Source organism: Dermacentor andersoni, chromosome 5 (genome assembly GCF_023375885.2).
Source record: "Dermacentor andersoni chromosome 5, qqDerAnde1_hic_scaffold, whole genome shotgun sequence".
Lineage (NCBI taxonomy): Eukaryota > Metazoa > Arthropoda > Arachnida > Ixodida > Ixodidae > Dermacentor > Dermacentor andersoni.
The window spans coordinates 41,433,852-41,505,940 of NC_092818.1; the positions used below are offsets into that span (position 1 = coordinate 41,433,852).

Consider the following 72,089-nt stretch of genomic DNA (forward strand, 5'->3'; position numbering starts at 1 on the left):
AGCTATACGAAGTAAGGATAGTTTTATCGACCGTATAAACTTGTAAACATTCGCTTACTAGCTAAATTGATAAGTCTGGTGTCACGTGCGCACAATCAAACATGAGCACATCTCGCGGGATGACCGCGAAAAGTTACTGCTAAAACGCGTGATTGAGGAAGCGCGGCTGCAACGAGCGAATTGACCTTCATGCTGCACCTCCCATTAAAGCGAACAAAGCGGCGAAAACATAGCGCACACGAAGCTATGACTATTCGATAGCTGCGCTATTTCCTTCCTCATCGCACACCGCTTTCAAGATGGGCCCACGCGGCCGCGCCAAGTGCAGTAGCGACCAAAGTAAACACCCGCTCCCTCTCCCAGTCTCTTGCGCACGAGAGAAGACGGCGCGCTTCGTCGCGGCTTTTCTCCCTTGCGCGTCTGAGATTAAGCGGCGATTGTTCGCTCCCCTTCGCAACCTTTCACTCGCACATATTGCATACGGCGCGCAGCGACGATGCGCGGCGACTGTACGCGGAACAAGACGGCGTCGTTGACTCCGGCGGCAGAAATGAATGCGCCACGACTGTCCATATAATTGTTATCGCAATAATAACATTCTTTCAATAACTCACTTGACAAAGTAATGCACTGGCTGACACAGTATACAAACGAAAGAAGGCACTGATGGTTTCACCACGTGACTACTCCTTTTTCAGGCGCCGATGAGGTGATGATAAGTGATTACAACCCAAGAGAGAAACTGTATAATCCAATCATGCTCGGGGCGTGTCGTTGATACAATTTTACGTTTTTGTACCAGTTGCTCTTTCATATGAAGGCATCGCCATAGCTAGCGGAGATTCAGGAGTTTGTCAAGCTGGGTCCTTCCTGCAGAACACTCTAGGAGCGAAATTCGGCCACTCATGGCTTCTGCCAGTTCATAATGAGAGCGATAGTGCCCAGATAATGTGTGCTGCAGATAAAATAAATAGATGGTCTATTTATCAGGAGCGTAGCTGTAGCTAATTCAAATGTTTTGCAGGAGTAACGCCTATTTCGCAAGGCCTTTCTGTGTTGCACCCATTAAAAGGGTTTTGTAGCTTTATCACTCTTCATTCGGGGGTGGGAGAATGGGTTTTTCTAACCATCCTTTGCATGGTGTGTCGCTAAACACGCCGGAAGGCTCTCACCTCTAGGTCTAATCATTTACAACTTTATGGGTCCTAAATGTTTAAAGTTTACGCTGATGCAGTTTAGAAAGCGAAAGCTGCGGGCGCAGAGTGGGATAGAAAAGAGGCATTCGAGCTGAATACGAATATTGCTTCAGGACAAGATAAACCGAAAAGTACGAAAAATTTTCTTAAATTGCAGTAATGGATCGAATTCACGAGGCAGATCCAGCGGCAAATCGTTTATTTGGTGTACATATATCCCAAGTAGGCTGTGTATATTGTAAGTAATGAATCAGTTGGAAGACCCGCACTCCCCTGAAGGCAAGTGGCAGTCAGATTGTTAGTTATATTGAGTTTTTCGATTTCTAAAACAAGCCTGCAACATTTGAACGTTTCGTTAGTGACTGTCCAGCAAGGTGTCACAAAACAGCTAAATTCCTACTGTCTGCGCCAGGCAAAGAATCTGACCGTAACATCGACATTTCCCTCGAATTTAGGCTCCTCTACAGGATGTTCATAAATGAATTGCCGCTATGTATATGTAAGCCGTAGTTGAATTTCGTTGGTTTCTTTGCAGGTACAGGGTGAATGGTGAAGGAGTGAAGCATTTCTTCATATGCCCCAGAGGCGCTGCTATGCTGCGATCCGCATTTTTCAAGTGAATGTGAGAATAGCGGTCTTGCACTTGTCAACTTTAGGCAGTGTTGATAAAGGCACCTACTCTAACTTCTACTGAATAGGGGAAAAAAGGTACCCGGTTGAATTGTGCACAATAGTGATACGTTATCTCACGAAAAATATAAGTACCTGGAATTTCCATTGGTTTGTTCGGATAACGTGTGAGAAACTTTTCGACCATCACTTATAATTTTTTACCTCATTTTGCATAATGACACTGTATGCACACCTCAACTAATGAGCGGCATTGAATAATACATTGATTTAGACCCCAGAACAGGTGATAAAGACTCCGTTCACGTTGAACAGGAAAGCTTAGCAAATCGGCGTTCATCAGCCTTCCTTTCTTGTGCATGAGCGAAATACTGATGAAAAATAGTGCAACCAACATATGTGATGACATTACCTCACGTAAATTTCATGGCTGGTACGACATAGTTCTTATTTCCTGGCGCAGCTAAAGGTTTTTTAATGCCCAGAGGGTAAAAGTGAAAATTGCTTCCCCGTCTGCGTATGTAATAGGAAGGGAGTAAGCTTGCAAGGTATTTCAAAACAATATTTATAGCGCGCAAATCTAGTCCGATATCATATGTAAGGAAAATCAATTTTTGTAACCACTGTAACACAAACATACAACTTTCTCTTTAAAGTTAGGCACCCCTCTTACATATAGTTTGCTTTAAAAACTTCATTTCTTCTACTTCAATATCTTAATCTCTCCAAAATGGCAATGTATGTTCGCCTGTTCTCTTATTGGCTCCTTAGTATTCTCTGTATTCCTTGCGCACTGATGAATGCAAGTTTTATTGAAAAAAGTGAGCCATTATTTTCCCATTTACAGTCGCACATTTCAAGGCACAATGTACTTGTACTTGCCACGCGGATGGGCTACTGGAATCCAGATAACTGTGTTTTCCTTCGCGACTTCCCTTGGGCCTCAACTTTTGGGACGCTTCCGAGAACAACATTTTATAACTACGTGAAGGCAAATGCGGCCGCTGGTGTCAAGACGAACGTACTTGCGCTAAACCTTGGTCACAAGGCGCTTTCTTATATAAGAGTGTGCCCCACACGTCCAGTTAGTTTTGCATTGGCGGACTGCTTTTTAGTTGAGAATACCACGGCCGGAAGAACAATGTTGAATGATAACATTACGGTGTCGCACACAAGAACATTGTCTTGTGATCGTAATAGCCTTTGTAATGAAAAAGAAAGCACACTGCAATGTTTAAGCCATATCCCATTCCCCGTTGCATCGAAATACACTAGGGAATGCGACTTTTTTCCCGTGAAAAGGTATTCTAGGCTTTTCCCGCAACGCCAGCTCAGAAATAAAGTGATACACGTCGGTTGCGAAATTAAATATAGCAAACAATTCCCTTGCCAGTCAAGGCAGTCGGGGTTTATCCTACATGCACTTCAATTCTACAACGTAACCTTAAACTGGACCTTTAAAAGAGAATTTATAACTCTTGTGCAAGAGCTCGTTTCGGGAGATATTGACATCATAGGAAATGAGGTGATTCTTAACTATCAAGTTTCTAACTACTTTGGCATTGATCAAATTCTTTCTCAGGGAAATGACGTATTCTATGTCCGGAACGCGAACTTCAGGTTGACTTCTTTAGTGCACATTCTCGTTGAGTCCCTACCGGGAATGTGTTTCCTTCTGGTTTCACTTATGTGCACATCACTTGTGTTAACAGCAGCCGACTTCAGAGAAAGAAATGTCTTACAGTTTAGCGCTGTGACCGAATCCTTTCTCTTCCTCCTCGCATCATTTTACGCAACTTCTTCGCCCATTCCCCGAAGACGAAGCTCACTATGGACTCGCACGCTCGTGTACAGCGTCTGGTTTATGGCTATCCTTCCGCTTTCGAACTATTTCCGCAGTGAACTCGTTGCGCGGCTCAGCGTGAGCTCTCAAGAAAATGTTATGGACACGCTCGAGGAACTTAGCGATGCCCTTAACCAAAAAGCTGTCACTCCCTGCATTCGTGCTGGCACTCTAATGCATCACAGCGTTATAGGGAACTTTAGTTACACAGATTTACACGCTAAGCTGAGCTTAGCCTTCTACAGGTCCAAGGAGAAAGCCTCCTTAGAGAGCGCAAGTATTGCAGACTGCCTCTCATGCGCAAAACGCAAAAACCATGTGTGTTTCGTAAAAAGGCAGCCCAAATGTTCCAAAACAATGCATCGTGGAATTGTTCAATCTAAAGATACAGTAAACTCGGTACTGAATTCCATGATTGCACGCAAGAATTTTCCATATAAGATAGCCTTCCGCAATATGGTACGCAGAATCCGTGAAACCGGATTTCTGGAGAGAAACGAATCGTGTGTTTCAGATTCTTCGTATAAGGACCATCCAGCTACCGTAGAGCAGCCACATAAGTTGGCAGAGCTCAGTCGTTTTCTGGTGCTTTTTGTTGCGCATCTAGCCGCCTGCAGCGCAGTCTTTGCGCTTGAGCTAATAATAGGGAAGCCACACTTGCCTCTTCTCGCGGAAAACGTTTGTTTGCCTTGAAAATTTAGCTGAGTCTTCAAGAAAACTGTCACGTATCTTTGATGAACAGAGCACATGCTACACTTTCTAAAGAATGGACAAAGCGACACCTGGCACGTATTGCGCATTTTATTTTATTATTATTGGCTTTCATTACCTGGAAGTGGATGAAATACGAGATGCAATGATCAATATAAACTATACTGGCTTTTGTATGCTGCGCTATATAACAAAACTATACACCACAAAAACAATTTATTCATCGCCATCCACTGTGTGTTTACAATGTTTCTTGCATGTGTGATCGAATATTCATCGCACTCGCGCAGTATGAGAATCGCTACCTTTTGTATGTTTGGGAAAACAAGGAAGCAGGATGTAAAACTGTGCCTGTTGATTTAGCATATCTTGAAGTGCAAGCAACCCGCGCACTTTGAAAATAGCAAAAAAAGAAAAAGATGTGTAATCATAACAGCACGTACAGTCACATTTCATATAAGGAGACCACGCACCTGAAAGAATTAGACAATGGCAATGCGCCAATTCTGTCAACGTGCCATGTCGCCATTTCTCTCCTTTTGTGTCTATTGCGTCGCACGTTTTTCGCGTGTTAAAGCACATATAGCCTACCCTAATCACCTGCATTTTTTCTAATGCGTTATGAAACAAGCAGTCAGAATAAGAAAATTTGGCCCCATCCGTTGTTATCTCTTGCCTATTTTTAAACATCGTTATGTGCCTTTTCGACCTTTTATTTATCAGCTATCTCGCTTAATTTTACGCTATTCTTTTTGTACCCAGATGTGTATTGCAATATTTACATCAGTTAGCTTATTTTACTGTTTTCAAACCATGCGTTGTGTGAATTGTACCTTCTAGGCTGTTAAGTTGAATATTATATAAGTGCTTTCTTGATGTATTTACATTGCAGTGTTTCCGTTTCTTTACTTCTCTTGTCTTACCAGTTTTATATTCTTCCTATATTGTCGATATGTTTTTCTCTCAAGTGATGAAAGTGTCTGTGAGTGACGACAGCAATGAGTAGCTTACAAGCCATTACGTAAAGAGGAAGCTTAGCGGCTCGACTTGTGTTTGGTGCATGAAGATTGTGTTCTCGGTGTCTGGCCCGGTTGCCGCTGCACGTCCCAGGCTCACCTACGCCACGGTTCACCCATCCCCTTCTTCTCGTCTGGCTTCTTGCTATAATAATGCAGCCAAGTGAGGAGCTAACTAACCCTGTGAAACAGTGGCATTTCTTGTACATTAAAAAATGCATTGCTGACCCAAACCAGCGGTTCCTTCTTATTGCACAAACAGGACTGCATGTATCTTATAGTAGAATGCAGTACTTGAGGGCTGTAACGCTGCTACACTGTTTGACTTCTAATGTTGAGTGTGTAGTTTTTACTTAATTTTAAGTGGTTGCACTGTACGGAGATGTGGTTATGTGTCCTTGGTCAGCTGAAATCCTCTACAATGTGTGAACCAGACAGAATTGACGTACGATCCCTTTGTGGATACATGCATAGCGGGAATGTATTGGAAAGGGATATTTGCGCAGTCCACGAGCTTTACTTTATTAGCCAATCATAACCTAAATAATTTCAACTGTGTGTATTATGTACCCCAGTTATCTTAAAAATGCGCTGGAATATGTTACCTGATATTTGCTTTGTGCTTTTTACTTCATTTTTATTGTTCCCTCTCCTTTCTGTAACGCCCCATGGTCCCTGAAGGTATTCAAATAAATAGATGACATTAGGAAAAACACCCATGATTGACCACCGAATTCCGGAGCCTAAGATGTGAGAAAACTGCACCTGTACAATACCCGCCTTTTCAATACCAAAAACGGCTCCTATTCAATAACTGCCCATTGCAAACAGACACTCAGATGCAACGATGTACATTTACTTTACGGCTAACCGCTCATACTTATCCAACACAATCTAGAAACCATTCTGAACTAGCAGCAGTAAGCGAGAGTCACAAATGGCAACAAGCGCAAGAGTAGAGACTTTCACTCATTGCCTCTCTCTTTCACTAACGACCCTGAATCAGCCGCTAAAGCCGAGGCCTGACCCTCAGTCAAATCACGATTCCCCGAAACTGTAGCGCCACTCAGATGTCATTAGCCAACAGTATGAACGAGATCAATGCGAAGATGCACTTGATAAGCGCACAGCTAGAGGAGAACAACCTCACGGGAAAGTGAGATATAATTTCTATGGAATCATGGTCCAGACTATGCAGCAATGCTTGCAACAAATCAATAGCCAACTCTTTGAATGCAAGTTCGGCAAAGAACCAAATGGAACAAAGGCCACATGCTATACTCAGAAGCCCTTAGAAACTGCCATTCCGATGTCTCTTCTCACAATAATGAAGAGACTGTCCTACGAGAGCAACAGAGGTAAAATAGAACAAAGCTTTAGACAATAACACGACCCTCACTAAATTGCAATCCGGCTGCACACGCAAAAAGTAAAATCCTGAACTCTACATTTGCAATCCACAAACACGAACAGCTGCGATTTCTCTGTATTACCTGTATTAGGACGGAGCAATACTCACACTAACGCGCTTTGAGACCTACACGCCAACCTCCAGCATCCGTGTCGTGACAGCCACCCTGAAAGATCTGGCAGAAATAACACCGAAAATAGTGGACATTGCCATTAAACACTGCTTTCTGTCAACGCTGCTGAGCAATAAAGAGGAATAAAGACTGTCTACATACAGCATATACCGTCCACAAACACTCCCGAAACCTTACACAAACTATGGACAAACCCGCCGTGCACCCCCCCACCAATCAAACCTATAGGAGGGCCTCCAGAGCCTTGTCACGAGCTGGAGGCACCAAAAACACAGTGAGCGACTGAAACTTCTTATTGATAGTGTCGCCACAATGGTAGAAAACTATGCCATTCAATTGGTGCGGAATAAGTGGCAACAGCGATGTATGGAACTCCAGGGAACGCTGAGTACACCTGAAGCGTGAACACTGAGACACCTTCTCGAACCCGCACAATATCCTCAGCCGCCAACCACCCAACACATCATCCAGTGATACCTTCCCTATCTCGGCGTCAACATTAAGGGTCACCTAGAAAAAGACATAAATACCCCTAACAACCGTGCTCCCCAGAACACTTTCCAGTGGGAAGAAAAACACCGTCATACACCATTCTTTCGCATTATATGAAATCCCACCCCCAAAAGTTTTCGCAAGAAACAACCCCCGGCAAGGAAAAGATAACCAACAAATTTCTTCTCATCTCCTATTACCTGTCCGAGAAATTAGTTGATGACATTTCAACTCGCACTTTAAGAAGGGTAGAGTATAAAAGCTATTCAAACCCGCGACAAATTTAAATTTTGAAACCTGGCAAGCCCCCAGGCCTGCTTCACCTCAGACCTGAGTCACGCATTCTGCCTCGGACGACCATTGGAATATGTGGTCCTGAACAGACGCCAAGAATACGTGAAATTCAAGCACGTCCTCCGAATCAGAATGTTCGGCTTCCGACGAAATTCTTTTTCTTTTTATTAAAGACGTCCTTGTCGAAACCAAGAAATATATCAGGGACCACGTCACACAGAATGATAGCATAGTGGTCATGGACCTCCACCCAAAAGGCGCCTTCGACAATGTCGCTGATCACACCATTCTCGATGGCCAAAACGTGATCCGCACTTACAATAACATTAAAACCTTTCTTACCAATATCAAAGCCACCATCACAATCGACAATATCTCCACTAGCCTAACCAATGCACACCCCAATGCGTGGTACAATTGGTAACGCTGATACCCTGTAACACTGATAACGCCTATCACTGAAATACCATACCGAGCATCGAGCGTGCTCCTTAAGCTTAAAACATTACCGTGTGAACTACCAGAAACTAGGGGCTAGACAAGAGGATGACCTCTCGCAGGCTACTGACACTGCCTAGCAGTACGTCCAGGCACAGCGTGCTCCAATTCCACCACCCAGTGTTGCGACTGGTCATCCTTGTGCAGAAGAAACTACGCAATGATGCACAGCAACTGATCATCAGCACCCTTTTTAATTACCTCGAGGTCACCAGCTCGACATCCTCGGCCCCGACCTACAGCGCGATGACAGCGGCGCCTGAATGTCACATCTTGTGCATCAGCTGATGCAGCTGATGCACATGATCGGCTTAATCACATCACGTCAGAGAACAACCCGCCGCGGTAATTTAATGGCGGTCGTTTTGCGTGGCTCAGTGCGAAGTCGGGGGTTCGGTCTGGGCGACGGCGGCTGTATCTGCACAAGATCAAAAGGAAATAGATTCGTGCACTCAGATTTAGAGGGATGCTGTATCAAAGGTGTTGAAAATAATTCCGCAGTCCCGCACTACGGTGTGCCACATATTCATGCCGTGATTTTGACACGTAAAAGCCCGAAAGTACTTGTCAAGCGAAGCTTGTAATTGCCTCAGTCCTGTCGATGTTGCCGTTCGATAATGTCAAGCGCGAGAAATAAAAAAAAACAAAAAATTACATGCCCTGCTGCGGATTCGAAGCACCGACGTCTGGGTTACGAGACCACCAGGCTAATTTACTCAACCATTGTGCGTTAATCGCGCGGCTTTCAAAGCGGGGTTTTATATGCACGAAGAAATAGGTGCAGTGCAAGGCGCGAGCAAATCACAGGCCTCCCCTTTCGCCGCAGGAGGGAAAGGAGTGATCGCGTGTTCGCTCGCCTCGCGCCAGGCGTTTACGGGTTGCAGAATCAAGCGCCTTTCCTTTCTTTAGATCGCTGTCGTCACTATCATCCGCCAGTTCAAGCCCGGCAGTCAGATGAGCAGGACGCACGTCGGGAGTTCGACCGAAAAGCTCGCTCCGTTTGACCAATGCCGCCTGGAACTAGGTCGATAACGGGCTCGTCGACGACGCGCCGACCTCGCCGTGAGGGCGTGCGAAGTCGAGGCGTTACGACAACATAGAGCCGCGAATTCTGAGATTCACTTGCACCCCTCTTCATAGTAATCGATGGGCGCTAAATTTTTTTATTTAGTTTTTAACCTCAAGTTTTGAAGAGGATATACTGCGCCTTATCCTAACCCTGGTATTTACGCAGACATACACCTGCAATTTACACCAAAGACAGAGTTACATCCGGATGTCCTCCTTCGCAATGCTCTTAGAGTATCACGAGGAACTCATACTATATGATTGAATGCGATGAGCAAAACGAGATCAAGGTGAAAGCTGGAGCCAACCTTTCGACAAGTGGGCTTGTCTTCTCGCCCTTTCCTCCAATCCCGCAAATTCGGCGCCAAACATAGAAAATACAGATTTCACCTAAAAACTTGCACTAGCTGCATTAAACAGAGGAAAATCCCAAAAGGTCCAAGAATTAAGCTAAGATGTGCCTTGGGCTGCTTACCCTCCAGGTCATTATTGAAGAGGAATGCTGTCCTAGAAAACGCATCGCTCTCATTAACTGATATTCTCGAAGAACACTGCAAAGAGCAACTTGCGATAATTACTAATCAGCTGGACAGCATAAAGTTACCTGAAACGGAAAAAAGAGAAGTTCAACAATTCGTCCAAACTAGGCAGGAAAAATTAGTAGACAAATACCAGCATAAAAGTATTACAGCCGCAGATCCACCCAAGGAAATTAATGTAACCCCTACAGCACATGGCTGCACCAATAGACCTACATGCGAGCATTCAGAGAAATGCAGCAAATTAACAGACACATCCCGGAGTCTACGCCCCGAGGAAGTTGATCTCTCGAAACGTGGGCTAACGTTTACAGAAACCGTCCGGTTTCTGTATATGATATAGTTTTTTTACTACTATAACAAGTGTCACTAGCTGATTCAGAAACGCATGCTTAGGGTTTTGAGTGCGAAATCACTGTGTGAACATGAGTATTTCGTACAGAGGCATTTCAATTGCAAAAAAAAAAAAAACAGAACAGAAGAAAAAGGCTGAATTCGCTTATGTTGTTTCGCACAAGTTAACACATGATCGTCTGTGCATGAATTAGGTAAAAGTCTCCTTTGGCTTGACCTTACTCGTTTCGCATACCAAGAGCAAATATACAGGAATGAGAATCGGATAGCGCTGCATGTGAATTAGTAAATTTGGGGTGATTGTGCGATTAGTGAAGCAGTTTATATTCTATGATATGCGATCTTTCAAAATGTTGCTATTTTAGATGGCCATTTTGTTAATTCTTTTGGTTTATTTTAACAATGACCGGCACTAATCAGTCATCCGTGTTAGCAAAGTGCGAATATCCTAAAGCTGAAACATTGACGCTAGACTGACCAGTCATCTAACATCTTGCGAAGCAGCGATCAGTACACGACGCCGTTCAGGTGCATCAACGGACAAGACAACCGGTGCAATCGCAAACACGTTTTATTTCCAAAAAGCAGCAGGGTTTTTATGTATAGCAAACAGCGCCGCTAATTTACTTTGTAATCATACGGATTCCTAACCAGAACGATCACGGGGATACTTCATATTCCAAAAAATAACGGACACGCGTATGACCCAATCATATGTCATGCTGAACGAGCGTGAATCGTCACTTGTAGAAATCCAGCAAAAAAGTGATACTATGACTTTCAAACAAGAAAGTATTGTTGATTTATATCACGTCATTGTCGCATCGCCGCGCGCAGGGTCAATTAACCGTGCTTTTTTTCAAAATAAATATAGTTGCGTATGTAGCGGTTGTTTCGTTCATCTGCGCTGCTTATTAGTGTGGTGTATTGAGCGCTGCTTCACACTTGGCACATGTCATTAGTGCTTGCTCGAGAAACGGTACTACAAGAAGATGGCACTTTGATTTCAAGAAATGGTTTATTTTCTCTCACCATGGTTAGGAGCAGCTGCCGAGTACAGAAATCGCATATTTATTGTGCGTGATTTTGTCTGCGTTGCGTTAAAAGCATGTTTTACTTAAATCGGAGTTTCTTGAATCCGTCAAGGAATTCTAGTGCTTGTATAGAACAGCTGTGTATAGACGGTGAACAATACTTGACTGTTATAAATACTTTAAAACTGGCCTGCTGATACACGATTGCTCAAAATAAAAGAAAACAGCAGCGTAAGAACAAATACAAGAAAATGGAATGACCAACGACCCAGGCACACGAAGAAAACAGATAGGAGCCGTAAATTTGCCAGGAGATTCAAGAAACAAAAGCAAAAATGAAATAGCCACGTGATGGTTTTCGTGGTAGCTGTCTTTCGATAAGGTGGATGGTTGTGTGGCGACGCAGTGGCAACCAGCAGCCTGTTCCTAAGAAGGACTGACCCGGAAATGCGAGACACGAGCCAAACACTGGCTCGGCGTCCTCTTCCTGCACTTTGACAACACATCGCTGACTACTTATTAAAGTTCTATGACAATTAATACCGGCTTCATATTATGCTACGGGGGCCATGCACTCGTGAGGATCAATCGTATGCAACGGCAGGCAGCTGACCAGCGAAAGTTCACGACAGCAAGTGTTACGGCAGCTGTGCTTCTCTGCCAGCAAGACATCGCCGATGTTTACCAACGCTCAGGACGCGTCTTACGGAGAGGACTACGTGTAGTGCATTGTATGTTGTAGTCAATGAGCGGAAATCGTGTGCAGTGTTTGTTTTCCAATGTTGTAAGTGAAGAATTACTCATTCGTTGTTGAATTAAAAGTGTGTGTATTGTGTGCGTTTGTGTTCTGTGTGTCTCCTGTTGGCTGGATCCGCGATACACGAAATGAGCTACATAGTAGCACGGAACTCCTGAAAAGGTAGATTACTTTTCCTATTTCTTAAATTTTTCTTACTTTTCAGGTTTTCCCATCACACAGGTGAGGGGATTGGAAGCAATCGATAGAAAAAGCAACATCACTAGCAATGGCAGTGAAACAAGATCAACTAGGTGAACAACATAAACATGTGGAGTAATAGAAGATGATTACGATGGTAACATTGCTATTCAAGGTGAAATTTGGCGATTGAGACAGATGCCTAACTTCGAACAAGAGAAATATTAATAAACAGTGCATAACCAACAGACTTCACAATTACCACATCAGTGATACAAAAAGAAACTGCGACAAGAAACAAAAATGTACAACTACAACAACTTACTGGCAGTCAGATACAGACGGACCCGAAAACAAGAAAGGGCGTTCGAATTATAATATGTACAGAAAACTGTTGGTAAGAACAATAATAATCATGTCGCTGAGTAAAAAAAAAGGAGAGTGTACGTTGAAGTTCAATTTTACTGCAAAAGACACCAGCAAACATGCTCAGACAGGCTGAAGACTGAGAATGCGTATGTCTGAAATAATTAAGGCTTAGGAGTAGAGGAATGTAAAGGGCTCTTCATCTATAATAACATACTGTGTAATGTAGGAATGAAATGATCATGCTAGGCTATATTTGTGAGTGAATAGGGGAGGTGGTTCAATTCATTGCTAGTTTGAGCAAGTAACGTTTTGGAACGCGAAAAACTTTCCTTTTAACGATGGTCAACGCGAGGCGCAAGAAAGTCGCAGTTTCTCCCGAGAGGGAGAGCATTGATTGCGATAGCAAATTATTAGGTAGATATACGAAGTAAGGATAGTAGTTTTATCGGCCGTATAAACTTCTGAACATTCGCTTACTAACTAAACTAACAAGCACGGTGTCACCCGCACACAGGTAAACTTGAACACATCTCGCCCGATAACAGCGGAAACTCGCTGTCGGAACGCTGCAGTGTAGAATCGCGGCAGTAGCCGCGAGCGAATGGCCTCCGTGCCTCTCTCGCTGTAACGCGAACACGTTGAAAGCACGGCTCATACGAAGCTGCCGGATCGACACGCACTGTGCAAACATCGCAAATCACTCTGGAGATGAAGCACTCGTAGACGCACACTTAGACAACGTCGCAGATCGCCTTCTATATACGGGGCCCACTCCGTCGCGCCGTAAGCAGCAGCCGCTGAAGAAGAAGAAACCCCTCCCTCGCCTCACCCCCGTGCCTCGCTCGCGATAGAAGAAGGGTAGTTGCGCCTCACCTTCCTCGCTCGCGCGCGTGAGATGCAACCGCGTTCACCGGTTCACCCTCAGACTCTTTCACTCGTACATACAGCAGACCGCAAGCGGCGACTTTATCGTCCTTGGGCTTGATAGGGAACCTCACGGCGACTGGGACGACAGAAAGGCGCCTTGAGTGTGCATATAAAAGTAGCCATAAAAAATGAAGGCGGCAATATCACGCGAGAACAAAGGCTATGGTGGTGGTGGTATAGTTTGTGAAACAAGCTGAGCCGAGAAAACTTTCGGCGAGTTATGAGCAGAGGAATGTTGAGACTTTCATTTGGGTTAAACGGAACTTACGTAGGTAGCTAGGGAAGATGAAGCGTGCGGTGTAGTTTTAGGCTGTTTCTAATATCGTTTATTAATGTGACGCTGCCAGGATACCATATGGACGATGTGTACGCTGAGATGAGGTTTAATAGCGGCTCCTCATGCAAAGACACAGGGACCGGGAACGGCGAGGCAGCCGGAAGCACCATCAAAAAAGACGCCACGAATCAGCAGCGCGAGCCTATAGACGACCCGCGCGTTGGCGATGCGGCTGTACCGAGAGACGCGTGTCCCCCCGACAATATCCCCCCGAACAAAAAGAGCCATCCAGGCGTATCGGGAGGCAGAAGGTGGTGGTAGGGCTTGAGACTCTAGACGCGGATAATGTCACGTCCACGCCTGCGCAAGTCGTCAGGTGGTTACACTGGCTCAATGAGAAAACTCACCGGGGATGTTCGCTCCAAGACTCGGTAAGGACCTTCAAGTTTTGGGACGAGTTTGGAGGAAAGCGCCGGCCTGTGGAAAGGGACAGACAGCCATGCAGGATAGCCTGCATTGTAAATGGTTTTAAGAAGCGAGTCGATGCGATTTTCTTTCTGGCGCGGCTATTGATCTGCCGTAAAGGTGCGCGTGAGCGGGCGGCATTCGTCGGCTTGTCGGGTGAAGTCCGACACAGGTAGACAATCGAAGGCGTGTCGATGGTACGCGTAGGCTCGCGGTCATGCAGGAGAAGGAAAGGTGAAAATCCAGCAGTGGCCTGGATCGCCGTGTTGTGGGTGAATGTGATGAGTAGAAGGATGCGGTCCCAGTTACCATGATCAGATGCCACGTAGATCGACAGCATATCACCAAGAGCACGGTTTCATCACTCTGTGAGCCCGTTATTCTGGGAAGGTATGCCGTGCTTGTCTGATGAATAATGAGGCATTCGGAAAGCCACCTTCGACGACTTCGGAGAGGAAGGTGCGACCTGTATCGCTGAGAAGTTGTCGAGGCATGCCGTGTCGAAGGACGAAGTGATGTAGGACGAAAGAGGCTACAGGTCGCGCTGTAGCACTTGGTAAAGCAGCAGTTTGGGCATAGCGTGTCAAATGGTGAACAGCAACTACGATCCCCCGATTGCCGTCTGATGTCAGAGGAATCGGGCCGTATATGTCGATGCCGATGCGATCGAACTGTTTGGCAGGGCACGGGAGTGGCTGCGAGGCACCAGACTGCCGTAAAGCCGGCGATTTGCAGCGTTGACAGTCAAGGCAGCACCGAACAAGCTCTTGTACAAAGCTGCCCGTGCCGCACCAATTGTAGCGGTGGCGCATTCGTTCGTACGTCTTGGAAACTCCGGCGTGGCCACACTGCGGATCGTTATGGAAAGAGGCACATATTTGTGACCTTAAGCTGCGGCAAGTCACCAGAATCGCCCTACGGCCTTTAGGAGCTCAGTTTCGTCAGTGGAGCAGCTGGACACGAATGGCAAAATGAACTGCTTCCCCTGGGAGGGTTCGGGATACAGGCATGGTCAATGATCCGCAAAGTAGAAAGAGAAGCGATCCACGGGTCACGACGTTGTGCGGTGCAATAGAGTCCATGTCGAGAGATGACACGGATTGTTCCGAAGTTCTTCCGCAGGCCGAGTCTGGAGGTAAAGGTATTTTGAAAAGTGTAACAGTATATATTCCCCTGGCGCTAACGTAATTAACCCGAATATCAATGCGCTCGTAATCAGTACACATGTATGTAAATGTATTCATGCCCAGGGAAGTGGATACATATTGCACGTGTTCAATTAATGGAGCTACTTACGAAAGCTTACTGTTTGTATACGGATATGTGCGATGCTGATGTTGCCTGGTGGTGGCTCCTTGCCCTCGTCCAGCTCTATGTTTATAGCTTTCTTGCCAGAATGGCCTTCAACACGGTACTTTGTGCATGTTATAAATAAACTTGAAGTGACTTGAGTTTACTTGGCACAGGGCGTCTGCGCCTGAGTGTGTGCGCCCACTGCGGTATACAACGCGAATATTGTACTCCTGGATGCGTAGTGCCCAACGGCCTAGGCGGCCCGTGGGATAGGCCAGCCGACAATACGCGTGGTGATCTATGATCGAGTCGAATGGGCGCTTGTAGAGGTATGGTCGAAGCATGCCATGTACCACACTAAAGCCAAACACTCTTTTTTCGGTCACGCTGTAACTGGCCTCAGACTTCATCATTGTGTGAGTCGTGTAGGCGACTACGTATTCGGTGTAGCCGGGCTTTCGTTGGCCGAGGACGGCGCCGACCCCGCTGCGCCTTTATGTACGTGACTTGGAGCTGACAGGTTGAAATGGCGAAGAATAGATAGGGAGTTGAGAAGACGACGCAGCGTAGCAAACGCGGAGTCGCATGGGGGGACCAGGAGCAGAGGACGTAGTCACGTCTTAGAAGCTAAATCAAACGTGCCATGATCGATTTGAAATTCAGAACAAAGCACCCAAAGTATGAGCATAGGCCCACAAAGCTTCGAAGTCCTTTGATGGTCTAAAGCTTCGAAAACTCAACGACTGCTCGAAGTTTTCAAGGATTGGGTAGAACGCCAGGCCTGTACACAATCTGGCTTAAGATTGTGAGCTGTCACGCGTTGAAACGGCACTTTTTCAGTTTGAGTTGGAGGCCACCGTTCGTTAGACAGGTCAAAACATGTCTGACACTTAGCAGGTGAGTCAAAAAATAAGGCGAGGAAACCACGACATCGTCCAGGTAACACAGACACAGAGACCACTTGAGGCCGCGCAGCGTGTTGTCCATGAGTCGTTCAAACGTGGCAGGTGCGTATTCATATAAACGCGTAAATTCGTATAGTGCGTAAATTCATATAAGCCGTCAGGTTGCGGTCTTCTGGCGATCAGCCGCCGCCATCGGGACCTGCCCAGGACCTGCCCAGCACACAAGGCCCGGATGAGAAGAAATCTGCTCCCTGAAGACTGCAAAGGCGTTGTCTATGCGCGGAAAAGGATAGATGTCCTTGCGTGTCACATTATTTATCAGGCGGTAGTCGACGCAAAAACGAATAGACCCGTCCTTCCTGCGAACTAGAATGACAGGAGATGCCCAGGAACTGTACCAAGGTTGAATAACATGACGGCGCAGGATATCTTTGACTTGGCCGGTAATGACACGACGTCCTTCCGCAGAGACGCCGTATGGTCGTTGATGCAATGGCTGATGCGAACCGGTGTCAGTGTAGTGATGCACTTCCGACGTGAGGCCCAGTTGAGGTTGTCAAACCTGCAATGAGCTCCTAAAGTGGCGCCGGAGATCAAGAAGGTCGGCGCGTTCGACAGGTGGGAGGGTATCGGCAATGGCACTCGAGAACATATCCCTGGACGTGTCCTCAAGAGCCGTAATCGCAGGTGAAAAAACTCATCTATTTGTCGCAGTCACGGCGCTCTCGCAGTCGTCCGTCCGTCTGGTCTCGGTCACCACGCGTAATCCGAAGAGAACCAAAACAAGCATCCGCCCCGCACAACTGCCAACAGCCTAACATGCTACCTCTTAGTGGTGCCGCCTACCGCCCCGTTTTAAGAGAGATATTCATAGCATCCATCCATTTAGCCTGCCGCTCTGTTTACAACGACTCAGTCGGGTATGCGAACTGCAACGATGTGCTTGTCTGATCGTGCGTTCTTGCGTTTGCTGTAATGAAATGTGATTTAGTTCGTGTACACATAAGTGCCAGAAAATAGCCTGTGTCTCGCTGCAAACTCGCGTATGTATGGCGCGCCAGCCAAATCATGCCATGGACTGCGTTCTCTTTGTCTCTGTTTGTGGAAAGTTGGGTGGACGTCGCAAAAAAAATAATGCGTAATATTAGCGGGCCACAGCTCGTCCACTACTCACCTACACGTATGCTGGAAGTAACATCGCAGCGCCGGCAACTTGGAGTGAGCTTTTCGACCGCGTTGTACCATTCAAAAGGTGAGTAATAACCGTTCTTGCTAACTACACACGTTTTGTGCATGCTTCTCGTGTGGGTATAGAGTGCCTTACAAACGTAAAAAAGAGAACTCCCACGACGACAGTGAAGCCAATTCCTTGGTTTGCTGGGTGTCAGAATTTAGTCACGCAAATTTATTCCCATAATGCCAAATTGAAAATCTTGATAAACGTTTTCTTCCGATGAGAAAGATTACATTCGGAAATAATCGAGTTCATCATGCGCGCCTGTGTGTGAGCTCCCGCTTTTCTGTTCAAGTTGCACGATAACGATTCATCTGCCTCTTGACCGATTCCCACTGTAATGACGTTTCCTCGCTAATAAATGAATCGACGTTGTAAATAATCTCTGCTTACAAGGTTTTTGGTTTACAAGCAGCATTAGGGAAAAAATGTAAGCAATCAGAGCTTGCTACTGGTACAGGTTTCCTTTTAAGACAAGGGGTCTTGCCATAACTTTGACGTAACTTAGCATTACAGGGAAAGTTGCTTAAAGTCAGGAAGAAACTCTAGAATTCTTATGTAAACAAACATTTCTCGTAATGCACTTCGACTTTCATTGGCTTCGACTTTGTGTTCTGTTGCCACCCTGCACCAGTGCAGGCATTGTTTTCCGTGACTGTTCTTACATACTCCTTCCATGTGTGGACGATGTGACAGTCCTATTGTGCCACGACTATAAGTTAACACAGAGTTCTTTTTATAGTGGTGAAGCCGTGACCCACAACAGTGTCCGAAACAGTGTTCACCAGTGTCCATGGTCATGGCTGCGGAGCCACGGCGTGTAATCTGGATGGACATGTCAGGTATGCATTAATTCTACGGGTTCCAAAAAGTACCATCTCGGTATCATTAGTGGATAAGTTTATCCACATATTACTTAACACAGCTTACATAATAGGCCAACTATTTGTGCAACTTTATCACCACTTGCCTATAGGTGTTTGTAGACATTGCGCCTTCTATATAAAACTAGACCTCACATGTCCTGACGTTTAATATTTTTCTCGCATCAATCGCTTTGCTGCGAGCTAGACTTTATTCGTGCTTATTACAGGGTATATTTCTTTTTTATTTTGGTTTTATTTGTTTGAAATTGTTTCCTATGCTGTAGCCTACATTTCCATAGTTTCCTTTCTGTTTATGCTAAACACGTGTGTACTTTTTGTCCATGTATGAACTCGATATGTAATGTGCCATATATGTCACAGGTCTAAGAAGGCAGTGTGCATACCATTGTTTAACATTTATGTTTACAATTACTTCAGTCTTGTCCTCAGAATACCTTCCAAGAAGCAAACACACATTTGATGAGCTCAAACTCCTTGAAATGAAACAGGAAGGCCAGTATTCATTGTGCTGCAGTTAATTAAGTAGGGATGTGTTTTCTGGTAAGCTTGCTGTATATTCCCTCCTTTTCTTCATACTCCTTGCATGATTCCCTCATTGAAACTGCTAGGCATTGTAGCAGTTGTGAGTATATCTACTGCAGCAATGTCGAAGCTAGTTTGCACACACTGCAGGACGCCAACAGATATCCATCACTGTGTTTCTGCATTTCTGAGAACCAGCCGCCACTCGGGGAAACTTGCAGTGTCTGTTTGAGTTTACCGGTGAGTTCACGTAACTTTTCAGGACAACACTTACGCAGGCAGGGAAGCGAGAAAACACAACGTGACCTCGGCTAACAACTGACTCTTTATACTGCCGGAAGGATTAACCTAAATAGCACTGGATGTGCGCGTGTGTTGTGCACAAGTTGATTTGAGAGGGAAGGCAGATGTTGTAATGCAAAGACATCAAATCACGATAAATGGCATTTGCACAAAAAAGTAATTAAATAGGCACAGACTAATTTCTCTCCCTTGGAATCTAGAAAGTACGTGCTTCTTCATGCATCGATAATGGGGGCTGGCTCACACGTCTTGTTATTTATGTGGTATGCCTGACGGATTTTTCTTGCCAATTTTCAACCATGAGTGAAAACCGAAAAACAATGTTAATGTGGCCTGAAACACCATTGCAGCAATGCGGGGCCAAGTCAGACGAGCATACTAGTCTTTTGCGTGAAATATCGTGATGTTATGGGTACACATTTAGGAACCGGCCAGTCTGCCAATGCACATTTGACCACATGTCAAAGGAATGCAGGACACTGCCTCTGACACACACTGGACAAACTTGCTGCTATATTTAACTAAGCAAGGCTCGCTTGCCTCCTTGCCTTGCTCAAATCAGTTGCGAACTCTTGCGCACATGCTGCCTGACTTATTTTTTGCTTGAAATATACGTGCATAGTTATCCACCAGGCAAATGAGAGAGGCACCCAGGCATTGGTGGCTCACTTAGTTAAAGATACCCAAAATATGTATCTTATCTGTGAGGGGTAGTGTAGGCTATTCTTTTGAACACGTGTATATTAGGACCAATGTACATCTGGCTTGCAGACTGGCCGGTGCCTCAGCATACCCCTAGGAGAGCACCATAATTCACTCAAAGGACCAGTGTGCACGTCCCACTTGACCATGCATTGACACGACGAGCTGTGCACCGGATTTAGATTGTTCATCTGTTTTGTTCGCCTATATAAAACGATTGATGCAGCAAAATCAGTGAGGAATACCACATCCGAAAATGGGAGGTGTGTCATTCAACGCTCATTATTATTGTATGACAAAGAGGAACAATCTCTAATGACATGGAATAGGAATCACCATGCTTATTTATTCAGTTTCTTATGCAGCTTGTTTATCATGCTTTTATACATAAGTTTTTCTACTTGTGCCTTCCCTCTGAAAGAAGCGCTCATGTGTAAACGATAAAAAAAACACTAGACATAGTGTGGTGCATTTCTGAATTGGGATATATGCCGCCATACCAGAGGGCACTACAGGCGTGAGATAGTAGGTTGGAAATGTACGAGAACTATGTCGGTAGCTGGTGCAAATATTCTACAACCACTGGCATTTGGATGTCTCGGAGAAGCATTGGGTTGCCTGTACACGAGCAGTACTATGCTCATTTCCATGCCAAGTAATCAGATGATGAGAAGATTCGGCAACTGACGCTAGCAATCCACAGACACTGCTGTCCTTTGTCCCCCCGCAGGGGCGTCTGCGTTAGCAGGCGTTTGGTGTGTTGCGACACCACGGACCCGAGCACACGAGGGTTGGAACCTCCCGCGTGTAGCCCTGCGCGGCTTAGCCGTGTCTGGGGAAACGGGGATCCTGGAGGTTGAGCCGATGCTGAGTGTTTGGACCTTTAAGGCCCCTCGGTGGAGGCAACACACCTCTTCGGCCTCTGCTTCACATAGACGGCACCCCCGGAGTGACCCACCCGGGGGAAATCGGTAGTCGCCTCTTCCTGTCCCTCTCTTCTCAAACCTTCGTCTTTATCTCTCACTTTATATCTTTCCTGTCTTCCTCTGTCTTCCATTTACTTCCTTTCTGCACGGCGGCAAGGGTTAACCTTGTGTGGATATCCTACCTTGGGTACACCATATTGGGTTATAGTGATGGCGTACGGCTGGCGTCGTGCAGGCTTGTACACAAGCTCTGCCGCGTCCCCTCGTTGGGCTCCGTGGTGGGCGGTCGGCGCTGTTGCCGAATTTTTATATATTTCCATGGAAACTTCCTTCCCCAAACTTCCTGATCGCCCTCCGAAACGAGGGCGCACCGAAGATCTATTTCAGTTCTTCGGACACCAAATCCAGAATTTTCCCCGGTTCCACGTTATTCACTCTGAAAAGCCAAACAAAGCAGTGCGAAACATTTCACCATTCCTTGTCTCAAAGTCCTTGACTGATGTTTTTGGACCAGGTTACAAGGTGTCCAGGATGGCAAGCGGTGACCTCCTCTTGGAGCTCCGCGACCAGAAGCAATATGAGAAACTACAGAAACTAGTGTCATTCGGGGAGACCCACGTAACAGTAACGCCACACCGTACAATGAACACCACCCGCGGTGTTGTGTCCGATGATGATCTGCTTGAGCTGACTGAAGCGGAATTCCTGGAGGGCTTCAGTGAGCAAAATGTTATCAATGTTAGAAGAATAAAGATGAGGGGAGATGGTAAAGAGATTCAGACGAAGCACTTAATAATCGCCTTTGGTTCAAGTGTCCTGCCCGAGTCAATCGAGGCCGGGTACATCAAGCTCCGTGTTAGGGCGTACGTGCCCAACCCACTCCGTTGTTTCAAATGTTAGCGCTTTGGCCACAGCTCGCAGAGCTGCCGAGGCCGCCAGACTTGTGCTAAATGTAGTGCCCACGAACACACATCTGAAGCTTGTGAGAATGCTCTCCACTGTGTAAACTGTGATGGGGAGCACGCCGCGTACTCGCGGTCGTGCCTATCCTGGAAAAAAGAAAAGGAAATTGTAACAGTTAAAGTAAAGGAAAATAAGTTTCAAGGAGGCACGTAGGCGGGTATCGTACCTGCCCAAGAAAGCCTTTGCCGATGTGGCGCGTCAGGGGGCAGCGTCACAACGGCCTCCGGCGGCTGTCCGACCCAGAAGCAGTGAGTCGGCAGCTACGCCATCTGCCCCCGCGGCGGTTGTAGCTAGCGCTGCTCCGCCAACCCAGCAGACGGGGCCATCGACCCCGAAGGTGAGCGCAGCCGAGGCTGCCCCAACCTCCGAGGCCCCTTCCAGCGCTGGCAACGGCCAGCGCAGCCAAATCCCTCAGGGAGCCCCATCTACCTCCGGGCTGGTGGGCGCAGGGGTCTTGCCCTCCAAGGCGGGACTCACCCTGAAAACTTCTCGCTCGCAAGAGCGCGTGTCCGGAGCCTCACTGGAGGCAATGGACACAACACCCATCCTCAAGGCGCACCAAGCGCCTAAGGAGCGGCGAGGCTCCCTCGAACGCTCCAGAAAGGGCAGAACTCCCGTTACAGGGCCTCGAAAGGGCTCTGTAATTTAATCTCTGTAATTTCCATAATCACTCCCTTACAAAAAAAATTGTTGAAAGGTTATTGACATATCATTGTTCAACGTCAACAAATGACCTTGAAAGATCATCGAGGAATTGTTGAAACATCATTGAGGAAATTGTTGACAAGTGTTGATAATTGGCCCGCGACATTCACTGGAAACATCATTGTGGCCTCTCAATTTGAAAGATCATTGGCATATCGTTGAAACTATGGTGTACTTCAATGCTGAAAGCCCATTGAAGCATTGTTGAAGATGTGTTGTTTGTCAATGTTGAAACCCAATTGACGTATTGTTGAAATGTGTTGTTTGTCAATGTTGAAAGCCCATTGAAGCATTGTTGAAGCTCAAAATTAAAAGCCCATTGAGGTATTGTTGAAATGTGTTGTTTGTCAATGTTGAAAGCCCATTGAAGCATTGTTGAAGATGTGTTCAGTCTCAAAATTGAAAGCCCATTGACGTTTTGTTGAAATGTGTAGTTCGTCAATATTGAAAGCCCATGGAAGAATTGTTGCAGATCTGTTGAACATCAACACAAATTATGTTGAAATCCCTTTATGCCCCACTGGGTATTTAGCAGTTTAAACCTGCACTTACCTTAAAATACTGCTGAGCTATGTTGCATATAATTACCTTTGATGTCACGTTGGTATGTTTGCTGTGAGAGGATAGGGATAAAATTTAAATACAGCCGTTTTGTATCGCAGGCCTCTGTCACCCTGGGCTCAAAACATGCTCCTAGATTGCCTGTAATAAAACATATTGCAAAACTGCTAGCAGTACTGTTATGCCACTTTTTTCAGTTGTCAGTGAATGGTCCTCCACAAAACCAAGAGTGCTGAACTGATGCAGACAAAAACCATTTTTCTAGGTGAACTGTTTATTTGCAACCAAACATCTGTGTAAATGTACAACCATTTGTAGTTTGAGAACATCAGAAACTTCATAAAAACTATTGCACAGTACAAACTTCCTGCAGCTTGACACCATAACAAAATTGAATACTGAAGGTGTAGTATGTGTGGCCCTGAAGTAAAACACATTTTCCAAAAGAAATAAATTTAAAAAAATAAATACCTAAATAAATAAATGTAGAAGCAGACTGACATGACTGTCAATAAGAACACTCAAAAAAGGTACTTGCTTTCTCTATTAGGGAGCCAGTGGTACTATTACCATGGCACGATTTGCTTGAGCCCACAGCACTCAAATGAGACGTGATATGCAGGGCGGTTATCTTTAAGTTTCATGGAATTTATTAAACACGGACTGTTGCAGCTAACATAATTCTAGATACAGAGTGCCAAACATTACTTGCATGAGAAATCAAGACACCATAGTCAGCTGATTAAGAAAAACTCAGTTCCTAATAAAGTTTTTACGAATTGTAGACGGTAATTTTACAAGGTGTATGCACTAAGAACGAACTTCCAGAATGACACCAGTAACGAGACACATGCCATCAAACTGGCTGTAGAAATGCACTGCTGTAGCACTTTTTTGTTAACAAAACGCACTGTTATGCATTGAAGCACAAAAGTAACCGGAATGCCCATGTATTTCTCTCACATTTATGAAAAAATCTCGCAACTGGTGTCATCCTGGAAATTAATTTCAAGTGAATATGTCTTTCAACCTCACTGGCTACAATTTGCAAACTGAAATATGTGCCGTGATGTTTAAGTGAATTAATAAATTTATGAGAATCAGTTTGTTTCCATTTCTTGTGCTAGTAATGTCCACCTCTGAATAATCCCGCTCAAGAACAAAAATTATGCTACCTGGCACAGACAACTTTAAAAAAATCTGTAAAACTGAAAAAGGACCACTGTACATTCCTTATTTGTTGGTTGAATGGTGTGTGCCAATTTCAGTAAACCTTACATACTTCTGAAATATGGCAATCACAATAAGTGATGCTTATGGGAGCAGTTTATTATGCTGCATTGCTGTTGCATGATACAGTTGCGTTTTCTGCCATGATAACGTTCCTGTGCAGGTCATTCCATATCAAGCGACTTATTCATATTTACTTCAGATTTTTATATGAAAAAAAAACTATTAGTGATGTGCTGGAATAAAACAAAGTTACTCCTTTTGTGAGTTCAATTTTATTCACTGTCACAAAAAATAACGAAATTCAGAAAAATATATGGTTTCATGCAAACATGAAAGGCACATCATTGCCATTACCGGAGATTTTTTGTTGCATTTTAAATTTAAGTCGACTTATACCTATTAATTTTTACTCATGTATTTTAGATAGCAATAAACCATGTTTACAAAGCTATGTAAAATGCAGTTTTTACAGAACTCTGACAATGGCACAGATGCACTTGCAGGTGTGCGATTCCATGCCGAATCGACTAGTGTTTTTTTGACACCACACATATAGCTGAAATATTGCCATGTGTTTACTAGAGTTCAAAACTCGTTACCCACTTTTATTAATTTTTGCCAGATATTTTGTAGCATTTTGGTGACAGTTTAGTTTTCCTGCTCAGCTGAGCTAGAGGACATCAATCAACATTCTTTTTCAAATGCACATTGCATTGATCGAGGCCTTCAAATGGTGTGCGTGGAAATACGGTGAAGTGATGCAACTGCCAAAATAGCCAATTTTTGAAATATTTGAATACTTCGATTGCTTTTGGCACCGGCAAAAATGAGTCAAATTGCAATCCGTAAGATTTTTTTTCGTAACGAAAAATTCACAGGACAGAACTTAAATACAGAATGGTAGCCCAAGTGACATAGTATAGCAAAAAAATATGTGCAGCTTTGAAGGTTCAGCTGATCGCCTGTAAAAAAAAAACAAAACAAATTCTAATCTTTTGCAAGAAGCTTCATGTTGAAGGAAAAAACAGCTTTCATAGTTGGCCAAAAAATATGTGATACATTATTGGATAGCTCTACATGTCTGCTATGCATGTGTGAAGTTAAAGAAGGCATAATTTTTAAATGCGAGAAATTCTTTTTTGAAATTTTGTCAGCACCGACTTTTCTCGGATGTGCGCACAGCTTGCCGGCTGGGAATGCGCACGACAAAGCTGGCTTTGTCTCCACGCAGATGACAGAGAAGCGGTGTTAGGGTCTGCATTTTATTGCCAAGGGCCACATGCTCTAACGCAACGAGGCTTGTGTTTGGTGTGGGCCAGGTAAACCATACAGCCATTGCACATAAACTATCAATACGAGGTCTTTTAGAAAAGTATCTGACCTTTGGCTGAAGAAAAAAAAAACTGGCATAACTGGAGCGTTGGAAACCTAATCACCCTCAAAGTAGTCTCCTTGGGACTCCAGTCACCTCTCCCAGCAGTGCTGCCATTGTTAGAAGCATTCCGAGAAGGCCTCTTTCCGAACGGAGTTTAGCTCAGCTGTCGTTGCAGCCATAATGTCTTCTCTTGTCTGAAATCGCGCTTCTTTCAATGGCCTCTTGATTTTGGGAAACAGCCAGAAGTCGCAGGCGGCCACATCAGGAGAGTAAGGAGCCTGTCGAACTACAGGAGTCTGGTTATTCGCCAAAAAAGTCTGAATCAAGTGCGAGAAAAGCATTGTCGTCATGCATACGCCAATTTCCTGTTGACAACTTCGGTATCTTGCGCCACACAGCATCCCATAGGCCATGCAGGACATCCCTGTAGTAGTCTTTAGTGATTGTTTGACCCTGTGGTGCGTACCCGTGGTGTACCACACTGCGGGAGTCAAAGAAAGCAGTCAGCAACACTTTAACGTTGATGCGCACTTAGCGGTCTTTGGTTGGTGACGTGGAATGCTTCCACTGTAATGACTGGGATTTGGTTTCCGGGTCGTAAACATACCCCCAAGACTTGTCACCAGTGATTATGGTGTTCATGAAGTTGGGGTCACTGTTTGTGGAATCCAGCATGTCTGTGAGACTTCAACACGAAGTTGCTTTAGCTCCACCATGAGCAGTTTGGGAACGAATTTCGGTGCAACTCTCTTCATGGCCAAATCTTCAGTGATAATGGAATGAGGATAAAATGTGCTGATGCCCACCTCTTCCACAATTTCTTGGATAGTCACACGACAGTCCCGCATCACCACGGGGTTCACTTCGGCAATGACCTGGTCATTTCGGCATGTTGATGGCCGACTGGAGCGTGGCTCGCTCTCCACCGATGCATGGCCGTCTTTAAACTGGTTGTACCACTCCTTAATCTGTGTGCTGCTCATAGCATAGTCACCAAAAGCAGTCTGAATCTTCGGAGTGGTTTCCACTTGGCTGTCGCCCAGTTTCTGGCAAAATTTGATGCAGTAGCACTGCTCCAGTCACTCCGCCATTTTCCTTGCAATAAAAAACCGACGAGAGCACTGTGTACTACCTCATTCAAATGCTGCGTCCCAGCAAGTCACGCTATTGGCAGGCAGGAAAAAACTCGTGCATGCGCACAAAGGTTCAAGGGCAGCTGATGAAAACGCACTTGTTACATATTCATCAGGTGTTCGCAAAAAAAGGTCAAATACTTTTCTAACAGACCTCGTACGTATTAAATACGTGAGGGAATCCTGCAGTGCTAAAAGATATGGTTCGTGCAGTTTACAAAAAGAAACATCAGCTATTATGTAGACAGTAAATCCAGAAAGAGCGCTGATATTGTTTATACAAAGCATTTTAAAGGGCATGTCGCAGTGCAATGCAACATAGAGGGAGCAGGACACTTTGTGCCCTGCTCCCTGAAGCCCAATGACGATGCAAGTAGAAAACACCTTCATAATTAGGACTGAAAACCTACATGAGTACGAACAAATTCTTGTGGTGTTGTTTGCTACCACTGTTTTAGAGCCGGAACATGCTCATCTACAAAAGTCATATGTGCCATGTTTAGTCTGATGTGGTCAGACACCATTGGCAACCACTTCTTGCGTTCATGTTAAAAAAATACGAATTGAGACTGCAGCTGCAGCGCTAGACGTCACCTGCCTTCGCAATGATAAAAAAGGCAGTCAGTTTGTTGAATAGTTCTTGTGGCTAATTATATTAACAATATTTCCTTACTAGATGACACGGCTTCATATATTTATGCTATATTTATGCTGTATGTGTGATCCACAAATCAACATTATAAAAAATAATTTATCGCACTTAAACAATAATACCTTTTTGTTACTTGTCACATGTATAGCAGACATGTAGGGCTGTGTAACGATGGGCGACATATACTTTTGTGCCAACCACCAAAGCTAATTTTTTTACCTTCAACACGAAGCTTTTTGCAAAAAAATTGAACTTTACAGTTTTTTAGCTGATCAACTGAACCTCCAAGGCTTGAAATATTTTGCAGCTATCCCAAGTCAACCAGTCTGACTTTATATTTATTTTGTGCCTTCTGTATTTCCCTACGTTAGAAGAAAATTCAAGCTTTGCAAATTTTGGCACTCACACCACTTCAGTCTCTTGACATGAACACCATCTGAATATTTGATCATACAATTTCCCTTTCAGAAGAAACGTGTATCAGTGCCTTCTAGCTTAGCTGGGCAAGAACAATAAATTTTTGCCAAAGTTCAAAAAAATTTTTGCGAAGGAAAATAAATGGGGAGCAAGAGTTTGGAGCTTAAACTATATCTGTGATGGTCAAAAAAACGTTGGTTGGTTGCCCTGGAATGACTCAAGTGTATGTACGAAAGCAAATTTTCTCATTGTACCTACTCAAAATCAAGCAAACTTGAAATGGTTTGCCATAATGGAACAGTTCTTGACAAAATTGGGTGGTTTGGCATGAAATGGCTTAAGATACTTAAAAAATATATTAATAAGGAAACACTTTCCTTACTAGAACCATATCAAAAACTAACATAAAAATGTAGTGAACTATAACAAAGCACAGCACTTGTATTCTGGATTGAGCAATCCAATGTGGACTTCTCAGGAGACTAGCATAAGTAACATAAATAAAATTAACATAAAAATGTGAAGGCATAGAAAGGCACAACATTTGTAAGCTCATTTGAGAAATCCAAATTCGGCCCTTCAGGAGACTAACACAGAACATAAAAATGTCGAGAGTTACAAAAGCACAACACTTGTGTTTTGGTTTGAGCTGTCCAACTTGGGCTCTTGAGAGGTTATTGGTCCCATGCGAGAAGCGAGGCCACAGTTCTTTACATAGGGCATGTTGGTACCAGGCAATTTGCAACACGTGAAGCCTGCAAAAACAAGAAGCCAGAACAAGTTTTAAAAAGCAACTTCCACATGCAAAAGAATGGCATGAAATATGCCCTCGTTATAATGAAATCGATTTATGTATTTGTCTTGCTTTATTCCAACTGTCCATGGCTACAGCTTCACAGCATGACCATTTAAATTTATTCAGTGCGGCACAGGACTTCACTAAGTGTCAAATGCAGGAAAGGGCAAAGAGGAACAAAACACTGTAGCAAAATAACTTTATGAATATCCTCAATGTCAAAGATGTGAGCTTTGCTTGCTGAGAAACGAAATGGTGAAACAAATTCATGTCGTTCATAAATAAACCTGAACTGACAACTAAAATTATTTCTTGTAACTTTCATAATTAAAATTTGCTGCACTTCACTGTGCTTTTCCATGCTCCAAATACAATAGTGTCATGTCACTACAACTGAGTGTAGCTTCATTTGATGTTAGGTTTCCTGAGTTCACATGCAATCGGAATGTACTTCTCGCCTTACAATGACTTAAGACTTTCTACATTAAAGAAGACACTGCTTACAGTGAAGTATGTTTTCTGCCTCGACGACTGAATTACTGTTCTAATGAGGATTCCGTGTAGTGCACCAAGCTGCTTAGCATGACACATGCAGAATGTGACAGAGACGAAGAAATGCCGTCTTTTAAGAGCCATATGCGATAGGACTGACTTCTTTAACCCTTTTAGGGTTCACTGCCGTACATCTGTGGCTGTGATGGAACGTTCTGAAAAAAATTTGCCTTTTCAGAACAAAGTGTTGCCTAGCATCCCACTGGAGGTGCTGCAACCTTCTGAGACTTCTAGTAAATATTCTTATAGTGCTGTCGCTCCTTGGGTTTCTCCAAAACTGATTTTTCACCTAGCTCCTTGGTGTCTGTCATTGCAGTAATTTGGGAGTGTTGCCACAAGTTTTTTGTAAGTTTCATTACACAAAAAAATTATGCTGCTTTATCCTGCATAAAAAAATAAAACATGTAAAACTGCAAATACTGAAATGGTATTGCCACTTTATTGTTATTTAAAAATATTATTTACCAGTTTATTTTTTCGGAATGTCACTCTGAAGAACTTAAATCTGCAATAAAAATATTAAGGGTGCGCGAAAAGTGATTTTTGAGGCTGAACCGAATAATGCTAGAAGCAAATCAAATAATGGATAGTTTCTGAATAATGAACAGCTGATATCACAATTAATGTAAGATGAGGCTCACATCCTAGTATTATTAAAGTTAGCAAGTTTCTGTCATTGTTATGTTATGAAAAGCTGTTTATTAAAAGCACAAATGGAGCAGCAGAAAGTTTCTTCACATGCACAGGACTCTTCAGTAAGCATAAATGATTGCTGTACAGCCTCTCAAGTACAGCTACTGAAGTAACGTAGCCTGGTCTGCTATTACAAGTTGTTACGTTTTATGTCTACACTATGTTATTGGAGGTGAAAATTTACCGTACTTTGGCTCAAATTTCATGTTTCATTGGTGTTTCGAAATATTAGAATACTCGCATTTACAAATAGTGACCATTCAAAGACTAAATTGAATAAGACACTATTCAATTCGAAAGTTTTGAGCATTTGCACACCACAAAAAATATATAACTCCTAAATTAGAGAGGCATATTTCCCCCAAAATGTGATCCTCAACGGGCTAAACAAGAGCGACAGAAAAGCCCATTTATCTTTTTGATTAATTTAAGCCCATAATCTACTTGGCAATGGTTCATAATAACCCTGTTAACAGGTAGGTGAAGCAAGGAAGCAGGAATCAATTCTAACAATTTCAGAATGGGAGTAGTGGACATGTCCGATGGTCTGTAAGAAGCTTTATACATTAGGCCCCAAGAGCCTATTCTCAATTTATTGAAGTATATGGGGAAAAGCCACATAAATATTTTTTTCATATCTTAGAATACACATAAATATTTTTTTCATATCTTAGAATACAAAGTGATAAAGTGTGCGTGAATAAATACGAGTCATAGGTTAAGTGCTTAGAATGAGTAAGCGCCCACAAAACATAGTACTATTGACAGCAATGCTTGCAACTCTGTCCCTGTTGTTTCTTTGATTGAAACAACCAAAAGAAAATTGCCACACCACTCAGGTTCCCTCTGCTAAAAAGCTGCTGTCTGGCATCACATGGACCTCCTTCAATATAGGAGCAACCTTAATTCGATGTGGTCTGTTAAAATTGGTGAAACTACTGTTTCACATCTCAGAACCTGGAGAGCTGTTTTGACTTCTGCAATTTGGTGAACATGCTCCTGCTCGAGCTGAGCAGTAACCACACTTGAGCATACCTTCTCCGCAATTCGCGTATTAGAATAACATTTTCAGGCTAACTAAACATGTCCTCCATGCCAATAGATTTGGAGCGTGCTTCACAGACAACTATTCCTTGCAATGACAGCCAAGTAACACTGCTAATGCGCAAATGCAGCTCATTTTATGTGGTGGAGCCACTAAAAACTTTCAGCAGTGAAGGCAGCTTTTAAATTTCAGAAGCATTTGAGTATGGCGGCATTACGCACTTAAGATCGTACGAACAGTCATTCCAAATAGTAGGCTATTGTCGCATACAACTGCACACACGGGCTACTTGAAAGTCGTTTGTTATGCCAATGGCAAGTTCATAATTTTAGAAAAAAATGTGAATGTAAAAATGCAACCAGAAAGGATGTATGGTACTTGCCTATAACAGCACTGACCCTGGTGGGGTCAAGAGCCTTTTTTGCCCCTTGGTGTTATTTCCAAAGCCCAAATGGCCCATGAGCTCCTCCTCTGTGAACACATGGTGAAGCAAGGCCCTTGCAAACTTTCCTGGTCCACCATGGCAGGCCATGGTAAACTGTGCCAGGATAACCTTCTCAATGTGCACTCCTTCAACCTATGTGAACCTGCATGTTTAAGTAAATGTTAGCAAAACAGTTTTAAGCCTTTCAAGCACATTCACACAACAGCCCTACTGCAAATAAATTACAAAAGTACCTGTTGCAAATCTAGATTGCTAAACTTGACTTCTTACAAGCTTCTTATGTTGTCTGGATGCCACATGTTTCAGAAAAACAATCCAGCACAAACAAGAATAATAAACCAAAGTATCCAAACATCTAGTACTTGAAAAAGGGGAGTACCAGCGAAACACAAATGACACGCACACAAGGAAACGGCATTAGACACGGACGGACGTTGGGACGGACCAGCGTCCGTCCCTGTCTAACGCCTTTTACGTGTGTGCGCGTCCTTTGTTTTGCTGGTACCCCCCTTTTTCAAGTTCATCACGCACCAACTGGCCCAAGAGCTTGCGCTAATGCACATCTAGTACTATTTATTGTGATTACCATTCTTAGGATACTTCATATTTTCAGGTGTTTGTCTCTATTTTCCCATCCATTTGTGTCAATAGGTAGTCCATGGTCTAATGGGGAGATTGGGCTGCTATGTTGAGGGAAGAGTTCAAAATCAACCGTAGGAACAACTTGGGTGACTGGGTATGCGACCCTGGGCATATGCCACTTTTCAATGAATCTCCTTCCCGCTATCTTGGGCAACTGCTGCTGCTTGTGTTGGCAAGCAGCATTAGGAGCTCAAAGAGGGACATGATTGTCGATCATTACTAAGATTACCACTACACGTCACGTTAGCTTGCTGTGCTGCAGAAGTAATATGTGAGATTCCACTCCACTGTATGAAATGTACATAAGCTGCAAGGACAGTATGTGCCAACCACCACCTCAATTAAATTAATCGACTCGCAAAGCACAGGCTGCACAAGGTCACGGAGTGAACTCAGAAGTTTGTGGACAGTCAGTTGATGTTCATGTCAGGGACCTCTAGGGAAACTCAGTCATTTCCTCGATGTGCATCATCGTGCCGTCATACATTGTATTACAATTCTGTCTGTCTCGTTGTACCACCGTTCTAATAGTCATCACGTATCACCACAATTCAAAATATAAATAGACACTTATATCTACTGTTTATTTAATCTTTATGGAGAATACTTTGAGCATGAGTTTTTGCAAAGATCATGAATTCTACAGCTTAAAGGAGCACTAAAGCAAAATTAAATTAATTAAATTCTGGCGTTTTAAGTGCCAAAACGACAATCTGATGTTTAGGCACGCCTTAGTGGGGAACTCTGGACTAATTTTTACCAAATCAGGCTGCAAGGTACCTGGGCAGTTTTGTATTTGACCTCCATCAAAATGCGGCTGTTTGATCCTGTGACCTCGTGCTTAGCGGAGCTGTGCCAACACCCCTAAGCAACTACGACATGAAAGCACTAAAGAGAAAAATTATTTTAGATGTATCTGTACATGATCTTCCTACTATTCAAGAGATTCACTCATACCGTGACAAGAGGCTGAGTAAACTGTAAAAGCAGCAAGACGAAAGATTGGTGGCAGTGCTGCCTTGAAGTTACCACACCCGCTTGCTGTGACGTCATGGATTTTGATGATGTCTGTTGAGGTGTAGCAATTTTTTTTACAAATAAAGATGTTCTTCATCGTATTCCAAAAACCCAAAATAAAAAGCGTCAGGAACGTTTACAGAACCAACACAGCCCAAGTTTGAAAAAATACTTGGAATCCATGATGTGACAATGAGGTGTCAGCACAAAGATTTTGGGGCGATACTCAGAAAATTGAACTTTGAGCTTTATTTTCTCTAATAATCAAACAACTACCAAGAAAGTTACAGAAGTAGTTATTTACCACGACGCATTATTTTACATTCATTTAAGGTGTCATTAGTGTCCCCTTAATACAAAACAAGGAATGCACTTGGCTGCGTAATAGGTTAACATGCATCACTGGTTCTCATTAAGGTAGGATTATCAGTATAGCAAAGGGCATGCACTGGCTGCTCCAGAGGGGAGCCCTTCCACTTCCCCTCAACCTCCCAATTTCCAATTTCTTTATGAGCAGTGATGCAATTTCCCTATCTTAACGAGACATAATGCCAAGGAGATTAAAAATGCCATACTGGTTACAGCATGTGGTGACCGGCACTTCACACCGTCCAGCTCGGCATCAATCTTTTTGGAATTTGGCCCTTGAAATGCATAAAAGCCCCGACCGCTGCTCGTTCTTCAGCCAACTTTCTCAAAGGGTGCTGCTGTTCTGGTTTGATACCTCTAGCTGTGCACTGCTGTATGACATAGGTCATAATACCTTCGTTCTGGTAAAACTAGAAAGATGTGCACTCATGCAGACCACTAATGTCCACACTAAGTTTCTGAACGCCCCTCTCATATCAGGCATATACACTGAAAAAGGCACATTCCGCGTTTAATATGTTCACAAGTGACAATGAAATTCACTCCCAGTCCCGGTGCAGTTGCAAAGTCTTTAAGCTGAGTGCTTAAAGGCACCATGTCTCCTAATGAAGGCACTCTGCACCAATTGATCACTGGAGCAAATGCGTTGCAGTTGCATCAGCAATGTTCTTGTTTTTTCTGCTTCCTGCAATACATTTTCACGGTATCACTGTATTTGATCATCGTGACGCTACAGAATGGATGGCCAAAGAATTCACTTTTACCGTTCCAGCTGGGGCCTCTCCCAGCTCATTTTGAATCTGAAAAAAGATGTCACTATTAAAACGTGAAGCCACGATGCAGCAAAAGCGACAATCAAAAGAGCTACATGGACCATTAGGCTGACATAAATGGACGGATACACATGACTAGTCATTGAATACACTTAAGTGTGGCCGCTCTTGCCAATGGCAGTGTGAGCTTGTCAAAAAATTTATTTCACATTCCTCTAGTTACTTTAAACATTATTTCCACGCATCTACTTAACTGTTATGGCCACATATTAAACGCAGCTCCTTCATATAAAACCAGTGTTACATTCCTTTACTCCCCGTCTACCTGATGCTACTGAAGTTTTGCTTACTCTCAAAGAAAGAATTTCACAGAACTGCTCTTTCGACAAAGCATTATTCCAAGCTTGTGGCAAAGCGCCGTGATTTAGTTCACAACGATGCGCTCCCCTTTCAATCTGTTCACTCTATAGTGCTCTGATTCAAAGCGAAAATTGCTTTTCGACATAACTAGCTGCTTCTATGGTCACAAGAAACAATGCTAATTATTGATGTTTATGTTGCCGATAACGTATACATGCCGCCTCGAAGCACAGTGGGACGACAACGCAGATATGCCAGGCATCTCGTTCCTTTACTGATTTTAAAACTATTGTTAAATCAGTTACTGAAGTACGAAAAGCTGCAATTTCACGAAATTACATTATTTTGAATGTTGTAGGACCTGGAGTGCCATGAAATCTGCCTTTCCGTGAATGCAAAGAGCGCCTACGCGAAGCCGTTTGGGCGAAGCACTCGATGGCGACGAACGGAGAAGATGAAAAAATAAAGTTGGATGCGCGCGACCTGGGGGAAAACAAAACGCACGCGGTTGGCAAGGCGTATAACTCGATGATTTCGCAGCACTCTGTGGCATCACCCCTATTGTATCTCACGCATCGCATGTACACCCTTGAAATTCTTTATTATTATTGCGCGACAGCCTCCTCTGTGTTTTCCGATCGCGCGAACATCGGCCGCACGGCGCGTCAGATAGTGGCCTTGAAGCACCGCGGAGTCACTCGATCCTGATGGGAACAGCGCAACAGAATACACTTTCGCCAATCCCACCGCACCCCCCCCCCCCCCCCTTTTGCTGAAAGCTCGCTCACACGCCTTGTACTAGCGTGGCGCAAATGAAATATCTTCGATTACAGTACAGATCGGATGGTTTCACGTCGCATTGTTTTGCGCTCATTAATAAGGCTAACTCAATCGGTGCTCGAACACCGTATCAGAAATCATGGCGTACAACATGCCCTGTTTTAGGTGGCACCACATAGCTGCCTTAAGTCACCACAAGCGGAGTGTAAAGTTAAGCCAGGACAAAACTCCACGTTATCTGCCACAAATCTAGTGCTGTACAACCCATTCTCGCAACGGAAGGATAGTACTAGGAATGAAAACTACAAAAGAGGCGCGCGGAAGACACGCACAAGCGCTGAAATCATTTCCCCGCTTCCGTTCACCGCGTCGCAATGGACGAACAAGGGGAATTCGAAACACTCACTTACCCTTGATGTCGCTGAGTCGGAGGCGATCATGGCGATCTTCGAGGCAACAAGTCCATAAAAAGCGAGCAACACGCAGGAATATTCCAAAGATGTCACAGCGAAGCACACAAAGAACACAGAAAATGCAGGAAACTCTCAAGCTAACGGCTTGCACGAACTCGCCGGAATGCGCCAAGCATCAACAGCGCAAACGCGCAATCATACATGTACACTCATACAAATACACGCTTATATTATCATAAATTGTACCATTGGATAACAAATTATGTAATTTCATGTTATTACTGAACAATTGTTGCGATTTGCAAGTGTATAAAAGTTTTTTGCTTCGCTTCTTTGATGAACTACTTTCTTTAGCGCAGTAACGCAGTGCACCGGCCGGAGCTAATGGCATGCGCGGGAAAAGGCGCCAAATTCAAACGTCACAAACGCCGCGCTAATTTGTGCGCGCACAGTTTTCATCGTTCGGATTTAAAAAAAAGTAATGCGTGCCGCAACCATGCGAACTGAACTATTGACCAGAAAAGTACAGAAATGTCGCTGTTTGTGCTTCTTATTTCGACGTCATGGCAAACTGCAGGCGGTCTTCTCATTCTTTAAACATTTGTGCGTGTGCTTCTGCGCTGTGCGATTTGTCACCGAGAACGTATAGCAGCGCTGATTGTGCTTGGCGGCCAAGCAGATTCCCAGCACATTCGCCAGCACCCCGTCTATGTCACAGAAAATAATTTGGCCTCCATGTGAAATATGAGCACCATGTCATACATATCAGCCAACCTTTTCGTTTCGTTCTGTTGCGCGCTAACGGTGTAACATCTAAGCCAAACGCACTCTGTAAAAACGATGTTCACTGCTTTCTTCGCCGCAACCGCCGTGGTGGCGTAGTGGCTGAGGTGTTGTGCTACTAACCCGAGTGCTTGGGATCTAATGCCGGCCGCGGCGGCTGCATTTCGATGGGGATGAAATGCAAAACGCCCGTGTACTGTGCGTTCGGTGCAGGTTAAAGAACCCCAGATGGCAAAAATAAATATGGCGTTTCTTACTACGGTGCGGCTCATAATCAAAGCGTGGTTTTGGCACGTCAAACCCCAGACTTCGATTTTGTTAACGTTCTCCGCCACCTTGACCATATTTAACATGGAGGCATGCAATGCCGTTTCCTAATTAACACACAGCCAGGGCACTGGCCCCTTATAATGGACGCCGATGGAAATGCAGGATGCGTCCAGTCATCGGTTGTTTGTCACTGCTTGCAGGGACGTTTGTCTTCTGAAACTGCATATATATATATATATATATATATATATATATATATATATATATATATATATATGCAGGGTGTTTCTGCTAACTTTAGGCCGAGTGTAAACTCTATGACGACGCGACTAAATGCATGTTGCTCCCTTTGGTATGTAGCGTGTCGCGCTATTTGTGTATTTTTGCTTAATTAGCTATTTAGTCAAGCATAATTAACCAACTTCTGAAGCAAGGAAGTTAGGAAAGAAATTCCAATTAGAAAGTTGCAGAGCTGTTGGCAACACGTCCGAATAAACAGTTTCTGTCTTTCTATCTGTTAAGTATTATTGTTTTTCACCTTACTGCGGATGCTCGCGAAATAGAAAAAGCACCACGTGACATATGCCCGCCTGCGAGTCGTGATTGCACTGCTCCTAAGCCTTCTGCGCACAAACGAAAACATACCATTTAACCGGTGTGAACACCCGTCTGCTTATCGCCATCATGAACCGCAGCGAGGGAAGCACGTCGCTGGCGTCAATACCACAGCCAACGCCTTCGTCACTGCCCTGTCGCCTTTTAAGCGGCAACACACCCTGCTCGATGGTATGCTCGTTTGGGAGCGCTGCAAGCACGGCGCGCAAGCGGATATGTCAGGTGATATTTTTTTCTATTTCACGGGCATCCGCAGTAAGCTGAAAAACACGAACACTTAATAGATAGAAAGTGAGAAATTGCCTAATAGGACGTTTTGCAAAGTGCTCTAGAGCTTTCTAATTAGAATTTTTCGCCTAACTTTGTTCCTTCAGAATGGCTAATTTTCTTGACTAATTAACTACTTAGGAAAAATACAAGAATAGCGTGACACGTACAAGAGTGAGCAACATGCATTTGGTCGCATCGTCTTATGGTGCATCGGCATATTTTTAAACTCTGAGTAAAGTTAGCTGAAACACGTGTATATACGTCTATGGTTCAAGTAACGTGAAACAACACCCTGTATATATGCAATGGTGATCAAGTGATCAGTAAACCAACATATATGTGCAAAAGACGCACACATACATATGTGCGTGTGTTTTTCACATGTACTTCGAAACTCAATATTGCTTGTGACTCAATTTTATTCAACAATAAGTTAACAACATTTAGTCAACGACTTTATTGTTGGAAACTACTCAACAATGGTTCAATAGTCAATACTATTCAACAATATACCAACAGAATTTAGTCAACGACTTTTTTGTTGTGAACTGCCCAACAACTTTACTGTTGAATTATTGCCTGTGGTTTCAATAATTGTTGAGGTATTGTTGAAAGGCTATTGAGTCAACAATTCGTCAACAATATGCCAACAACTTTTCAACAGTCATTTTCATAAGGGCTACTTCTGTTTCTGTACACACAGCACCTATTGACCTCCAATATGGATACACAAATAATTCAATGGAACGTCAGAGGTCTTCTTAGAAACCTTGATGACGTGCAGGAACTCATCCACAAACACAATCCAAAAGTGCTGTGTCTACAGGAAACACACTTAAAATCGAAACACACAAATTTCCTCCTACAGTATGTTACGTTTCGCAGAGATCGCGATGATGCTCTCGCATCATCGGGTGGTGTTGCCATTGTTATTTAGAAAGGCATAGCGTGTCAACGTTTGCAGCTACAAACGCCCCTTGAGGCAGTGGCGGTTCGGGCTGTTCTCCTCAACAAACTTATCACTGTCTGCTCGCTCTACATACCCCCCATTACAAATTAACTAAACATGAATTTCAGTCCTTCATAGATGAATTGCCAGAACCTTACGTTGTGCTTGGGGATTTCAATGCGCACAACTGCCTGTGGGGCGACTCTCGTATAGATGCGCGAGGTCGCCTTGTTGAACAGTTCCTTCTTTCTTCTGGTGCGTGTCTGCTGAATAAGAAGACACCCACATATTATTCTCTCACAAACAGAACATTTTCTTCAATTGACCTCAGCCTAGTTTCTCCGTGTATACTGCCTGAACTCGAATGGGAAGTTACGAATAATCCTTACGGAAGCGACCATTTCCCCATACTATTAAGAATACTTAAAGAAGACGAATATCCACCACAGGCTCCTAGGTGGAAGATTGAGACAGCAGACTGGGAGAAATTCCGAAACTCAACTAGTATATCATGGGATGATATGTCCTCGTTAGGAATTGATGCTGCTGTGGAATATTTTACAGCCTTCATAATAGATGCCGCAACTAAATGTATATCACAAGTAAATGGATTGGCATGCAAACGGCGTGTCCCGTGGTGGAACGACGATTGTAGAATCGCTCGTAAGAAACAAAACAAAGCGTGGGGATTACTACGCGCCTCCCCCACTGCGGAAAATCTTCTCAATTTTAAAAATGTAAAATCCCAAGGCAGGCGCACCCGCCGACAGGCCAGAAGAGAGAGTTGGCAGAAGTTTTTATCCGCTATCAACTCCTACACAGATGAGGCCAAAGTGTGGAACAGGGTTAATAGGATAAAATGGCGACAAACATACTCACTTCCTTTGGTGAACACACAAGGTGAAACACTGAAAGATCAGGCAGATTCACTTGGGGAACACTTTGAGAGCGTCTCGAGTTCAAACCATTATTCGCAATCCTTTTTGAAATACAAACAATAGAAGAATGTGTGTCATTAATACGAAAATCCAGACAGAATGAACCCTATAACCGGCCTTTCACTATTGCTGAGCTGAGAGCTGCCTTGAACACATGCAAAAGCTCTGCACCGGGACCTGATAGAGTCATGTACGAAATGATCAGAAACTTACATATTGACACCAAACTTACACTACTCACGCTTTTCAACGCTATTTGGGCTACGGGGCACCTCCCATCCACATGGAAAGAAGCGATTGTGGTCCCTGTTCTTAAGCAGGGTAAAGACCCTTCCTTGGCGGCAAGTTACCGTCCGATAGCTCTTACAAATTGTCCTTGTAAGCTGTTTGAAAAAATGGTTAAGCGCAGACTTGTACATTTCCTTGAACTCAGCAATATGCTCGATCCCTTTCAGTGTGGCTTCAGAGAAGGGCGGTCCACAACCGACCACCTTGTGCGCACTGAGGGAAGCATTCGCGACGCCTTTCTACATAAACAATATTTCCTATCCGTATTCCTCGATATGGAGAAGGCGTACGACACTACGTGGCGCTATGGAATCTTGAAAGACTTGTCGGGAATTGGCATCCGTGGCAATATGCTCGTCCTAATAGAAAGCTATTTGTCGAACCGTACATTCCGCGTGAAAGTCGGGAATGTATTGTCGCGACCTTTTACGCAGGAAACTGGTGTACCCCAGGGAGGCGTGCTCAGCTGCACTCTCTTTATCGTCAAGATGAACACGCTACGTGCTTCACTGCCACCGGCCATTTTTTATTCCGTATACGTAGACGGTATACAAATAGGTTTCAAATCCTGCCACCTCACAGTATGCGAGAGACAAGTACAGCAGGGCTTGAACAAGGTTTCCAAGTGGGCAGAAGAAAACGGATTTAAAGTTAACCCCAACAAAAGTTCTTGTGTGCTTTTCACAAGAAAGAGAGGGCTCATTGCAGAACCCAGTATCGAAATGTATGGCCAGCGAATTCCTGTTAACAAAGAACACACGTTCTTAGGCATCATACTTGATTCTAAATTAACTTTTATTCCACACATAAAGTACCTCAAGGCCAAATGCTTAAAAACAACGAACTTACTTAAAGTGTTATACCACACAACATGGGGCAGCGACAGGAAATGTTTAATGAATCTTTACAAGAGCCTCATTCGATCACGGTTGGACTACGGTGCCGTGATCTATCATTACGCAGCCCCGAGCGCGCTAAAGATGCTAGATCCGGTCCACCATCTAGGAATCCGACTGGCCACTGGAGCTTTCAGAACAAGTCCCATCGAAAGTTTATATGCAGAATCAAATGAGTGGTCACTACATCTGCAGAGAACATACATCAGCCAAACATATTTCCTGAAAATCCACTCTAACCCTCAACATCCATGTTTCAATACCGTTAACGATATGACATATGCTACACTCTTTCATAATCGTCCCTCCGTAAGACAGCCTTTCTCGCTGCGTGTGAGGGAGCTTAGTGATCAAATGCATGTCCCACTCCTGGAGCTCCGCCTAATGCATCCAGCCAAGCTGCTACCTCCTAGGGAGTGGCAGCTCATACAATGCGATATATCTTTTGTGCAAGTCACAAAGCATGCTCCAGAGATAGAAATCCAAATGCATTTCCGGGAACTCCAGTACAAATATTCCTGCACGGAGTTCTACACAGATGCATCGAAGTCACACGACGGGGTGTCCTATGCAGCCGTCGGTCCATCCTTCTCGGAATCGGACGTACTACATCCGGAAACCAGTATCTTTACGGCTGAGGCCTACGCACTCTTGTCGGTTGTAAAGCATATCAAGAAATCAAACCTCCAGAAATCAATTATATATACGGACTCCCTTAGTGTTGTGAAGGCCTTGATGTCATCCTGTAACCACAAAAATCCGGTAATTAATGAACTCTACTCTATCCTGTGCAAAGCATATATATCTAACCAACATGTGATTATATGCCTGGACATAGGGGTATCGAGGGTAACGTTCTAGTGGACCAGATGGCCACATCAATTTCAATGCATGTAGTTAATCCTACTCCTTCGGTCTCTGTCACAGACCTGAAGCCTTTCTTAAGAAGAAAACTGCGAAAGTACTGGCAACGCTTGTGGGACCTGGAAATAAATAATAAACTGCATGTAATAAAGCCACAATTAGGTTTCTGGCCTCCTGTAACAAAATCCCGCCGGACAGATGTCCTATTCTGCCGTCTAAGAATAGGACACACTTTTGGCACACATAACTTCTTACTCACGGGAAACGAGCCTCCAACCTGTGGTAGATGCGGGGAGAGGCTGACCGTCCTCCACGTCTTACTGGAGTGTCGGGAAGCCGAACCCGAAAGAAAAAAACATTTTCTCTTAGCATACAGGCACCACATCCCCCTTCATCCTGTTATGTTACTTGGTCCAGAACCACTCTTTGACACCAACGCCGTCTTAGGTTTTTTGAAAGATGTTGTGTTGCATGTTATTAGCCCCACATGTTCGTAGCGCTTCCTCTCTTCAGACGATGCCGCTGCGATAATTATTTTTGAATAAGCACATGCCTCTAGGCCCTTGTGGTTCAAGGGCTCTGGCGAGGCTGTAGTGCTGTAAGCAATTTAACGTCTCGCATATTTTAAACAATGCATCATTCTTTTACGATGGATTTTTAATGTTCATAGTATTCGTCATTAGTCATCGCCATAATTTTATAGCACGTAGATTTTACGCACTTTACAGCGACTATTTTTAGGCCACTTTAGAGCCAAGTCACTTTACAGAACTCATTATCATCACCGCGAAATCACTAACACAGTCTTGGCGCTCTTTGGCCATATCTGGCCCTTGCGCCACTAAACCACACACATTCATTCATGCTGTCCTTTGTCGAGTGGAAACCGATACAGCCAAAGGAGTTCACAACATGTGCACACGCCACAGCTGATCCACGCTGCACGTTTGTACAAGCAAGAGCAATTTCAGCTTACTGTGGTTACTGCTGCACCCAAAAGCGACACAGTGGTTCCTCAACAACGTTGTGTGAACCGATATCACATAAATTTTTCGCAGAACAAGCTATAACATCTTCAAATTGTTCTGCAGCAAGTGATGCAGTGTGTATTTCTGTGGTTGATTGCCAAATTTCGGTAATTTACTGTCCTTTCTACCATGCAGGGTACACGTGCATTCACTTCAAGACGACGACCCTCCACCTCAAGTACAGCCTCTCCTCAATGATAAGCATCGAGATTAAAGTAAAGGAAAATATTGCATCCGCAACCAGACGCATACTATGGGTTTCTTTCATTTAACCTCCTGCATTCAAGGACGCATTGATATGCCCAATGAATGTTGTTAACTTCCTTTCGTTGAGTAATGTCTAACATGCAGAATCTGTCCCACGTGCATGTTGTAAAAAGTGCTGTATCTTCGCTGGACATACATACATACATACATACATACATACATACATACATACATACATACATACATACATACATACATACATACATACATACATACATGGTGTATATATTAAGCACCAAAGAGAGTCAGGCACAGGTAACATCTTTAAATAAAATCTGAATGTCATTGGGACACATCAAAAGATGTTACCGCACGTGGTGGCTAATTTTGTTATAGGAGTGCTATGAACACCAGCAATCTAATGTATGAGCTCGTTAGATATTTATCAGGAAGACATCGGAAAGTCGCAAGAAAACTGCTCTGGAGCGCAAATTAGGATGACGTTCCATGCTCACAAGAAAAACACTTATCAAGAATTCAACAGTAAGATGGTGGCCAATATGTTTTAAAATGCCATTAGGAATAAATAAAAAAAATCCGAAGAAACTCATCAGAAAGTCTAATGGCTGTGATGCGAAAACTCGTGAGACTTTCATGTGAAACTCATCTCATATGTTCTTACGGGCTTACTCGCGCCTGCACGGGAGCGGCTGGCTATCCCTCAAATGAACGTCTCGTGATACGCAAGCGCTTCGAACGCCGACAAAGAAAGGGCCGTGCGAACGTAGACATCGCCGACGCGGGTCGCACTGCGATAAATCTTTGAGAAACCTTTCTTGTGTGCTTAATAGTCTACTGACGTGGAAAATGTTGCCTATATATAGATATCTACTTAAAATGACTGATGAGACGTAAATGCTATAGAATAGAATTAAACTATTTTGCATCGAATTCATGACTCGAGTCCTTGCATATGCCAAAGAAAATTTCACAGGACCCTACGTTGAAGCATATTAGCTGTACAAAGCTATAAAAGAGAAGTTGAACACTGCCTGAAACTGTGACAAAACAAGGCCAAGCTCTCAAACGAATCATGAAAGTGAGTTATGAAAGATATCACTATCAGGAAAATAAGCGTTTAAAGATTATTCTGTGGATGGTTGAGTGTTGGTGATGACAGCCAGTAACGTGGAAAGGTCTACGTTCTCTGGTAATATTACGCGGAATATGAAACGTGATACAGACACCAGGAGAGAAGTAAACAGACACACATTTTTAAAAGTATGTACCAACAGCCCCAGCAACAGACACTTCTACCCTGAAGGAGTTTGAAAACGAACAGAATGTAAGCGCAATTACGTCGGCAGTGAAGTAACTGAAATAACAATAATCCAACAGTGCGGGAACAAGTCGCAGTGCTCGTGTTTTGAACCAGAGGTGATATATGCCAAGAAACTTTTTCTAGACTCAATCTATGATGTTACTATTGTATCAGTCGACACTCCTGAGATGCAGGTCAGTCGATAAATTCAGCCACAATCATTGTTCAGAGGAAAAACTGGCGACAACATTATGAATTTTTTTATTGGCAGTGGTATAATATGAGCGATATACGGTACGACTAGGTCGACTAGCGCACTCGCCGGCAGCGGCGAGATGTCAGCGAAGTGGAGTGCAGAACAACCTTATTCGGGAAGATTAAGAAAATCCACTTCCGGCCGGCGTTCGGCTCGCCGGAAAGCTTGCAGAACCTAAACTCCCCTTAGAACCTTAATTTCGGTAGAGCTTTATAATGCAGCAGTCGGTAAGCACATGAGATTAGTTGTAACAGTTATCGCTATTGGTGGCATCCCAGCCCGATGCCTGAGTTCACCAGAGCAAAGAGCAGACTCGTAGTATGAAATTATTCACTTCGACAAATTACTTTTCTAACCAGCAATATGAGCGCTGATCATAATTACACGATGTGGAACGGACACACTGCGCAACACGTGCAACTAGGCGTGTGATACTACAGCCCTCACAGCCGGTGCAATATAAACGACTTCCAGTATCTCATGGACCAACGCAGATAGTAAATTCAAATGTGCGGAAAGAATGTAGGCTGTAAGAAGTTTTCTCACTGAAATATAAAATAATCTCGGTCACTATCACCGGGAGAAAAACCACGGGAAATTTACTTTTATTTTTATGCGTGTATACCGTACTTGTACGTCAATAACGACAGCACCAATACAACGTAAGAATGGACTTATGAACTATCGAGAGAAGAAAAAAATGCGCTACTATTATTACATGAGCTCATTCACCAGAGAAATAGGAAACAATGCTTAACAGCGGATGCCTGCAGGGTTTCATTCGTGGTTACTGTCAACTTTGGTGGAAAAATGAAGGGTAAGGACGAGGGCTGACTTCCTTGTCACTGCCGGCCAGATAGGCGTCGTCATCCGTAACGCACGCCGCGGTTAATGGACAAGGCTCATTCAGAAGTTTCCGTGATAGAACTGAACACGGCAAAACGCTTCACGAATTCCATGGTGGTGTACCGCGCCACCTCGAAGACCGCTCTCTTGACGTACCTGCACCACAGCGCCGATCCCATAGCTTATGATTGCGAATGATACGCCGTAACCACATTCATGCGCCGCTTGCAGCGTTCTGCACCGTGAGAAGGAACATAGTGGAAAATGCACAGTGGCAGCTCCCAGCCTTGCCCTAGGTGGTACTGCAGCGGGCACGGAGCGCACGGAGCACACGGAGCGCAAGGTGAGCTGGCAAATATAACATTAAAAAAAAGGGAAAACGCATTATAATCGCATCTTGAACCAGACAATAACATGAGGTGCGTTCTGATGTCAGGAATTTCTGCCAAAACCTCTCCAGAACAATTCAGAGGAATTGAACAGGGTGAAAGAAAAGTCGTTAAACAAGCAGAACGGTGACTAGTGCTCATTTCGATCAGACCTACTGGCCGCCTAGGAGGTTCGCGCTTTTCACTAAACGGCACCATCAGGGCAAATTTTGCACCACACATGATCAAAGTAGGCACCGGAAATGGTGAGAAACAAACACTTAGCCACCAGTTAACAAGCGTAATAATGGCTATTCCACAAACTTAAGATGCAACAAAGGGCAGAAAAAATGATTGTTGCGATTGACGCTCTTTCCTGTCCTGAAACTTGTTTTGGGCTCGTGATTGCACCCTAACTATGCGTAATAAGATGAACCAACTATCCCAACAGCAATATTTGTACGCTTCATGATTATTGTTCTCTCCTACTTCCACAAAATGGGGCAAATGAAACGTAATTTTTGACACTTACTTCTTGACTTTATAAACTGTACAAACACACAAGTAGCTCCCAATTTACTATTACCTGCAGACTGTGACACTGCTGGAGTAAGTGGGCATGACGCACACTGAATGCAGGCCATTTCAAAAATAATTACACTTGTCAACCCGACATGAGGAAGCGCTAAACTGGCAAGTGCCCTTATCGGCCTATCAGCGTTGTTGTTTTCTATAAGTCGGCAGACTACGGCGGTCCCTTAATCCTGCACCCTGCACCTGAACATCGCCTATCCTGACGATCTCCACCCCTCAACTCCGGCCAAGCGCACCAGCTTGAGCTCTGACCAGACGATGACAACCTGGGATAGGCTACTTTACCTATGCTACGACGAGCATATACCATTGCCAAGCCGAATATGATCGAGCAACGCTTTGGTATTATTGTTCAACTCATGGGGCACCTATGTACCAGCCGATTGAGGTCAATGGCCAACGGTAGTGACAGAGGCAACTTTCGAGTGACGATCATCATGATCGGCGATCTTCCCCTCCTGTTAAGTGGTTGATACGGGGCCGTGTGGTCTCCGTGCAGTAGGATGACAGCCAGTGGGCGGTTGCTACTTCCGGCGACATGCTGCGTGCACTCGACAGGACGAGGTCGACGAGGAATGCTGGACCAGGTGCGTGTCCAGGAGTGGTTACGGCCTTCTGGTTCCTGCAAGACCTCTACAAGTAGGACGCTCCACCAGCTGGTCTACCGCATCTTCGCGAAGCATACGTCCGGGAATCCAACCAGGTTTAGGGCCTTCGGATGCCTAGAAACCAAAGGTTACTCGGTTGTTGCCTGCTCCACTGGTCCTCGTTGGGTGCAGCAGTCAGCAAGGTTTGTCCGCCGCGGGGGGTGCTGCGTCGTCGCTGCAAGCCGCAGTGGGCCAGTGCAATACTTGCCTTCGCTGATAGAGGGAGAGTATGGGATCTCCGGAATCGGAGTCAGCATTCAAAGAAGTGGAGGACAAAGTGACTCGTGTGCGCGAGCAGTAGTTCGAGGCGCTCTTGGGAGCGGCCAGACGCTGTTCCCACAAACTGTAATGTTTACCAGGAAACGCTCGTGGCGAACACTATGCACGAAGGGGGGCTTTCTGGTTAAAACGCGGTCTCTTGCGTTGGACACGATATGGCGGAGGTAAGCGCCATATGGAAGTGTGTCACGAAAACAGGCGTGGCGCTCCGTGGCCTCAGAGATATCCGCGCGCCGGTGCACTGAAATGGCGGACGCCGTAGCCAGTATGGAAAGGAATGGAATGGAAAACTTTATTGGTTCTTTAAGATATTAGCGAGTTGAGGGCGAAGTCTTCATTCTTTAAAACTTTGGGTCCTCTTCAGCCTTGGGTGGGCCCCTAGTCCAGGGGCTATAAGGGCTCTTTGGACCCCTAGCTCGCAGCTGGTGAGCCGGCTCTCCCATTGCTCCGCACATGGTGTTGTATGTTTGTGGAATGTCTTGTTTCTCTCGCATTCATATGTGATGTGATATAGTGTTGGCCTTGCTCCGCACCACTGGCATACGGCGCAATATTGTGTGGGGAACATCCTGCTTAGTATGTAAAGATTTGTAAAGGAACCCGTCTGCAGTCTACGCCATCCTGCGGCTTCCTCCTTCGTCAACGCTTTGTGTGGTGGGGGGTATTGGAATCTTCGCCGTCTATATAGGTTTAGCAGCTCTGAATAACTGTCCCCGCAAGTAGTCTGAGGCTCTCCCGGGGGGACTGAGGTGCCCGCTCGGATGGTGAAGCCTCGAGCTAAGCTGTCCGCCCCTTCATTGCCCTGAATCCCTGCGTGGCTTGGTATCCAGATTATGTTGTGTGTAGGTTGTCCTTCAAGGAGCGGTGCTCTACTAAGGATCTTGCGTGCCGTGCTGCTTATTCTACCCCTGATATAGTTTCGGCACGCCTTTTGTGAGTCTGTTAGGATGTTGAGGGATTTTCTATCCTGTATCCTTCCTCTGCTGCCAGTGCGACAGCTATTTCCTCTGCTTCAGTTATGTCTGATACCGCTGCCGTGAGACTCGTGATTAGTTTGCTTTGATTATTAGCTACTACCGCTACTGCGTGTTTCCTGTGTTCTTTTGGAAACAGGGAAGCATCTGTGTAGACTGTGTTGTCTCTCTGCCCCATTGTTCTTTCGTAGAATTCTGCCCTAGCCTGTCGCCTGCTGGTATGGAGTTTGGGGTCTATATTGCGGGGGACAGGTTGTATGCGTAGTTTCTTCCTTAGCAGGTCCGGTATTATTGCCCTACTATGCGGTTTTTCTATTTCCCAACCCAACTTTGTCAGGAGCGCCCTTCCTGTTGTGTTACTGAGCCTTCGCGCTTGTGCCTTGAGCTGGCATTCTTTTAGTTCTACAAATGTGTTGCTGATTCCCAGTTGCATCAGCTTGTCATTGGATGTGTTTCTTAGGAGATGAAGGGCTGTTTTGTATGCCTTCCGAACGATTGCTTCGGCTTGTTCTCTTTCGGCTTCGATGGTTACATGGTACGGCAGGGAGTATGTGGCCCGGCTGACCACCAGGCTGTTGACCAGCCTGAGGGTCTCTTCCTCTTTCATGCCGTATCTCTTGTGCGCAACTCTGCTGATCATGCGGCCCACTTGTCCCGCTGCTCTACTCAGCAGGCAGAGGGTGTGGCTGCACCTCCGGCTGCCCTGCAGCCACATGCCGAGGATCCTGATCATTTTCTGTTCCGGAATGGTTTCACCTTCGAGTTTTACTTCGAGTGGGGCATCTGTTGTGTGCCTTCCCTCTCTGAGGAGCTCAGACTTTTCCGTGTAGCATCTGAGGCCTCTTTGCTGCGTGTATTCCTCGATGCAAGCGGCGGCTTTCTGTAGCGCTTCTTGCTTGTTCCCTAGTGATCCTTCGATGGTCCAGATGGTTATGTCATCTGCATATATGGCATGACTGATGCCCTGGACTTCGTTGAGCTTCTTCGCAAGGTTGACCATGGCGATGTTAAAAAGTATCGGCGAAATTACCGAGCCCTGCGGAGTGCCCTAGCATGGCGTTTGAAAGGTGTCGCTCCACAGGTTTCCGAGGCCTACTGTCGCTGTTCTATCTGTGAGGAAGCTTCTGACATAGGCGTGTACTTTCTTCCCGCCGTTGGTAGTGTTGAGTCCTTCCATAATGGCGGCGTGGGATACGTTATCAAAGGCCCCTTTGATATCAATGGCCACGACGACGTTCTCCCCGTTTTTCGGCATTGGTTCGAGTACCTCTTCTTTTAGTTGTAGCAGGATGTCTTGGGTGAATAGGTTTGCCCGGAAGCCGAACATGGTGTTGGGGTACCACCCTCCGTCTTCTAGGTGCGTTTGGATCCGTCGGGTCACAATTCTCTCGAACAGCTTGCCGAGGCACGATGTTAGCGAGATTGGTCTGAGGTTTTCAATTTGTAGTTTCTTGCCGGGCTTAGGAAGCATGACCACCACGGCGTGTTTCCACTCCGCTGGGACTGTTCCGTCTTCCCATAATTTTTTTTAGGTAGATGGTGAGTTGATCTACTGCTTCTTCACTGAGGTTTCGTATTAGCGAGTTGCCAATCTTGTCCGCCCCTGCCGCCGTGCTCTTCGTGGTTGCTCGTATGGCTTCGACAACTTCTTCCCTTGTGATGAGCCGGTCTGTTGTGGGGTTCTCCTCTCCTTGGTAGTCGCCTTGATATCCTTCCACCGAGTCTTTCCCATAGCATTTTTCTCGTACTGCTTGGAGTAGCTGGTCTTCGGTCTTTTCAAATATTGGTGAATTAGTCTCTGAATAGATTTGTTGCTTTCTGTTTTGCTTTTCCTTGGGTCCATTAGTGTTCTGAGGATCTGCCACGTTCTAGCTGTGCCGAGGGTGCCATTCAGTGAGGTACTAAACTGTTGCCACCCCTGTCTCGCTAGCTGCGTTGCATATTCCTCCGCTTGCTGTGTTATTTCAGCAATTTTCTTCCTTAGTTTCCGATTTGGTTTTTGGCGCTTCCAGCGCTTGGTTAGGCCCCGTCGTGCCTCCCATAGTCTGAGGAGTCGCTTGTCCACTTCCGGCGCTTGTTCTGTTCGATCTACCTCTTTGGTGCAGAGGTCCTTGATTTGCTGGAGTTGTTGGCTCCATTCTTCTACTGAAATTATATCCCCTTTTAGCTGTTTGCAGTGGATTCGGAAGGCGTCCCAGTCTGTTACGGTTGCCTTACCAATTTTCCTCTTGATGCTTTCTGCTTCCGTGCTGATCCCAATGATGTAGTGATCGCTTCCCAGATTTTCTTGCAAGTTTTCCCATGTCCCTTGCTTGGCGCCCCTGACAAAAGTTAGGTCGGGACATGTGTCCACACTGACGCTATTCCCCTGTCTAGTAGGTTGGCCCTCATCTGTGAGTAGTTCGCATCCTATGTTTTCTGCTGCTGTACAGATGCTGCGTCCCTTTTCGTCTTCAATTCTGCTGCCCCATAGCGGGCTTCTTGCGTTAAAATACCCGGCTATTATCAGGGTGTTTTGTCCCGCTAGCTTTTTTGCTTCTGTAAAGAGTTTAATGAAGTCTCCCCTATATTTAGGTGGGCTGTGTAGATTAACTATGAAGGTACTTTTAGCTTTCCGCTTCCTTTTGGGGATTATCTCGGTTACTATGTGTTCGAGCTGTGTATCCTCGAATTCTTTGTGTGAAATGGTGGTGATTTTGTTGCTAATTAGAGTAGCTGTTCGTCCGTTCTCCTGGCAAGTATATCCTCTCAGGGCTGGAATACAGTTTGTCTCTTGTAAAAGTATTAGATCTGGTGGGGTTCCTCTAGTGCGAATGAACTGCTGTAGGAGCCCTTGTTTGCGCTTGTAGCTCCTGCAGTTTCATTGCCATATCTCTAGTTGGTTTTGTCCTGCCATGTTGATGTATTAGAGTTTGAGTTCGTTCCCTGGGATTCTGATCCAAACCTGCGTTCATTGTGGAGCCGGTCTCTGGCGTAGTTTACAGTTTTCTGTGTGTTTTGATTCTTTAGATAATTTCGAAAGCTCTGATCTTCCATGGCTATTTTTTTATTTAGCTGCTGCATTTGCTGTTGCATTTGCTGCATCATTGTTTTCAAATCGTCTATTGGAGAGGTTCCCCCTTCGTTAGTCTGTAAGCTTCCTACGCTCTGCTGCGGAGGTGATGATGGTCTGACAGGCGGAAAACCTGCTTTTCGCGTCTCTTGTACTTCTGCTATTAGTTCACTTATTTGTTTCTTGAGTTGCCTGTTTTCTTCACGGGTCTGTTCCTGTTCCCTCCTAAGATTATAATTTCCGCACTAAGCCGTTTTTCGTTTTCTGTTTGTGTGTTTGTGTGGTTACTGTTGTCCGGAGCAAAAAGCGTCTTGGGAAGGCCGGCTCCCCAGCTCACCTTAACTCCGCCGCTCTTCTTCTGTAGTTGCTTCGGCTTCGCCCAGGCCTGCTGACCGCCCAGGGGTGGGTAGGACTCGTCCCGCTTCCGGCTGCGGTGCTGGTCTCGGCTGCCACTGCGGCCCCCGCTGCGTCTCCTCGACTTGCTCCGGTAGTCGCCTCGCTTCTCCTGATCTTCGTTCCGGAACGAGGGTGCGCGCCGCGCTCCGCCTCTGCTTCGGCTGCGGCCGCGTCGTTGCTGACCCTGGGGTCCCCATCGTAGCTCACTTGTTGTCTTTAAACGTTGCTTGCAGTCCTTTGTGCCGACTGCCTGGGGCTCTCCACACAGCAGGCACTTGGGTGTGCATTGATGGTGTTCCTCTGCATCCTTTTGGCCACACTGCCTGCAGGTCTTGATCCCGGGAGTCGGGCAGACGTCTGACTGGTGTCCCTGCTGACAGCAGATCTGTCTCGTTGGTCTGTAGGGATAGCACCACATTTCTCCCCCATAGTACAGAACTTGCTTGGAGATGGTGGGGCCATCGAAGGTGATGACGGCAGTGCTGGAGCGGCCTAGCATTCTTGCCGCCAAAATCTTCACACCCTGCGTTCGGGTTCGTAGGCTTGTCTCGATTTCTTTGGCAGGGGTTCCCGGGTCCACCCCGTGGATTACCCCGCTGCATTACCCCGTGGATTACCCCGTGGGTTACCTTCCGGCGCCGCCACGTGTGCGTTGATGCCGTAGCGGTGCTCTCCAAACTTCAGCTGCGTAATACGTCTAATTTGTTGAGCAGCGCTTTCGTTGTCCGTGCTTATAATAATGATGTTGGAACCTGTGCGGAGTCGGATAATAAGGTCTTCTACCTTGCATCGATGTCCAGTGGCTGCAACCACCGCCCGCGCCACTTGGTGCGTCTGCAGGTTCATCGCTGCTAGTCCCTTGGGCCTCAGGACTATTTTAAGTCGTCCTTGGGCAGCGGAGGCACTCTCCTCCTCGGCGCTCCTCCCCCCTCTCTTTGATTCGGTGCAGCTGGCGTGCCACCTGTGCTCTTCGCTGAGCCTAGGGAATTTCCGTTCCCTAGCTCTGCTCCCGCCAAAAATTCTGCTTGGCTGCCGCGTTGGCGTTTCTTCTGCCGCTTGGAAATGGCTATCTGCCAGTCCGCGTCCTCTTCGAGATTTTGACTTACTTGTGAAGTTATGGTCACTGGGGTGCTGCTTTTCAGGCCTTCAGTGGCTGCCGCTGGTCCGTGGTCACGGGTCTCCCCGGCCGCGTCTTGGTAGTCTTCGTCCATGATTTCGTGGTTTTCGGCCATGAGATTCGTCGGATCTAGTAGCGGTGTTTGTCCTAAGCTGGGGTTGAGTACTCGGGCTATCGCTCCAGGCTCCTCTGCCGTTGGCCAAGGCCGGGAGGGCCGCAGAGCCCCGCTGCCGTGTTAGGCCTAATAGGCCTAGCTCTGGTCGGCCACTTGGTAAAACTTCAAGACCGAAAAAAATCCCAAAATACTGGACCCACCGGCTTGAAAGTGGATTCCGCGTGGTCCGCTTCGCTGTCGGCGTCAATAACAACCAAAATTCGGTGGTCCCGTCGATTTGGGTGGGTCAAGAAGCCCAAAAACTGCGGAACGCATGTGAAGTGCATCCGCTCTCCTCGGCTGCTCGCAGCGCCCCCCGTGGCCAGTATATTATTTGTAGAAACTCTAGAAAAGGGGTGGGTTTGAGTTTTCGCCAAAGAGAATTGTGTTTTCTCGTACATTCAAATTACAATCCGACGCTATCGTGTATGTAAGTTGTAAATCGTAGGTTGATTTTTCTATGCATTTCAGCCTAAGGAATGCAGTTATATCCGTAACATCGTTGCGCCACACGGAGGGTCTGGGTGTGGGTGGTTCGAAAATGTGGGTGGCCTAAAACAGCGTCCGACTTTGGAGGACGGATGGCTACGCGGGATGCCGACGTCGGATTTCCTGCGACACGGGGCCATTAAAGCTATCCCGTTAAAGTGACGGGCGCTAGTATGAGCAAGCGTTGCAGCCGCAGCGAGCGAAGTGTCACTCGTGTGGCCAGTCGCTTCAACACAAGAGCAGCGGGAACACCGCCCACAAGGTAATGAGCCGTCTGCAGATGCCTTTCAATATACGAACTCCGCGACTTCGCGCGTTCGCGCAAAGCATGCACTTGGCAGAGTCGAAGCCGGCCGCGCTCCATCCGTTCGCTTCGGCCTCTCCGCTTTCCTGCATATACGGAGCGCGAGATTGAGCCGTCATTATCAGATTCCCTTGCGCCCGGTAGCCAAATGCGCAGTGGCGGCCGGAGCACAACGCCGCCCTGCCTCTTATCCTCCCGTGGCCTTTCGCGCGACGCAAGGTAGCGCGTTAGCTCTCCACTTTCTCCTTCGTGAGGGCCAGATTGAGCCGGCATCGCCCACCTTGAATAAAGGGAAAGTAAAGAGTGATTAGACATACACTAAAACGTAGCAAATTGCTACAAACGAAACCCTTACGGCTTCCTCGAAAGAAAAGCCTCGCTGTTGAAGAAAAATTCTTCCAGGTCTGGGACTCGAGCGCGGGTCCACAGTGTTTACAGAATTACCACAGCAAGCTGGGCGAGTTGGTGAATGAACATGTTGCTTTGGCTGGGCAACGCCACCCGGACGAAAGATGAGAGGAAGAACACAATACGAGCGCAGGGCAGCCGCTCTACCATCTGAGCTCCCAAGGCGGTTAGCAGATGGCAGCGCGAAGTCTAATTTGTCAACAACTTGAAGCAAAGCCTAGAGCTTGACGCGATAGTTCTGCGGAAGCCTTCAAGATGGATCGAAGTAATTAAGTAAGGGAAAATGAGACATTGACCCAAACTAACAAATTGCTCAGGTTGTTGGCAAATTCGACTTCACCCTACCTTCTGCTAGCCGCCTGGTTAGTTCAGATGGTAGAGCGGCTTCGAAGGAAAGGCGGTGGTCCCGCCTTCGAGTCCCGGTTCAGGACCAATTTTTCTTCAACTACAAGGCTTTCCTTTCGAGAAAGCCGTATCGGTTTGGTCTGTAGGAATTTTCTCTGTAGCAGCTCCCAACTCTCGTGGATTGCCACGTGCGCCCGCGGCAACGTCTTGGATATCATGGACACCGACTGCAGCTTCTCTCGTTAAGCCTAAGCGCCGAGACATGATAACGGATACAGGAAACAGCGCAATGTGTTCACGAATACTTAGATGTTGAAGTGTTATAACACAAATATACAGCTACAAGCATCAATGCAAAGCTTGTGGCTGGACCGTGCACGGCGGCACCGGGGCAACGTTTTGGCGTCGCCTACAGCGCAGTGAGGCCGTAGTTGCGGTTACTGTGAGACAGAGTATAAAACGATTTCCCATTTTTCTTTAGTGTCTCAAAAAATGCACGTTTGAAATGCATTCTACACAGCCATGTTTCTCGCTGTGACGATATTTATCTTTACTCTATATAAGCCGCTTTAAGCATTCGTAATTGTAAAATTATCCTTTACGCCATGTAACAGTGAAGATTTGTTGCCAAAATGTTATGAACAGTCATTTGCGCACTTGCGAAAAGATTCAACGCAATTAATGAAGTTGCACCAGAATAACCTCGTTAGAATAAATAAACTTATAAAAATGACGTCCAATGTTTTCAAAGTTTTCTAAAGCAAATTTCGAGTGACATTTCTCCATTTCTGCGTTGTACATCTCACCGAGACTACAAGTATTATGTTATAGAATATGCCACTGAAGTAAACAGCTGGGTACACTTGTGGACTACGACGTATGACAGGCCATGGAATCGTCAGATAACACGCGTCTCAGATTGCTTTTAACTATTGCATGCGCACTTTACTCCATTAGGTTCGTTGTTCACTTAAAACAAACAACAGGTTGCTTACTGCTTGGCACATTTTGCAATGATATATAACAGTTGTTGCTTTCGTTGTTATTATATGTTCAGGCGTATTATGTTTTACGACATTCAGAAAAGCAATTAAAAATCGTTATTGTGCGGCATGTCGATAGGGGAAAATGCTTTATCGCTTCTGAGGCCAGCGCAATATTGTTATGCTATTGTGCAAACAGTAAATCAAAAATATCTATGTTCGGTTGAATATTTCACTAATTATGTACACCCAGTCGTGAATACCGCCCGCACAATCGGTATATTGTTCCTGAAGCGTGCACTCCATTTTGAAAACACCTTCAGAAAATGGTACGCGCCTGCAGTGCTTAACAAAACGCATCAGGAAGTAATTTCTTGGCACAGTCGCGTAAAAGTGAGAGGCGTATTATCTGGGTCCCTCTTAAGGTGATTTCTCAATTCCTGAAATTGTAAACCTCTTCCTGTGAATAAGCATACATGTGTTACTGTCTTTCTTTTGATTATTACTTTTGCCTGTCTCTTTTTTTTCTGAGACTTCTTGTGCAAATGTTCGGCTGTTATTAACGTTCATCATTGATCTCGCCAGCCGCTGCGCGCGGCGCGACAAGCCGCTGTTGCTTTGGCAAGTCCGTTCTGGTACTCTGAAAAAGCGTCCGATAAAAAACCATTATTTTTAGCATTATACTTTCATTTTCGCATTTCTTTGCTGATTTATAGTGAAGCGAGTTCATAGCGAAGATAAATTGTTCTGGCTTCCCTTAAGGTCATCTTAAGCAAAGGCGTTACTTTGAAAGAAGTAGAAAACGCAGCAAATATTTTATGAAAACTGCATTTCGCAAAAAAGCACCTATATAAAATTACAGTAAATGTAGCCGCATGAGTGGAAGACGAAGTGTGAACGGAAGGAACGAGAAAGAGAAAAGGCACGTTTCGGGTCTGCCTGAGGCTCGCATTGAAGCCTATTAAATTAACCCCGTTTCTTTCGCGTCGTAACAGTTTTGTTGGCGGTTGCGGGGCAACTGAAGTAACTACGGACGCGGAACCATTTATTCTTCGCTGGAGTCGTCGCCTCGCAGGACTACCACCTTTGCCTGTTGACATGCTCAACGACGGAGAACGCTCAGGGATCGATGCCTGCCACGATGGAATCAATGCTTGCTGGTATGTGGCGCTACTACCGAGAACCTCCGTTTATCGCAGGGCAAACAGGTGAAGATGTGAACGAGTGGCTCATGCGTGACGAACGAGTAAGCAAGTTGAACGACTGGAGCACTACCGATCAGCTAACCAACGTTGTGTTCGCACTCACTGAGCCTGCCATAATTTGGTTTGAGAATAATGAATTATTACCGACGTGGCGGACGTTTCCTCTATGAGCTAAAGGAATGCTCCGGTGACTCGGATGCAAAACGAAATGCGTAGAGAGCGCCCTGGCACAGAGAGCACAACTATCACGTGATACTTGCACTACCTTTCAAATTTTTGAGATTTTGAAATTGCGCGAGCAAGTGAATGCAAGAATTAATGTCCGGGGAGAGAAAGCCGGCCACCTACTCAATGGCATTGCAGACGATCTATGTAATTATCTGATCAGCAAGGTCAATCTCGCTTCAGTGTCTGACGTTATGATGCAATGCCGTATGTTCGAGGTTTTGAAGACGCACCGAATAGACGCCAAAGTATCGCGGATCGGTCTATGTAAGCACTGGGGCCAGTATAGATATGAGCTCTTCATTTGACCTGGCGTCGACCATAAGACAGACCCTCCACGAAGAGCTGTGCAGGCAAGCGAGATGGCATGTCGCCTGTTTGATGCCTCACTCCTCCTTTTTGCCTTTCTCGTTCCCTCCTTTCCCATTTCTTCGTGTTCCACTTATGCGGCTACATTTACGGCAATAATATTGCCACCTTGAGTAAAGCGGTAGATAGGAAAATATGTAATTGAAAAAAAAAATAGACTGTGGCCGCACAGTTTCACACAGTCAATTACCGGATCTTGGCGTACAGCTGTCGCTGTGAATATCTCCAAACCGGCGGCCTAACTATGCAAAATCGATTGCAAAACCACTGATAGCATGCTAGTCAGGACCAACCATTATCAACATTTCGTGCTCGAAAATTTCTTGCATGCTGAACAGGACCCCTCGTGGAAATACGACGTTCGGGGGAAAAGATAGCATGAGATTTTATGTGGGGCTCCTATCGGAGACATCATAGGCAGAGTCGGCAGGAGATTCGATGCAACCTATTCTTTCAAGCCCATCACGAAGATGATGTCTCATCACGATGATCACGATGTCTCCCTTTTCTATCTGTAATAGAGCTTATTCTATCGCGACAGTTAATGGCCGTGAAGCCTGTGTCGTCCAGTCGTATGGGCCTTGCAAAAGTTAGCAAAGCTTCTTGGTCATCTGCAGAAAGCCAGATGTGTGAATAATCTGAGCGAAATAGTGCCAGGAAGCTTAGAGTAGTGTCTTACATTTTTTATACAATAGTAATTACATACAACTTCGACAAACTACGCCTACAGTTGCAATAAAACAGCTTAACAGTGCCGAATGGTTTCCCAAACTACAAGGGAAATAGCACAGCCGCATCGCAAAAATCGGAGTAAGAGAAGGTATGCCCAAAATTCACTCAAGACTTCCTCTGAAACTTGCCCGGCATTACATGCATTTATTCTCTCAGTGCCTTCGGAGGGTTTGGTCGGGTCAAAAATAAAAATTATTATGCATGGCTTTAAAAGCTAGTAGAGAGCAAGCCGTGCGTCCAGCAGGTGTAGAAATGGTGCTTAATCTTATAAATGTTTACGTGTAGTTACGTTGTTCACCTGCTGCAACATCGCTAAGTCCCAAAGGCGTTTCGTACTGAATTGCAACGAGGTGGCTGCCGATGACAGCTTTTCTGTAAGTGCGCATCCCACATCGTAGCCAGTGTGCCCCACTGCAAAAGCAGGTATCATCGTAACAGCAAAGAGAGAGTTGAAGTCCTTTGGGTGCTCATTTGTATGCGAATTCAATGGCACTTTGAATTAATTTGATTTGTATGTTTTATTCATTCGCGCAAAGGAATAAGTGATGCCAAAGCATCCTAGCTACGATTTTTGTCGACAAATGCTAATCTTTCACGAAGTGTCATATAAATTTTTATACAAAACATATGGAAACCCCAGGCGAACTGTCAGCATATTGATGGCGTTCCGCATAAAGTCCACGCGCGATAAAATTGCGCCGCACGCGCCGTTTGCTCTCGGTGCGAGAACACGTGAGTGAAGGTGAACGAGAATTATGGCAGCTTTATGCTACCAATGCAACCAATGTAGCCAATGCAACCAATGTAGGATTTCTTCTTGAGCTCCTGCTTATTTGTCCTGCTTGCTTAGAGGAAAGGGAGCAGAGCCTAATAGCTATACAGGCTGACGAAGACCACTGTCCTCATACAGTTAGACATGACAGTGAGATAGCAGAAGCGTACAATCATCACATTGTGGCCTAAATAAGCAAGCTATATAGAGTACATTCCAACAAACAATTATACTATTGCCAGACTATACCAGTGTGGGACGCTATGCAAACACTTATGTACAATAGTCTATAAATGTAGTCTATTGAAGCGTACAAAAGTGCAATTGTGCAAACTGAATGTCGTTTTCTATCACAGTAGATTTAATAGAAGTTTTATTTCTTTACTGTACGTATAACACTGGTATAACTGATACTGCCAAGGTCCTTACACAATGTACATATTTCATACTTTCCAGACACTGCCCATGAAATTGAGTCCTTAGTTTTGGCTTTTTCCTATTTTGTCTGACGATCGTACTAATGTACATGTCCTCGCGTAGCTTGCAAACCCTTTAGGCTCATTTTCATCTTGACAAATTTCTGAAATGCACCAAGGATACGAAACCCAAAGAGCAGACAGGACAAGGCGCTTACTCGCTGTTTTTAGACCATCTAAATGACGATTTTGCATAGTCTATTACAAACATTTGTAGTAGTGCACTTGATTAGCCTTCAACATAACTATTTTTTAATATTGTTAGAAACCATCTAACAGTTTCTCTCTCTCGTACTCCCCACTGAACACGCTGCGCCATCTAGAGGTGCTGCTGGTAAATCCACGTGTCGCGCTGGTTTGATTCCCTCTACCAGGGCAGAAATAACAGCGGACATGTCTGTTACTTAAGAACGACACATACCAAGCGGTACCTACCCAATGATCCAAGCCTGCGTAGAGAGATTCAGTGAAGGACCGCACAGCCCCGGCGGTCCATACCCAGTGCTCTCAGTTTACGCAGTGAATTTCTAGGTCTTTGATACGGTCATAATATTTTTCACGTCAACACAGCTGCCGGCAAGTGCGCTACACCTAATAAATTTTGGGCGCATTATTGTGTTGATTGTACTGGAAGTGGGCTAGACGGGCTGATGCGGGATCGCAGTTACTATTCGGACCAACTGTGCTCAGATTCGACTTCCTCATCAAAGATTTCCTTCCTCAGTAATGTGTTCCTACAAATTTCCACACTAACCAGGGGAACTACTTTAGACATTAGACATTATTTTTGCATCATAAAATTCTACATGAAGATAAGCAAACAACTCTCGGACCCATAGCAGTAGCTAGTGAATGCCCATATGGCATACTTGCGTACGTTCAATAAAGATCACGACAGAGTTGAACAATCGCCCATTGGTTGTACATAACTAAGCAGAATGAGAAACAAAGGAGAAAAGCATACATCAGTGCAGCAATAAGATAGTATGATTCCGGAAAGAATATCAACATAAAGACCGTGCAATATTCCTAAGTAATCTTTGAATACTGTAATCTTTTTTTATGGAGAACACAACGCTACGTGCGCTCTTCACTTCTGTTGAAGAGGCGTTCCATACTTTTCCACTGTGGCACTGAATTAGTCTTTGACCGTGTGTTTCGGGTAACTGGCAAATTGAAGTTTTTGTTAGTGGCATATGTACTATTTCATGTAGGAATCACAAAGATAGTAAACGACAATGAGTGATTGCGACAAGTCATGTTATTCACTAAAATAGCAACTTTCAATTCGCAGCGTAAGGTAAAAGGAATATTCTTTTTCCCGCAAAATAAAGGGTTGCTGGATTCTAACGGATCGGAAAACGTTATTATCCGCACCGCTCTCTTTTTCAAGCGCACAATTCAATCAAAATATGTTTTAAATATGGAATACCATGATTCACAACAATATATTATATGGCAATAAAAGATAGACAAGTAAAGTATTTTAAGTGCCGAAATATCAAAACATGCCCGCGTCTTTAGGAGCCCAAGCACGCTGATGACTTTCGGGACCGACTCCACCTACAGACGTTAAATAGTCTTCTTCTGACTGGCGCCTCACTTAGTTGCACCGTAACAATATAGGAGTGAAAGGAAATTATTATTCAGCGGTACTTAACCGGTGGCTGCAGGGGCACATACCCCGTGGCACATACCTAGTTCGGCCTTGTTGTGCACAATTTGTGAGCAGTATTGCAGGTATTGGTCGATGAAAACAGAGAGACAGGCTGCATTATCAGAGGGATCGGCCCACCTAAAGAACGAGATACCCCCCTTTTCCCCTTGAGCACGTAGGAAGTGGATGATGGTGCTGCTACTGTTTATGATGAAGATGAGGATTGAATGAATTTCCTGGTATGCCCTATGAAATGGGGCAGTGAAAAATTGTCGCCTAGCCTGCCCAATTTATTCAGGTTATCTGTCATTGGAACACATCAAGTCATCTATCGCATATCGCCCAGTTCGGTAAGTACAACAAGTTCCACCCTTGGGTGCTTTTCAATAAAGTACATCGGCAGAAGACGCGCGCCGTGGGCAAAAGTTCAATGTAGGGAAACACAAGCAAGTCGACCGTCTGGGCTATTTGTACAGGGACAGAACCTTCAGAAAGTTAGTCTCGTGACTGACTGGCTGGTGCGAGCTATAGACTTCTAACTGTGGTTTTCAAGGCAAGGTTCATTTGTGGGGTACCCTGTCTTCATCAGCACCCAACGCCGCAGTATACCGCTTGCATGGTTGATGCACTCTAACGTACTAATTCTCAAAAAGCTGTTCGATCAGACAGATTTAGGAGTAGGGCACCTTATCTTGCGATCAAATATTTCACGTGTAATCACAATCGTTGTGGCCGAACGACGGAAGTCACCTCGTCGCGGTTCTTGTGCGAATCCGGCAAAGGATGCGTGTTGGTGAACGCCTGGCAGGTTTAGCAAGCAAAGCCGTGACGAAAAGAATTAATAACGTGAAAGACGGTCTCAACCCAGGCAAATAGCTTGCTTTTAGGCCTGCGTGCTCAATTCGCTGTGCTCACATAGACATAGAGAACTCTGTTGTACGGGCTGGACGAAAACTGCAGTACGCCTTGGTATGTTTGGATAGAATACGAAAGCATATGATAATGTTCAATGGGCAATCCTGCAACATGCAATACAACTTAGTGAGTTCCCAGGATACTTATTTGACTTGATTGGTGAATTTGCGATAGCTTGTGAGGTTCACTGCTTTCAGAACGAGCCTCTTGCGTCGAAATAGAAGCATACTCGAGGAGAAGGAGCAATAACGATCTCCTCTGTTTTGATGAATAGGCTGATGAGCAATGTGGTGGTTCGTGAATGGTCTCATATTTATTTCAACGCAGATGAAATTACATTCTTTGCTTCCGCGAGCGATGTGCATTCCCTCGGTCAAGTTCTACAAAAATAATTTCTGCGGCTGATTCGCGGTTAGACGAACTTCATATCTCTTTAAATGCGGACATTGTACCCTGCTTTCTTTAACCTTGTCGGCCCCGATTCACGTTTAACGTATACATTGTCAAAACCTAATCTACAAGTGGACTCTGAAATTTGTTGCTAGTGATATAGAATAAAAAGAATCTCACTGTGCACCGTCACTTTGAATATACAGCGACAAAAGCAGCGCGTTGTGTAGCAAGCTTCGCAAAGTTAGCCACAGCAGCTGCCAAATTAATGTTCCAGTAATTTTCATTTCTGGGTGGACGCTTCCTACTGGTGGTCCAGTGTGCAAAGGTAATCCCTTCGCCATATTAAAAAAAAACCTTGCAATTGTAGCACGATAATTTTTATTCTTGCGCCGATAAATATGCTTTAGCAGGAAGCACGTTTGCCTATATTTATCATACTGGTTCCCTATGCTAACTGTACACATTTATTTCATATTGCTTGCGCATCCTCTTATAACATTGGAAAATCAGTTTACTTGTCAATCAAATTAAATTTTAGATGTTGAGAGACTCTGGATATGCACCCCACAGGTGCCTTTATTTGAAACAGAGTTGAGAATGTTAGACATATATGTACGTAGCGCTGTGCCGAACAATTGGCCGTTGTTGTGGTTCTCTGCAAGTTACCATAAGAACTGTGCACGTCTGATATTCTAAGACACTCACTATTTCTATACTGATATGTGCCTTTTTGGGAACATACAGAATTTATGGTGCCTACCAAGTTGACATTACCAAGCTTCCTGAGTTTTCCAGGTTTTCCCTGAGTGCCATTGCGAAATTTCCTGAGTGACACGGGACTTTTTCTATCTGCAAGACGGGCTGACACCATGTCGCATGATGTTGTCACTCTTTAGTAAGCATGTTAGAAAATAAAGAAATCACTCATTACAGTTTTACTAGTGAGAAGTAGTGTCTATTTTATTCAACAAGAAAACAGAAGGCATGGCTTAGTAACATGCACAGCGAATAACATAGCCTCTAAAAGAATGGTAAAATTCATTGCAAATTGACTCAAACATATTCCAATACGAATGAAAAAGGTGCATTTCTATCAAGTGATAGAAAGCTAATTGATATGAGGCCTGAACTTCGTCACAAGTGAGACTCACTATCAGCAGCTGGATAGCCAACCTCAACTGTCCTCACATACTCTAAGCCCGCACACAACGCCTCAGTATTGCGTTTCCCCGCTTTAAAGAGTTCATTTTGGTTTGTATGAGGGACACCTGCATCTCGGCGTCAGCCAATACTTCGTTGAGCTCAAGCTCCTTCAAAGAAGCGGTGGCACACTTCTTTCCTTGTTCATCTCTCACTGCGCTGGTCCTTTCTATGCTCGCCCTCCTTCCGCAGCGCGTTCGCCCACGGACTATATGAATCATCCTCTTGGACAGTTGTACAGTCAATGCCCGATTTTTCGGACTCCCTATGGGCCGCTAAAACGTCCGAAAAATCGTTCAGTCATAAAAAATGGATGCATACCTGTCCCGCCCCTAAGGGGCTCTAATCTCCAGAGGCACGTCCGAAAAATGCTTTGAAGGACTGCCAGTACACTTATTAAGCATATCGGAGCTCCTAAGGTGACAGGAGACTGCGTGTGCACGTGTGTATAATTAAGAAATACTGTGTCAAGTGACAATTGTCTCTCCCCACGCTTATGCTTCAGCGCGTTAGATTCCTCTATTGAGGCGAAGCTTACTTTTAGGAACAAGCCTTATGCAACGCGCCGTGCTTTCCGAGCTTCGCAGACAATCGCGACGATTACAAAAGCGGAGTCGGTGCCATTGCTTACAACTTCAAATTCTTTCAATGAAAACCATACCACAGAACACCAAGGAGCTTAATAGCAAATGTCGAAGCAGCTAGGCCTAACGTTGCCGTGGTGTTGGCTACGGCTGCCGGCGGATCTTTGTGCGAGAGCGCCGGTTCGAGGCGGCGAGATAACCAAAATGGCGGCAGCGGGGGCTTTGAATAATGCTATTTCGGACCAGAGGTAACGGCAGAAAGTCTGGAAAATTGGACGGCGTAGGGTTCTTGCATCCGCAATTTCAGACGTTTCTATACATTGACACTATTGGGTACGTGGTGGTGTCGCTAAGCCGTTCGAATTATAGGGTGTGTGGCAAAAATCGGGCACCCGGAAAATCTATCTTTGACTGTACACTGGCAACTCCTCCAGCCGACGACAGGGCGTGAAACACGATGTGTTACGATACCTCACTGTTACTCGAAGCCACCATTAGCGTGACTTTCGTTCCATTTCAATAAAATTACAGTTGCAATGATGTTTAATTAAAGGTGAGTAGCAGCAGATCAACAGCAAATATTCTTATTCACCACTCCTTCTTGTAATGTCCTCGGGCTTTGGAAGTATGCTAAATAAATAAACAAACAAGCAGCAGCCTAGCAGCAGTGAAAAGCCTGAGCTCTCTTGCAAATTACAGCACACATCGTCGTCGTCGTCTTTGAGCTGTTGTCAGAAACACCGTGCGCGTCTCCTTCATTACATTGGCCCAGGGTGTGGAACGGAGCCATCCTGGCCATTCAGGGAGCAGAAAACATGAGGGAATCAAAATAAGGCACCAACCGGCTAATGTGCACTATCCCGCGACCTCGACTACGAAGGTCCGGCGATGGTGTGTCGGGCGCAACGATATAATTCACAGGGGAAGAGGCGTCGATAATTCGTTACAGAATGTGGTACCGCGCAAGTAGTATAGATGGAAGGGCGGGCATATGAGTCAGTATAGATAGCCAAACAAGGGTACCATCAGGGACGGTGGGCGTGGCGTGATGACTGTCGCTTGTTGTCTTCTGTTGCCCCAGATCCTCGCTGGTCAACGAACTAGCCAGCTGGCGGCAATTTTCAGTGTATCGGGCGACTTCTGAGATAGTTATGCACTCGAAGACATCAGGTCGGTATTGCAGGATAGCATCCAGAGGAAATTAAGGCTCACGCATATGCAACAGAAAGAAAGGCGAAAAGCCGGTGGTCGCTTTTACTGTGGTGTTATAAGCGAATGTAACGAACGCGAGTACGTTGTCCCAAATAGTGCTGTCGAACGAGACGTACATCCTCAACATGTCGCCCAGTATTAAGTGGAAGCGCTCCGTGAGACCGTTCGTTTTTGGGTGATACGCGGTCGACTTCCGGTGAATGATCTGCCACTCGCGAAGGAGGGATTGTATGGCTTCTGACAAGAAGACACGACCCCTATCGCTGAGCGGTTCTCGAGGAGCACCGTGGCGAAAGACGAATTTGCGAAGAATCAACATCGTAATGTCACACGCAGTCGCGGCAGGAAGAGCCGTTGTCTCCGCGTAGCGCGTCAGGTGATCGACACCAACAATAATCCAGCGGTTTCAACATCCGCTGTATGAGAGCGTGCCATAGAGGTCGATGCCTACGCGGTCGAACAGTCGAGCAGGGCAGGGTAGCGGCTTTAGTGGGCCGGTAGGGCGCAGTGGGGAGTTTTGCTTTTTTGGCAGCCGGTGCATGATCGAACGTACTGATGCACAAACCGATACATTCCACGCCAGTAATGCCGTGGACGCTTACCTGCAAAGGTTTCTAGGATGCCGGCGTGGGCGCTTTGAGGATCAACAAAGAAGTACATGCAGATATCGGAGAGCATGTGACGAGGGATAGCCAGAACCAATTTCCGACCGTCAGGCATACAGTTTGTGGTGGTTGAGGGTGTTGCCTCGCAGGGCAAAGGGGATTGCTTGACGGCGTAGCATCCGTGTTGAAGGGACGACCGATGAAGTGACAAGGTAGGCGAGAAGCAGCGCAAGCGATGGGTGCTTGGGTTGCTCGGAGGGCATGCCAATAGCGGTCAGTAGGGACGGGTCTGAGGTCGGGAAAGGAACGTAAAGGGAAGCCAGATAAGGGGCGCTATAATGTAAAACTATTCCAAAATTTTCTATTCGAATTCTGCAATCAGTGGCGCCTAAAGCTATTCCACACTTTCCTATTCCAATTCTGCAATCAGCCCTCCGCGACTGGTCACAAATTACTTTGAGACCACCCCCGTTTCGCCTATCTGACACGCAACGTCACGAAAACCTCAATAGTTCCCCATCTGAAATGACGTGTACACATTGATTATGCATTATTTGGCCAAACAAAAGAAAAATAGCTATTTTTGATTTGACGCTTTTCCCTTATTAGTCCACAGCTATTGGTCAGAAGTTTTCGGGCTGCACCGACTTCACCTGGCTCTCATGCGACCTCACAAAACAGCGAGAACTGGCCGCATCATAGTGACGTGTACGCGTTAAAGATGCATTATTATGTCAAACAAAACTGAATTTTCTTCAGAATAGCCCCAGGCTGCCTCGTTCCGAAAGGAATAAGACATGGCTGTGACCAATCGCTAAGGCACTGGCTACTCGCACCTGCCGGAGAGCATGGGTTTATTTGCGCATAATACAACTTTTTACGTGGCCGTATAATGTTTTTCAGCACTTTCGGCACGTTTGCGCCCTCGTTCTACCAACCATTCTTTGTCAGGATCCGTTTTAGCGTCATTCTTAAGCTTCCGTTGCATGCCGCCGTGATTTTCGACCAGCCACCGCAAGCTGAGTCAGGGAAAGCGGGCCACTGGTAGACACCGGCACCACCCTCTTAATCAGGTTATCAATCTTCAGTGGAGTGGCTCGGTCCCATTAAATCCCTCTCCACTTGAGCGCACTCCTCGCCTCTTGTCAGCCAATTAAATCAGACAAGCCGCTTAGCGTAAGAAATGTTATTTGTCTTAAAACTTTTTGTGCGCAAACAAACAGGGACGAAGAATAAGAGCAACAGAAGGACGAGTGCTTTCTAACAACTGGTTTTATTTTTGAAGAACCACCTGCTTAACTACCCACAGATTTGCGCGATCTAGTCAACAGAGCACGCCTATAGCGCATATAATACCCACAGATCTGCGTGATCTAGTAAGGAGAGCACGCCTATAGTACATAGGACACTTATGATAAACAGACGTGGAACAAAGCCACCCGGTTAACATAAAAACAGTAAGATGCATAAAACAACCATTTACCATAAAATGCGTTAAAGATGTGATGATAGAAGCAAATTTTCTTTATCCTGCAAACAAACAGAAGGGTGGCTGGTGTATTTTTCTTTTTGTTTTTCAATACAGTGTGCTTCCACAATTTCTCTCGCGATTTGATTCTTATGCCTATAAAAATGTCAGTGCTACTAAGACAAGGTGAGCAATCATGTTCTTGGCAATGCATTGCCAAATGCGTACTAGGGAGACCTTTCAGACTAGACAAGTGTTCCCTCAACCTCGTGTTAATGTATCTCGCAGTCTGCCCTACGTACACATGCGTCAGATATTTGGGCCTGGATGGCTTGTTTCATGGGCGGAGTCAGTGTTGGGGCAGGCTGTGAGGGAGCAGCGACAGCTGACGGGCCATTTCCTCGCGAATGTAATTCTTGAGCTGAAGAACGGGAGCAGAAAGATCGGTATGGGCAGCGGTAATTGCAATGGCCGAGACCGAGTCAGTATGTAGGACGTTTAGGTGGGCGATTTTAGGTTGGCGCCGCAATTCGTCGGAACTCTGACACAGGTTCAAGAGTATGGCCACGCTGGTAGGACTCTTGGCCAGCAGTATTTCAAACCCGTCGTCCTCAATTCCCTTCAATATAGGGTTGATCTTTTCGTGCCCCACCTTCGTTGAATTAAAACGGCTGCAAACATCCCATACATCCTCAATATAGCTAGGAAAAGTCTAGCCCGGTTGCTGTGCTCGCTGGTTGGACCCTGTTCACCGCGTAGCTTCCGAACAGTGGGGCGTCCAAACACTTCGGTGAAATGTGTCTTGAATGCGGAACAACTCGGAATTGTCCGATTTGTGATTCTGAAACAATATATTTGCTACGTCAGCAAGGTTTACAATATGACGTTATGCAGTTTCGACTGGTCGTCCCAGTTATTGTGAGCGCACACGTTCTAGGAGGAAGGCCAGTCTTCGACTTCATGTTCTCCGGTCCCGCAAGAGGTAGCCGGGCCGCGCTGACGGAGAACACCGGCGCAAGTAACAGGGGCTACGATGGGTACAGTTAGTACGTAAGTCGCATCAGTAATGGTGTCGGTGGGCAATGTACAATTTCGGAGGTCCAGGGTGACTTGAGGGATTCCAGCAATCTCCACTAAATATAATGATGTTTCACTAAATGTGAGAAGCAGCAGATAAACAGCAGCATAGTAGCAGCGCAGAGCCCGACCTCTCTTGCAAATCACAACACGGGTTGTCGTCGTCGTCTCCGAGCCGCTATAGGTAACACGAGGCACGTCTGCTTCATTACACAGCTATTTGGCCTGATAGAAGCATAAATTCCCTGAGCTTTCCCTGAGTATTTCCAGACTATTCAAAATTCCTGGGAATTCCTGGTTTTCTCGGTTAGTAGACCACTTTATATTTACATTGCGGATACTTCACTGTTTAGTTACTCCATATTTACAGGCAGTCCATATATTTGTGGACCGGGTCAATGAGGATTACATATAAGTGAAATGGCTGACTCGCTTGCCAACGTTTTCATGGATGGCTGAGTTGCTTTAGTTTTGCCGGTTACGGAATATGGATGTGGGTGGATCAGAAAATATCTTCCAATATACTTTATTACAAAAAACAAGGTATTTAAAGGTAATTACAAATAGACGTATTATTCTACGTATAATATTGTCACGCGCTAAGGCAAGTATAAGCAGCAGTATCAGCAGCCAGACACGAAAATGTCAAACACAAGGAGGACGGTTCACCAGCTGGCGCAAGATCCTTGACTTCCTCGTCTTCAATCACCGTTTTTGCTGGGCACGCAACGCTGGCTCAAAACACCAGGTGGCATTATTCCCCCTCCCAATGGAGCATCGACTCGATGCTCAAACAAAACGTACATGGAAACTAGACAAATTAGGTAAAACAAAAAAGTGTAGGGGGGGGGGAGGGAACGCGCTAGCACACATACGGAAATGCACACGGAAAAATGTGTTCTGTGGTCGGGAACAAAAAAAAAAAAACGCTTCAAAGTTCTTTGGAGGATGACGCGACGACAGCAAAAAAAAAAAGGTTGTTTCGCTAGTACACTTCACCGTGTAAAATACGGCTTGAGGCGGACCACATCTACAGTCTCTGCGCGTGGTGAACAGCGCTTGGGCGATGGCAGGTCTCCATCTGGAATCACTTCATAGTTCACGTCACTTACACGCCTTAGTAATGTGTATGGTCCGAAGTACTTGCTGAGGAGTTTCTCGCTGAGGTCTCGCCGTCTAATGGGTTTCCAAACCCAAACTTGGTCACCAGGCTCATAGGTCACTTGTCGATGGTGGAGATTGTACCTTATTGCATCGGTACACTGCTGCTGTCTTATGTGCACGCGGACCAGTTGACGCGATTCCTCGGCGCGCTGAATGTAATTCTCGACGTCAGGAGCTAACTGGTCGAGCTGGTCGGTATCTTCATATGGAATCATGGCGTCTAGCATAGTTTGGACATCTCGACCATAAACGAGGTGGAATGGCGGGAAGCGTGTAGTTTCCTGCGTGGCAGTGTTGTACGCAAACGGTACGTACGGTAGGATTTCGTCCCACGTTTTGTGCTGCATATCCACGTACATAGCGAGCATGTCTGCCAGTGTTTTGTTTAGTCTTTCTGTCAAATCGTTAGTCTGAGGGTGGTATGCAGTGGCCTTTCGATAACTCGTGTAACTCAGCTTTAAGATGTCATCCAGAAGCTTTGCCGTAAATGCCGTCCCTCGGTCAGTGATGATGAATGACGGTGCGCCATGCCGAAGCACAATGTGATGCATAAAAAACTGGGCAACTTCAGATGCTGTCCCGCGTGGTAGTGCCTTCGTCTCAGCGTAACGCGTCAAGTAGTCAGTTGCGACAATGATCCACTTATTGCCGGAGGAAGACAAGGAAAATTGTCCAAGAAGGTCCATTCCAACTTGATCCAACGGCGTACGTGGAGGGTCGATAGGTTGTAGAAGGCCTGCAGGCTTGAAGGGTGGTGACTTGCGGCGCTCGCATTCACGGCATCCTTTCACGTAGCGTTTGACGCAAGCAGTCAGTCTAGGCCAGTAGTACAGTTGCCGTACCCTGTCCATAGTCCTTGAGTAGCCCAAGTGACCAGATGTCGGCTCGTCGTTGCAGGCGAATAGGATGTCGTCGCGAAGGGCTTGAGGTACTACTAGCAGATGTGGTTTGTCGCCGGCACCTGTGTTTCTTTTGTATAAGATGCCCCCTCGTAGGCAAAATGACGACAACCGTCGCGAAAGCGGGCGAGGAATGGGCGCGATGCCGCCTTCTAAGTGATCGATGACGGGTCTTAACTCAGCGTCCGATAGCTGTTCAGCGTGCACATCCGGCCCGCTGAGGGCTCCCAGAAAGGCGCTGTCGTCTTCCTCGTCAGGATTCTGAGATTTAACAGGTGCCCGTGATAACGTGTCAGCATCTTCATGTTTCCTGCCTGACTTGTACACGATGGTGATGTTAAATTCTTGGAGTCGCAGACTCCAACGTGCCAATCGTCCAGAAGGGTCTCGGAGGTTGGTCAACCAGCACAAAGCGTGATGGTCGGTCACAACTTTAAATGGCCGTCCGTAGAGATACGGCCTAAACTTTGTGGTAGCCCAAATAACCGCGAGGCACTCCTTCTCTGTGGTGGAATAATTGGACTCTGCGCGTGACAGAGTGCGGCTCGCGTAGGCGATAACTCGTTAAGTCCCATCTTGTCGTTGCACCAGGATAGCTCCGAGACCGATATTGCTGGAGTCAGTGCGTACTTCTGTGTCGGCATCCTCATCAAAATGACCGAGCACGGGAGGAGAAGACAAGCGACGTTGTAGCTCCGCCAAGGCGGTCTGTTGTGCATCAGTCCAGATGAATGGCGTGTCGTCACGCGTAAGGCGAAATAGCGGATCTGCAATCTTCGAAAAATTTTCAATGAAGCGTCGATAATATGCACACAAGCCCAAAAATCGTCTCACACTTTTCTTATCGGTTGGAGCGGGAAAAGCTGCTACGGCAGTAGTCTTCTCGGGATCAGGCCGAACACCTGCCGCGTTTACGACGTGACCAAGGAACTTCAGTTCCTCGTAACCGAAATGGCATTTCTCTGGCTTGAGTGTAAGGTCAGCCGATCGAATGGCTTCGAGTACATTCCGAAGGCGTCGAAGGTGCTCTTCAAAAGCTTCCGAAAAGACAACGACATCATCGAGATAGACGAGGCAGCTTTTCCATTTGGGGTCAGCAAGAACGGCATCCATCATTCGCTGGAATGTGGCTGGAGCGGAACAGAGGCGGAAAGGGAGTACTCTAAATTCGTAAAGGCCATCCGGAGTTACGAAAGCAGTTTTCTCGCGGTCACGCTCATCTACTTCAATTTGCCAGTAGCCACTTTTCAGATCGATAGAGGAGAAATACTTCGCGTGCCTCAGCCTGTCCAGAGAATCGTCGACACGAGGCAACGGGTACACGTCTTTCTTTGTGACGTTGTTTAGCTTCCGGTAGTCTACACAAAATTGAAGCGTGCCATCTTTCTTTTTAACAAGAACGACTGGCGATGTCCAGGGACTGCATGAAGGCTGGATTACGCCGTCTTGAAGCATTTCCTTCATCTGCGTTTGAATAGCATGTCATTCGGTCGGGGAAACACGATAAGGCTGTTGTCGTATGGGGGGCACGTCGTCATAGGTGATGATACGGTGTTTCGTAATCGATGTTTGACGTACCTTCGACGACCGTGCAAAGCAAGAGTG

General features: G+C 45.4%; 1 long non-coding RNA gene across 1 annotated transcript; it reads right to left on the bottom strand.

Annotated features, from left to right (window-relative positions):
* Positions 1–27,900: 27,900 nt before the first annotated feature.
* Positions 27,901–36,336, bottom strand: LOC126530060 (uncharacterized). Its single transcript, XR_007599357.3, has 4 exons — positions 35,888–36,336; positions 34,329–34,364; positions 31,474–31,678; positions 27,901–28,760 (listed from the first exon to the last, which is right to left on the bottom strand). It is a non-coding gene; the product is annotated as an uncharacterized lncRNA (long non-coding RNA).
* Positions 36,337–72,089: the final 35,753 nt, after the last annotated feature.